The 72,089-nt window shown below is 42.8% G+C and overlaps 2 protein-coding genes and 1 long non-coding RNA gene across 3 annotated transcripts; all 3 read left to right on the top strand.

Moving 5' to 3' along the window:
- The first annotated feature begins 56,600 nt into the window (after positions 1 to 56,600).
- Positions 56,601 to 58,700, top strand: LOC143745568 (uncharacterized). Its single transcript, XR_013206022.1, has 3 exons — positions 56,601 to 56,742; positions 57,588 to 57,647; positions 58,627 to 58,700. It is a non-coding gene; the product is annotated as an uncharacterized LOC143745568 (long non-coding RNA).
- A 1,298-nt stretch (positions 58,701 to 59,998) lies between these two features.
- Positions 59,999 to 61,265, top strand: LOC143745587 (uncharacterized). The gene is made up of 4 exons (XM_077237706.1): positions 59,999 to 60,140; positions 60,259 to 60,702; positions 61,016 to 61,150; positions 61,234 to 61,265. Exons 1-4 carry the CDS (start codon positions 59,999 to 60,001, stop codon positions 61,263 to 61,265), a joined length of 753 nt encoding a protein of 250 aa, XP_077093821.1.
- A 114-nt stretch (positions 61,266 to 61,379) lies between these two features.
- On the top strand, positions 61,380 to 64,221 carry LOC143745567 (uncharacterized). The gene is made up of 4 exons (XM_077237694.1): positions 61,380 to 61,470; positions 61,546 to 61,612; positions 62,709 to 62,877; positions 63,830 to 64,221. The coding sequence occupies exons 1-4, from the start codon at positions 61,423 to 61,425 to the stop codon at positions 63,930 to 63,932; spliced, it is 387 nt and encodes a 128-aa protein (XP_077093809.1). The 5' UTR covers positions 61,380 to 61,422; the 3' UTR covers positions 63,933 to 64,221.
- The last annotated feature ends 7,868 nt before the right edge of the window (positions 64,222 to 72,089 follow it).

Raw genomic sequence — 72,089 nt, 5'->3', positions numbered from 1 at the left:
TATTTTTGTCATACAGGCAAGTGTTATACATCATTCAAAACTGTTAAATGTCTACTTTTATTTGGGTACACTCAAAAACAAAATGTTCTGCTTTTCTTAAATTAAAGAAAATTAACATGATGCGCGTTCTGCCGTCTCTCTCAGTGTGAAAAGCGACAGAAAATAAACTGTAACTCAGCGAACACTTGCCACCCATACGTGAGAGATATGTTTTTAGAAGGCTTGAAGTGTTTTTTCTTTATTATGTAAATCCTATCAAAAACAAATATTCTCTGTTTAAGTGTATTGAGAGTGTGTAATCCAGTCAAACGAAGGTGCTTATAGTTTCAATGCTATTAATTTCTGGGAATGTATCGCCAAACCCAAGACCTCACGCTGCTTCAAATTTTACTACTCCAACTGAATTAAAATCAAGGTGAGAACTGGGTTTTATTCATCTAAATATTCGTAGTCTGTTGCCAAAATTGGATATGGTAGATATTTGGGATAAAAATGCAAACAAGGTTATAGTTATAGTTATAGTTATAGTTATATCCGAATCTTGTGTTGCGTTCTATTACTGTCAACGAACCGACTCGACCCTCGGATATTACGTCACTTCCACACTTCAAGCGTTCTGGTATGTTTTCAGGTCCGAGTCGGAGAAAAAACATGGACGCCACCCGCAAAGCTGTTGCTATGGTAGCACTGGCCGAGTACCAGGCGCTCCAAAATAAGTATATATTTCACCTACACAAAACCAAGGAAGAATTCCAAGTCAAGTCAAGTCATCCTCATTTATATAGCGCTTTTAACAATGTAGATTGTTTCAAAGCAGCTTTACAGAGATAAACATATAATTTAAGGTAACAGAGATTGGTTTGGTTTTATAGTGGCTCTTGAAAAATGTTTTTTCCAGCTAAAGTTAGTTTTGATTGATTCACTTCCGTCTAAATGATCATTTGTTATTAAATTAGGGGCCGCTAAGACGACACCGTTCTCTCTAAACAGACTTTAAACGTGAACCTGTGATAGACGCTGATGGCGTTCACATGCGCATTAAGAATTGATTCTATAGTCATGTGCGTTTGAATATATGTGCGCAGGTTTGTAATTCCTTACAAACCATGCCTAAACAAACTACTTGTCTATAAATTTTGATGCAGAATTTTTATTTTATCTTATCACTTTGGGTAGGTACGCGAACCGAAAAATTACACAACGCTTTATCTGTAGAGTGGTATAGGGATCCTCCATAGGGAGAGGCTAGTTGGCACTTCAGCACTGCATTGTCATCAGGTCCAGGCGAAAGTCCTTCGTCAGATCTGGAAACGGCCTGGATCCGGCAGGCTGCGGGAAAACCTCGGGATAAACAAAGACACTAAAATTAGCGTAGATGCCATTCTTCTTATGATGTAACGAGTACATCAGGATTTGAGGGAAGTGTTCCCAGTTCCGGCTGACCTAATCTAAGCAGCCTAATATTGAATTATAGAAGTCTATAGAGTGTCATGTGAATGCTAGGTCAAAGAGATGTGTTTTTAGTCTAGATATGAACCTGAGAGACTGTGTCTGCTTCCCGGACAATGTTAGGAAGATTGTTCCAAAGTTTTGGTTCTAAATAGGAAAAGGATCTACCGCCAGCAGTCGATTTATATATTCTAGGTATTATCAACTGGCCGGAGTTTTGAGATCGCAATAGACGTGAAGGACTATAATGCGTTAAGAGCTCGCTCAAGTACTGGGGAGCTAAACCATTTAGTGCTTTGTAAGTAATCAGCAATATTTTAAAATTTATACGATGTTTAATAGGGAGCCAATGCAGTGTTGACAGAACCGGGCTAATATGGTCGTACTTCCTGGTTCTGGTAAGAACTCTAGCGGCTGCGTTTTGAACTAGCTGTAGTTTGTTTATTAAGCATGCAGGGCAACCACCCAGTAGAGCATTACAATAATCTAGCCTTGATGTCATGAACGCATGAACTAGTTGTTCCGCATTTGTCAATGAGAGCATATGACGTAATTTAGATATATTTTTAAGATGGAAAAATGCAGTTTTACAGACACTAGAGACGTGGCTTTCAAATGAAAGATTGGTATCAAAGAGCACACCCAGGTTCCTAACTGACGACGAAGACTTAGAGCAGCCATCAAGTGTTAGACGGTATTCTAGGTTATTACGTGTGGAAGTTTTTTGTCCAATAATTAGAATCTCTGTTTTTTCAGAATTTAGTAGTAGGAAATTACTAGTCATCCAATTTTTGATATCAACTATGCATTCCGATAATTTTGTGAATTGGTGAGTTCCCTTTCGTTGTCACTCAGAGTTCCGTCGGATGACGACGAATGGGGTTTCGCTTAGAACACCTATCGACTTTGAGTATTACAAAACGAGCCAATGGCAAAGAAATGCCATGGGTCTGCGGAATTTGCATAGCGTATCTCCGCCTTACCTCGTGGGTATAAAAGGAGGACGCCGGCAACAGGCAGATATGTTTTCGCTTCGGAGCCAAGAGTATTTCTTCACTCCACAGTCATCTCTGACTTTGCTCTACGAGACGAGCTTCTCTCTCCGGTGTTGGCGTGACGGCGATCTGCAGCGAGCTCACAGTGCTTGCTGATCTGTGCAGTGATCTGCCAGTGTGTGTGTGTGTCTCCCTGTGTGCTTCAACATCGCAGAGTTTTTTTCTCCTCTCATAAAAGAGCTCGCACGCGGCACGTCTTTTTAAAGACGGCTCGCCCGTGCATTTCTGGTTGCAGCGGACTGGTATCGGATTCTGATGGGCACGAGCGCTGTCTAGTGTGTTTGGGCTTTGATCATGCTTGAACAGCGCTCGTGGGTGACTCATGTTCTCGCTGGGAACGTGATCATCGCGTCATATATAGGTCGAGACTCGGTGAACTCGCAAGAATGAGAGTCCCCTCATCCACTCCCCGATCTTCGGCTGGTGGCCAGGGTGACCTGAGGGTTACGGTCTGGATCAAGGCGCCGACTATGTGTCCGCGACCCCAGCCCCCCTCTTCAATGACGGTGCCCGCTAGTGAACTGCTGATTCCCGCGAGCCTACCCTCTGGTGGCCCGCGTGTTTCAGTTGAAGCTACAGAGGAAGATGCCATGTCTGTTGCAGCATCACTAGGTGGGTTTGAGTCTTTTGGAAGTGAGGGCTCGTCACAGCTGCCACCTTCCGGTGTGCATACGGCTGTGCCTGAGTCTGATCCGGAGATGACGACCATGCTTTCCTGGGACGATGGGTTTTGGGTAAGGCCGCCGACCCTCGTCCACGGCAAACCCCAATACCTCTCTTCCCGGACGTGCATGATGAGATCTCGAAGTCCAAGAAGACCCCCTTGTCTTCTCGGGACCAATCGCTGATCTCATCCGCCTTTCCTCCCCTCGATGGGGCCGCTGCTCATGGGTACACTGGGGTCCCCCCGGCTGAACGCTCTGTTGCGATGCTATGTGTCCTCAGAGTGCTTCTTCTCGGCGCAATCCTAAGCACCCGCCCGTGGCCTGTAGTTTTTCGTCTACGCTTGTGGCGAGATCCTATTGCGCCACGGGACTGGCAGCCGCCTCACTGCATGCCATGGTCATTCTGCTGGTCCACCTGACCCAGATGCTCATGGACCTGCACAAGGGCGGGACTGACCCAGGGCTCTTCACTGAGCTGCGCGCCGCCACTGACCTTGCTCTCTGAGCGACGAAAGTGGCCGTACGCTCCCTGGGTCAGGTGATGCTCACCATTCTGTGGCTGAACCTGTCTGATGTGCTGGATGTCGCGCGGACCCGTCTGTCCGACATTCCCATATCCCAGGTCGGCCTCTTCGGCGGTGCGGTTGAGGGCTTGCCCAACAGCTCTCAGCCACCCATGAGCAGACTGACGTTGATTCTGTCCCGACGGCCCCGCCGTCCGCTCAGATCCCTCGGTCTGCCCACCGCTGAAGGCGCCCTCCCGCGGCTCCCACCCCGCCCGTTCACGGGCCGGCTCTGTGGGCCGCGGGCGGACGCCACAGCGCCCTCCAGCCCGCCCCCCGCTACACGCCGGGTTAAGCGGCGCTCTTGAGACGGGCTCCTCGGCGATGGAGCAGACTGAGGTTGATTCTGTCCCCACGGCCCCGCCGTCCGCTCAGATCCCTCGGTCTGCCCACCGCCGAGGGCGCCCCCCCGCGGCTCCCAACCCCGCCCGTTCACCCGGGTCGGCTCTGGAGGCCGCAGTCGGACGCCACAGTCCTCTCCAGCCCCGCACCCCGCTACACGCCGGGTTAAGCGGCGCTCTTGAGATGGGCTCCTCAGAGATGGGACTCAGTTCTTTCCAGGAGTTGGTAGCTGGACCACTCCTTTCCCCGGGGGAGGGCCGGAGAAGAATCCTTATTCTCCAAAGAGCTGACTCTCCCGTCTCTGAGCACAGAGAGTTCTCGGACGTCACAGAGCGCCGCCCACAAGCCGTGCTCTCCTCGTCCCCCTCTGTCCCAGAGGTGATTGACACGGCGTGCCGTCCACGGACTGCTTCGCCCCTGTCCCCCTCCGTCGCCAGACCCCTGGCAGAGCAGGCCCCCGCGGGACGACCAGCCTGGTCCTCCCCTGGCCCCCTCTGCCAGGGCGCGGTTGCTAACTGTGCCCCCACATCGGGCCGCTATGCCGTCCACGTCTGGGCCAGTTACTCCGCTTCGCTGCCCCTCCGGGGGGACGCCTGTGGTTCGCATGATCCCGCTGGTTCAGTTCCTGGGAGCCTGGTTAGAGCTTCCCCGTCGGTCGCGCGGACCATCAGGCTCGGCTATGCGATTAAGTTCGCACGGTCTCCTCCCCGCTTGGGGAGTCTGCTCCACTTTTGTCGGTGGCTATGCCCCCATCATGAGAGCAAAGATTGCCACCCTGCTGGCGAAGTGTGCAATCGAGACTGTCCCTCCAGCCGAGATGAGGTCTGGCTTCTACAGCCCCTACTTCATTGTCCCCAAGAAAACCGGTGGGTTACGGCCAATCCTGGACTTGCGCGTGCTGAACCGCTCCCTTCACAGGATGTCGTTCAAGATGTTCAAACGCATTTTCGAATGCATACGGCCCAAGGATTGGTTTGCAGTGATTGACCTGAAGGACGCCTACTTTCATGTCTCCATTCTCCTTGACACAGACCGTTCCTTCGGTTTTCTTTCGAGGGGCAGGCATCCAGTACGCGGTTTTCCCTTTCGGGCTAGCCCTGTCTCCTCGCATCTTCACGAAGGTTGTCGAGGCTGCCCTTGTTCCCCTTCGGGAACACGGGGTTCGCATCCTGAGTTATATCGACGACTGGCTGATCATAGCTCACTCTCGAGTTCAGGTTTGCGAACACAGGGACCTAGTGCTTCGGCACCTAGATCGTCTGGGCCTTCGGGTCAACTGGGAGAAGAGCAAACTTTGCCCCGTGCAGAGGATCTCTTTTCTCGTTACGGATATCGACTCGGTCGCCATGTCCGCGCAGCTTACAAGCGAGCGCGCAGTCACTGCTGACTTGCCTGAGACAGTTCGAGGGCAAGAGTGCGGTTCCACTGAAACTTTTTCAGAGGCTCCTGGGGCATATGGCTTCTGCAGCCACGGCAACGGCGCTCGGATTGCTTCATATGAGACCGCTTCAGCTTTGGCTTCGCGACCGTGTCCCGAGGTGGGCATGGCAACACGGCACCCTCCGAGTAACAGTTACTCCGACCTGCCGTCAGACCTTCACCCTGTGGTCGAACCTCAGTTTTCTACGGGCCGGAGTGCCCCTGGAACGAGCTTCGCAGCATGTTGTTGTAACGACAGATGCCTCCTCCACGGGCTGGGGTGTTATGTGCAATGGACGTGCCGCGGCGGGCTCCTGGACAGGACCCCGTCGCCTCTGGCATGTCAATTGGCTCGAGTTGCTGGCCGTACGTCTTGCTTTGCGCCGCTTCCGGGCCGTGCTCAAGAACCAACACGTACTAGTCCGCTCAGACAATACCGCCACTGTAGCGTACATCAACCATCAAGGTGGTCTACGCTCCCGCTGTATGTCGCAACTCGCTCGCCACCTCCCCATATGGAGTCAGAAGCATCTGAGGTCGCTTCATGCCATTTATATCCCCGGAGCCCTGAACTGTGCAGCCTACGAGCTCTCACGGCTTCAGCCACTCCCTGGAGAATGAAGACTCCATCCCCAGTCGGTCCAGCTGATTTGGGACCAGTTCGGGGACGCACAGATAGATCTGTTTGCCTCCCACGACTCGACCCATTGCGCCCAGTTTTATTCCCTGACTTTTATTCCCTGACCGAGGGCACGCTCGGCACGGATGCTCTGGCGCACAGCTGGCCGCAGGGCCGCAAGTATGCATTTCCCCCAGTGAGCCTTCTTGCGCAAGGTCAGGGAGGACGAGGAGCAGGTCATTCTGGTCGCGCCGTACTGGCCCGCCCGGACCTGGTTCTCGGAACTAGTACTCCTCGCGACAGCACCTCCCTGGACGATCCCTCTGAGGAAGAACCTTCTTCCTCAGGGACGGGGCCACCTATGGCACCCTCGTCCCGATCTCTGGAACCTCCACGTGTGGCTCCTCGATGGGACGAGGCAGGTTTGAGTACCCTACCACCAGCGGTGGTGGCTACCATCACTTCCGCTAGGGCGTCGTCCACGTGACACGTCTATGCGTTGAAGTGGAACCTCTTCGTCAGCTGGTGCTCTTCTCACCGAGAAGACCCCCGGAGATGCTCGATCAGCGTTGTGCTTTCCTTCCTTCAACAGGGGCTGGAGCGAAGGCTGTCTCCCTCCATCCTGAAGGTCTACGTTGCCGCTATTGCCGCACACCATGACCTCATCGAAGGTAAGTCGGTGGGAAGCACGACCTGGTTATCAGGTTCCTGAGAGGAGCGAGGAGACTAAATCCGCCTCGCCTCCTCTCGTTCCCTCTTCGGACCTCTCAGTGGTTCTAACTGCCCTGAAGAGTGCTCCATTTGATCCCCTGCAATCAGTCGAGCTTAAATTCCTGTCTATGAAGACAGCGCTCCTGGTTGCACTGGCCTCCATCAAGAGGGTAGGGGACCTGCACGCATTCTCCGTTGACGAAGCGTGCCTGGAGTTCGGGCCGGCTTACTCTCACGTGATCCTGAGACCCCGGCCTGATACGTGCCCATGGTTCTTACCACTCCCTTCCGGGACCAGATGGTGAACCTGCAAGCGCTGCCCCTGGAGGAGGCAGACCCAGCCTTGCACTAGTCTGTCCAGTACGCGCTCTCCGCGCCTAGGTAGACAGGACGCAGTGTTTCAGGACCTCAGACCAGCTCTTGTCTGTTATGGTGGGAAGCTGAAGGGAAAGGCTCCTTCCAAGCAAAGGTTGTCTCACTGGATAGTGGACGCCATTGCCTTGGCATACCAGCAGCAAGGTCGACCGTGCCCCCTTGGTGTGACTGCCCACTCCACCCGGAGTGTAGCGTCCTCTTGGGCTCTAGCGCATGGCGCCTCGCTAACAGACATCTGAAGAGCTGCAGGCTGGGCGACACCTAACACATTCGCCAGATTCTACAATATCCGAGTGGAGCCAGTGTCCTCTCATGTACTCGCTTCAACCAGCTAGTACTGGATCCGCTCAGGTGTCTTCGCTTGCTCGCCATTCCACTCCACGGACTGGATACGTGCAATATTTCCTCAGGTGAGCTTCTCCGAAAGCCCTGAGTTCCTCCAGCACCCCTGATGTCGGCGCCAGTGACTATTGCCTGCGCGTCGGCTAGGTGCCTCCCGTGTGCATGGTCCCTCCTCTGAGCGACCCCCACATGTGTATTTCCAGTGTAAGCCTCTCTGAGCATGTGTCTTTCCCTTGGCAAGCCACCTTGCCACCCCTGGGGTTGAAATATTCCACCTGCGGCTGGACACCCCAGTGTTCTCCATATGCATCCCTTTGGGCCATATGTGTATTTTCTAAGTCCCCCCCTCTGGGTTGGCAATAATTGCATATTTCCTCTAAACTATGGGATATGCTCCCCAGTGTACCTTGGTATTCCTGTGCTAGATAGGAGTCCTTCGTCCGTGCCAATCTCACGACAAGGATCTCAGATTTACGCAGGGCACTGGAAGACAGCCGAGAAGGTGGCGTGATTAGACTGGTAACCCCATTCGTCGTCATCCGACGTAACTCGGAGTGACAACGAAAGGGAACGTCTCGGTTACGTGTGTTACATCTTCCTGCCACTTTCCGCTGTACCGCGGGGATCGCCTGAGCTCAGCGTTGGCTCCTCAGTGAAGAAACATATCTGCCTGTTGCCGGTGTCCTCCTATTATACCCACGAGGTAAGGCGGAGATACGCTATGCAAATTCCGCAGACCCATGGCATTTCTTTGCCATTGGCTCGTTTTGTAATACTCGAAGTCGATAGGTGTTCTAAGCGAAACCCCATTCGTCGTCATCCGACGTAACGTCTCCGTTCCCTACTCAGGGAACGAGGGTTACATACGTAACCGAGACGTTTCGTTAGGTTTGGAAGAAATATAGAGCTGAGTATCATCAGCATAACAGTGAAAGCTAATTCCATGTTTCCTAATGATATCTCCTAAAGGTAGCATGTACAGAGTGAACAGCAGCGGTCCCAGTACTGAGCCTTGTGGTACGCCATACTGAACTTGTGATCGATAAGACATCTCTTCATTTACTGCTACAAACTGATAGCGGTCATATAAATATGATTTAAACCATGCTAATGCAATTCCACTAATGCCAACATAGTTTTCTAGTCTATTTAAGAGAATGTTGTGGTCAATGGTGTCAAATGCAGCACTAAGATCAAATAACACTAATAGAGAGATACAACCACGATCGGATGTTAAGAGCAAATCATTTGTGACTCTAATGAGAGCAGTCTCAGTACTATGGTGCGGTCTAAATCCTGACTGGAAATCCTCGCAGATACCATTTCTTTTAAGAAAGGAACACAGTTGTGAGGATACTGCCTTTTCTAGTATCTTTGACAGAAAAGGTAGATTTGAAATCGGCCTGTAATTGACTAATTCTGTAGGATCAAGTTGCGTTTTTTAACAAGCGGTTTAATCATAGCCAGCTTAAAAGGAAATTCCAGGAAGAGGACACAAGAGGACACAAGACGCAGAAGGTATGTTTGCTATATTTATTTTAATTAAACTCAAAGTCAGAATATTACATTTTACCAAATAAAATGGAGGTTGTTCATTTTTTTAACAGATGTTACTGTTTTTGTTAATGAACATAAATTTAACATAGTAAATCTGGATCCTAACTCAAGCTAATACTAATGTCAACTTTGCGTTTCGAGGCGAGACAAAACATGTAATATTAATATTAATATTGCCCATACAGAAATGTAATGTATGTCAATATATGTAAATTACATATATAATGTCAGTGCCCATGTATGTCTGCTGCCTATATGAGAATATATACAAAATTCATATATATAAAACACATATATGAAACATATATTTCAAAATATAGCAAAAATGTCCGTTTTCATATAAGTGCCATACATTTTCCCTTATATGCACATACATGTTAAATATATGTAAGATGCATATATGTATATATGCATATATGTACTTATTTCAATGCATCAGTATCACATGCATGTATGTTTACATACATTTATTAAATATGTGGGAAACACATATGTCACATATGTATACTTAATGTTGTCCATATATGCAAGAAACCAATACTATACTGTAATATATGCAGATACCTGTATATGGTATCATATATGGATGAACTCAAATATTTTCTTCACATGTTTGGACACATAAATGTTCATATATGTTGTAGGCATATATTGTGTTCTCAGGTAAGTCAAATATATGTCCTGCTATTTAAAATATAAGTACATATATGGCCATATATTACATTTTTGTATGGGCATGCAGCCTGCACTGCAAACTGTGCTGAAGATACGTGCCATCAAAGTCAGGCAACACAAACCTGTTTCAAGACTTGAAACAATATCCCCCATTAGCACATGCAGAAACTAAGAAATTATTTTTTTCTATTAAGATATTTATTTTGTTATTGAAAAATGACCAAAGTTTGAATATTTTACGTGAGATTTGTGAAATGTTCTGACAATAAAGAGTAGTTTAAAACCACAATCAACACTCTGGTTTCTACAACTTCCACTTAGGAGCAAAAATCTGCCTTTAAACTTGAAAGAAATACAAATTTGACATTTATCGTGATAATTATCGATATCGATTGATATAAAACAATTATTGTCATAATTTGTTTTGTCCATATCGCCTAGCTCTATATGAAGGTTTGCTCTAGGTATGAAGGTAGGCTCATATTTCAGTATGTTTGGTCAAGTTTGAGCCACGTTATAGTAGATAATTTAAGCTACTTTAAGCTAAAAACAAAGTGGTGACGTCGCTAAAGGTGATATTGAACTCCTTGCAGTGTTGCTCTTCTACAGAGCGCTTTTTGTCGTTCTAAATAGATGCCCTTAAAAGTTAAAGGTAATGTTTCATGCATGTTTTTGTGCAAGATGCAAACTTTTCTTGCGAACGCAGCGAAAAGTAGTAGACGCACTGTTACATGAGTTAAAAGACATGTATTAATAGCAGTTTTTCTAATCTCTATTTCTTTTTCTCATTCACGTAGGGCTGTGGTATCAGCTGTGCTATTGCCCAGACAGAAAATCATCCTCAAGTCTGGAACGGAGTGGGAGATCATGCTGGATATAGATGACAATACATTTGCCCGTCATTTCCGGATCAGAAGAGCCAGGTTTGAGCAGCTCCTTCTACTGCTTCAGGAAGGGGGCATGCACAGCGAACACAGCCATGGACTTCCCCTGTTCCCAAAAAAGATCCGGGTCATCATGTTTCTCTGGTATATGGCCAACCAGAACAGCTTCAGAGAGATATCTAATAAATGTAATGCTTCGCAGTCAGTGACGCACAGAACCATCCTTCAAGTGCTGACCATCTTGTCAGGGATCGGCAATAACTTTGTGTCTTGGCCAAGGGGCTGTGAGAAGAGGATGTCTTCTGCTGTCTTCCAGCGCATCTCTGGCCTCGATGGAATCATTGGGGCAATAGATGGTTGCCACATCAGGGTCCAGAGGCCACCCATCAGAGGAGGGGATTACATCAACAGGAAGTCCTACTACTCTGTCCTCCTCCACGGAATTGTCAATGATGAAGGCCGCTTCATTGACATCTTTGCTGGACCAGCAGGCAGGGTGCACGATGCCAGGATGCTGCGGGGCTCCACTTTTTACACTGAATGGCAGGAGAAGTTGGGGGACTATCTTCTGCTCGGGGACAGTGCCTATATTGGTCAGGCCTTCCCCTTCATTGTAACACCTAAGCGTGACAACAGGGCCCTCACCGATGCTGACCACCAGCAAAATTACAACATCAGTCGGGGGAGGGTCATCGTTGAGCAGGCATTTGGCAGGATGAAGTGGAAGTGGCGACACTTAAGAGACCTGCAGAACACCAGGATGGACATTGTGGTAATGATTATCATGGCTGCATGCTTCTTGCACAACTTTGCTCTTGGAGCTGAGAATGGCTGTGATGAACACCCAGAGGGTTGTCCAAGAGAGGAGGATGGCAACGAGTAGTTGTGACCATTGTCATCTAATAAATGTCTATTGTCTTTTTACACCTTTTAAACAGTTTCAGTATCAGTTTTCTCCCCCTTTAAGTCATACCTAGAACTGTCCTAAACATAAAACCCACAGAGTTAGGCTAAATAGATAGATAGACACTCTCCTAACATAACTTTATATTTGTTCTTAGTAGAGTAGAGTGGTGCTACATCATGTGATGTAATGTTAATGTATTTCTAGGTGTTGTAATACAAAGTGTTAAACCTTAACCTAATGCTTCATTGTGCTTCACAGGCCAGTGAGGTGTTTTTTGTAGCTGAAAAGACATTCAAAAAACATTCAACCATGACAAGGCTTGGTTAATATTTAAAAAATATATTTTATTGAAAGGACTGGAAATAATTTATATTGCACAGAACTGTGCTTTGTTTCCTTTGTTTGTGGTCATTCACAAACACCATCCTGGCAGTCTGGGCCACTGACAAAAACGACAACAACACAGGATAACACTGAAAATATCATTACTATAATAAACTGTATAACGGCATTTAAACAATTCAACCAATACCAAAATACATTACCATTAAAATGAGAATAAAATTAATAATTTTACATCTTCTCCACCATCTGGGCAAGCAACCTCTGGAATCCCTCCTGGGATTCCTTAATTTGTGCCAGGGTCTCAACGTGGCGTTTTTGGGAGGCCGCTTGGGAGGCTGCGTGGGACTCCCTTAGATATGCCAACAGCTCATCCTCCCTCTGGCGCTTGCTTGGCCTACTTGGGGTGTCAGGGGGCATGGTGGTAACAGTGGGATGAGGAACACAGGAGAACGGAGGAAGTGATGGAGGGCTGGATGGAGTTGGAGAGGGGGAATTGGTCAGACGCAGAGGTGAGGGAGCGCTAGTGGACTGTGCAGGTGAGATGTCTGGTGCAGACACATTGACCTTTTGTGCATCTGGCCTGTGCACATCCAGGCCCATGGTTATTCCCACAACAGGGAAGACGATATCATGGTGACCTCCCAAGAGGTCATCCATCTCAGCAAAAAAATGAAATTTACTCGGGCCCCTACCTGTGGACGAATGTTGTCCTTTACTTTTTTGTAGGCCTCCACCAACGTGATCCATTTGCAAGCCACCTTGTCTTGCACAAAGGTCTGCTTGAAATGGTGGGTCAGCTTGCCAGCAATATACTCTCACAACAGCTTCTAAGACTTCCTGGCCAGCTTCAGGCACTGGTTCAGGTCATGGAGGGACCTGAGAGGGCCCTTACCCTCTGCCTCTATTTGCAGCCGCATGTGGTCAATTAGGTAGAATGTTTGGTCTGTCAAGAAAGTCTTGTTGCCGACAAGTGAGGCAGTGGTAGGCAGTGGGGTGTTTGAAGGCAGTGGGATGGTGGCTCCCACCTGGCTAATATCTGAATCAGAAAAGAAAAAGAAAGAAGGATGTTAGCACAGCCCTTAGGGTTTAATAACAGTACATGTGCATTAGTATCTCACCTGTGCATTCAATGCACACCAAGTTAACCGAGGTCATGAGCCCCTAGTCCAAGTAATAACCAGCCGCTGAGTTGGCTTGTTGTTGAAACAAGGGCCCATGAAAGGGGCGGGTCTTCTCCTGGTCCCAGTACAGATCCATCTTCCCATCAATAAACACTAAAAATGAAACACTGTATATTACAATCTGTATCTTTTTTCCTATGCTATAATGTACAGTTATCATTCTATCACACTGCAAATTGAAATACCAGTTTTATACGCAACATTGAGATTTAACCCACTAGGGATGAGTCACGACTTTCGAATATTCAATTAGTTGATTTTATTATAGAATACCGAATAGGTTGTGTAATTATTGCCTTTAAAAAAATCCCCATGTTTTCGGTTCTGATGCGGTGACACGTTCATGTAAGCAGAGGGTGGCGATGCCAATAATGCATCTAAAAGCTGTCAATCAACTCTCAGACAACAGAAGAAGACACACATTGTCTCACACCAGAGCATGAGCAGAGTGGTAATATTTCCTCCAGAGTGAGAGCGCATTTCTGAAGATTACGCGCCTCTCGCTCAGAACGCTCGCAGTGACGCACGCGCTGGCTAGAAAATATGTGAAATAAGTAGAGCTGCCCATGCACGACTAAAGTTTTTTTTCTAGTCGACTAGTAGTAGTTCATTTAAGCCATTAGTCTAATCACATTTTTATATTGATTTAATTACTTAAATATATATGGGAGAGAATGCTAAACCATAATGTGCATTTTGTAATATATTGCATATTCCGCATCTCAACGCACGCATAAAGCTTGCCACAAAGAACCTGCAAAAGTAATGATTATGCATGAAACATTTGAATCGTTTATTAATAAACTAGTGTTTTGTGTGTCAGTTTAGGCTGCAGAGATAAAGTAGACAATGCTGACTCGCCATCTTCGCAGTAGTGAACGCGCCTATAGAGAGAAATGCACACTTCATACAAATTAGCCTACATAAGCACAGAGTAGCACATTTCTATTCGTTTTTAATTGTTTTGTTTAAAAGTAGACATTTCAAGCTTTCTATAGATATACTTCTCAGGTCTATGAGGCAAGAGTCTATATGCTGAGTTTCGGTTCATTTATGAAACGCGCTCCAGTTCACACGCCGACGCCTCCGTGTCCTGATTATATTGTCTACTATATTTGCTTCTTATTTATTAATTCAGGCAATTTGTTGAAGGAACATTGAGTAAAATGAAAATACAATTTATACAGAACGAAATTCACGTTAAAGAAAGGCTTTCTACAAAACAAAACTTTAGTGGTCAAAATCATGTCTGACCCACTCCAAATTCTCCTGATATATTGGGCATCTTATGAACCTATCTTACTCATCTCATGCAGTTCCCTTTTCATATAATCAACATAGATTAAATAAAAAATATAGCATTATATTATTTAAACATAAATATGAAACGTATGTTTAAGTTTTTAACTTATATTTTAGCGTCACACACCGCTCCGCTTTGCTCACACGATCTGGTGTGTAGCCTATACATGCATGTGTGCGTGCATGTGGTGAAGGGGTGCGATTTCGAATAATAATCGAATAATACCCAGTGATCTTCGAATATTATTTTTTCTTGAAATGCCCATCCCGATAACCCACATAAAGCACTTTTCTAGTAAAACCATAGTTTGTTTATGTAGGCTACATATAACTATACACGTTAGTAACACCCATTTGAAACAAGGCTTCATTCAATATTGCACTCACAACAAGACCGATTCCCATACCCAAAGGACGCAGTAAGGTATTGCAGTAATACGAGTGATTAAAATCGTCATTTAATCAACCAAAGCGGTCCAAAAACCATTAAAACAATTCATACTTACAAGTCATACAGGGCGCAGCCATATTGGTATCGGAATTCTTGCTCGGTGTCCTTGCACAGTTGTCCGACTTCCGAGCTGGGAAATCCGAGGAAAGGGGGCGTGTTGGTGTGTGTTGCTAGGCAACGTCTGTCTTCCTAGTCGGAACTCCGACACGGATAAATAATAGAACGCACCATTGGCTCAAATAAATCTATCTCAGGCAAAGAAATTAGTATTTCTGGTTATAGGGTTTTTAGAACGTTAATCCTTCTAGGGGGCTTCGGAGGCCCCGTAAGAAAATGTTGTGCTTTTTAATGTTAAATTCATCAATCTGGTGCAGTTTGAGAATTCAAAATTAAGAGCTCCAACTCATAATCAGTGTGCAAATTGAACAAAGAAAAACTCAAAACTCTTTTAGCTGTGATATAGTGTCTGTCCACATTACACTACATAATAATAGTTATAATATTAATCCCATGACAGTAATAGCCATATATTGGAAAACAAATGCACTGAAAAATAAAATATATTTTCATAATTAGTTTTGTACTAATTTCTATGCTTGAAAGAGATAAACACATGATCTTTTATTTTGACGGAAACTGCATCAAGCTTTTATTTTGGCAGAAAACATGGTTTACAAACGCGTCTCATTACAATTCTAGTAAACTATGCCGATGTGTAAATAATGCGTAACTGGGTAATGGGTTCCTACACTCATCGCCTCAGTGTTCTGAAAGTAGCCTAGTTCTGCTTACCACAGTTCTTTACACTCACTCATTCTCTCCTGATCCTAGCCAGTTGTGCCATGTGAATTTGTTAAAACCCTTTTATTTGCCGTTCTGCCGCGGTGGTAAAATTTGGGGTGTATTTGCTGCCTTTTACCGCTAAGAGGCGCTACAATCACCTCAAGTCTTCAATCACAGACTTTGAATAGTGTCCGTTTATTCTCTCTATTGCGTAATCTGCCGCCGCGCCGCGGCTCATTCAGAGCGATTGAAAGCTGGTAGTAGATGAATTCAAGTTAAACGTAGTTAAAATAATTCATATTCACAATACTGAAATTACTGAAATTAAATTGAATAAATAATGAAAACTTAAAAACATTGCAATATAAACATATTAAGCTACATCAATGAGGCTTTGCAAGAGCATAAGACGATGCCTGAACAGTGTTCAGACGGTAGCTCTGTGGTCAACGCAACGACATGAACCTCGCGGAGCTTCCAGCGACACGAGATCGAATCTCATTGTAGCGTATGCTGTTAATCGATGTTGGCAGACAGCGTTAATGTTTTACCGTTCTTGATGCTTAACTGTTTATTAGCGAGTTTATTGACTGTTTATTTAAAGTCAAGCGTTTTGTTTAATTAGCAATGGCAAATTACAACATAAATTTGCTACATTTCTGTAGAGCCGCTGCACAGACAACAAAACTGATAAAGGAAGACTGTCAGCCGATCGCGTCAGAAAATGAAAATGAAGCTTGTCTTTAGTCTGAAAATTATTGTGTAAAAAAACACTAAAATTACTAAGTTTGAAACCCCATCGAACATTTCAAGGTTTAAATAAAGTGTCGGGACAGTTTTTTATTTATTTAAAACAGCTATATCGAGTTTTTTCCTTTGCGATGCAAAATAAGAAACACAGAATCTTATTCTTGCGACATTTTAAATTTTTATTGCCAAAGAAATTTTAAAAGAAAATTGCCAAAGGACAATTAAAACAGTACAAAAAGAAAATAGTCCAAAGCAACAAATTGAAAACATGAGTTTTTCTTTGTCTCTCTCTCGCGCTGGATCTCTTTTTAGCAAGTTTTTTAGTCTCTCTTGCTGCGCGCGCCGGGTCTCTCTCGAAATTAAACATTTCAGGGTAAAAACATCATACAGCTGATAATACTGTATATGGCGCTGCGTGTCAATTTGTGAATTAAGTTTTATTATTATTCAAATAAATCTCGAACCGCGGTGCTTTGTGGTGCTGCTGCTAAACTAAATAACATTTATAGAATAATTATGAACTTAAATGAAACAATATCGCACATTTTGACAAATAAATTATTTGATCTGAGAATTAGATTAGAGCAAGATTTTCACCCTTGTCATTTTCTCATTGGGAAGCGCTTACATGATGGGTAAACCGGTACCTCTCGTTTTCATATGGATTACATAATCAGATAACTTTATTAGCCTAAATATTTAGACATTTAAAGGCTTTAGACATAGCCAATTTCTTATCGTGACTGAGCTGATCAAGTTGCTTTCGGTTCATATTTGTGACGTGCATTTCCCGGAGACAGAGACGACAGATAAACTTTTGTCGTTAGCCTAATATGAATAAAAGTTTACAGTTTTGAGCGATGTAGGCTACTCTACTCTTATCTGTATGACTAAAAAATCACGGAGTAGCCTATTAAGTTATTTTAGCTGTTATGAGAAATATAAATCCAAATGAACGTGCCGCCGTGTTTGTCGAACACTAATTCGTCATGCCAGAATAAAACCTGATTTTAGAAAAATGCATATGGCCACTCGGCGTGGTGTGCCAAAGCACTTAATTATAAACTTCAATATTTCATTCAAAATAATCTCAAAACGCTTTGTGACATTTTGTAAAGCCGTGCATGCATTAAGGCCACTGGAACTAATGAACAAGTGAAACGCTGGTTTTGGTTGTATTGTTTGTCGTTTAAATGTGCCTGTTGCATAGGCTGTTTATGGTCTATTGGTGAAGTAGCCTATAGCATTGATTACTGTGAAGGGAGGGGTGTGGGGATTAAAATAATTCAGCAGAAGCATATATATATATATATTATTTTATTTTTTTACAGAACTGCTTTTGAAATTACGATTGGTATTATTATACAGATGTAAAGTCATTCTGTTGGATACTATTTGTTCCTTAGTGTAAAATGGAAATGCATAGTCATTTTATTTTATAAATATAAGCAAAAAACTAAATGGTGTAACAGAGTTTTAGAACTAGACAAAATTCTCTGCATTAATAGCCTAAATATAAAAATTGACTACAGTAATCCATGTTTGATCAGGCTTTTGAACCCGTGCCATCTTACTGTTCGAACCGTAAGTTCTACCACTCGGCCATGTCTTAACTCACTGAGAAACGCCCAAACGTTTGTTACTCCAGTTTGTGTTCGCTCACATTAGTGAGAAAACGTTTTGTCGTTAGCTTGTGTGTAAGCCTACTTTACATGAAATAAAAGTAGACATTTTACAGTTTTAAAAGATGATTTTATTTTAGCTGTTATGAGAAAAATAAATTCAAGTGAACGCGCCGCCGCGTTTGTCGAACTCTAATTCAATGCCAGAATAAAACCCGATTTTAGAATACGCACTCGGCGTGGTGTGTCAAAATACTTAATTATAAACTTCAATATTTGTTCAAAACCACCTCAAAACACTTTGTGACATTTTAAAAAGCCGTGAATCAATGTATTAAAGCCACTGGAACCAGGATCGTAACTGAAACGCGCTGCATGTTATCTCTCAATACAGGAGCAGAAGCACTGGTTCAGATTTTATTGTTTGTTGTTTAAACGTGCGTGTTGTATATTAAAAAAAAAAAATATATATATATATATATATATATATATATATATATATATATATATATATATTTGATATGGTCTATTTAGGCTAATTATAGCATTGATTACTGTGTGGAGGGGGGAAATCCGCCACCGGGAAATCGCACCTTGCTTAGCTTAGGTTATGTTTTTAAAAATTCTTTCTGCTTCGAAACCCATGGAGTTTTATTTTCTATTTTTTAACAGAACTGCTTTTGAAGACGTAAATTCAGTCAATCTGTTGGATGAGATTTGTTCCTTAGTGTAAAATGGAAATGCATGGTAATTTTATAAATACCATGTTTATTCGGGATTTGAAACAGTTTCATCAAAATGAGCGAAACCTTAGTTCTACCACTCGACCACAACTTTTCTCACTGAGAAATGCCCAGAAGTAGGTTTGTTCAGCAGTCAGTGCGCGAGAGAAGCGCTCTTCATTCTTCTCATTCCTCAATAGTTTAGCGTCATTGATCGCACCCAATCTATTTTCACTGACTGCCAGATAGGCCTATTTTAACTTTTGATTCATAAAATGTTCTGCTCTAAAAGTTTGCTATATTATATTTAAAATGTAGGCTACTTTTACATAATTACGTTTTGCTTTCACTAAATGTCCCTTAGCGCCACCTGGTGGTCATTTCGCGAACGACTTTGAAATGCGACTGGTTTACTTTTGCCGCGGTAATTGGCATTCTGGTTGTCCACCTACTGTAGATGTAGGCGATGTTAAACCTGTCCGACAACAATTTTATTGTTGAAGTTCTCCAAACAGAAATTGGAGGCTGAAGTCAATTACACGCTTGAAAATAGCGTAGCAAAACCTTCCATTTCAGACTGGGCTTCGCCTTGTTTGTTAGTCTGTTAGGCACATAACCCCCTTACATTTCTTCACTCTGCAGAATCTGAATCAGCGTCCTATTAGGTGGTCTCTTTTCCTACAGCATTATGCTTTGGAGATTCATCATGTGAAAGGCGTAGATACTGTCTTAGCTGACGCCTTGTCCCGTGCCCCATGTGGTGGAGAATAAGTCTCTTGACCTTTTTCTCTTTCCTGTTATTGGTTTTCAATTCCTTAATTTTGCTTTTTCCAGGCGACGGGAGATTGCTAGTTTTTGAAACCAAGAGATGCGTATGAGTATGGGGAAGTTGTAATGGCTTAATGAATTGGTGTTAACTCCAGTAAGATTGTTGTTTCCTTGTACCTTATGTATGTTTGGGGTTGGAAATTGTATAAGGTAGAGTTTCTCGTGAGAATCTCTCCCTTTTTAAGGGGGAAGGTGTTACGGCTCAGTTTTGTTTTGGGTTTTTTCTGTTGTCTTCTCTTTCTTTTTATAGGTTGCCAGATAAGGATTCACACCTGTCTTCAATTTCTGAATGTATTTAAGATGCTTGGCCTTTGTGGGAGGAGTGTTCTGATCCCTACCCTGCAGTTGTGCTCAGGAGCTGGACCTTCATTGTGACAATAACGAGGGCTGGATGCAAATGCAAGTTTAACGCTTTATTAAAGCAGTTGAAGACAGCAGCAGGTCAGACGAACAGAAACTTAGATGGTAAGAGGCGCATGGACTTTGGTAGACAACCCGGTGATGGTGCTCGGTGATCCATTGAAGTACTCCTCAGAGACGTGCACGGTGATCCAGTGCGGAAGTGCGGGAATCCAGACAGAGGTCAAACGACGAAGAACACGAAGCAAATCCAACGAACAGGAACACACACCGGGGGAACCACAAAGATCTGACAACATGAGACACCAGCTACTGCACATATAAAGGGACAAACAAGTGGTGACAGCTGGTGCTGTAATCAGCGGTGATCAGAGACCATGCCCACAGACACACACACACAGCAGCACGAGACAGTGGATTCATGAACCGTCACATTCATATTATTTTCTTTTAATTGTTTACTGATTTACTGTTGTACATCTATTTTCTTTATTACTTAACCCCTAGACTTATATTGTTAATATACAGTATTATTGGACTCCGAACCCTTTCTGTTTTGTTACTTCATTGAGCCGGAACGTAACAATATCCAATCATTTTAAAGTGCTTTTTGATCATTTAAAACTCTTTCAATTGCAAACAATTTGTAATGATTCTTATCATTACAAATGTCCCACATAAATACCCTTCAGTTTCTGTGTTCCCAAATGATATCAGGGGCCACTGTGTTGTGGCAGTAGTTAGAAATATGATTAAAAAATGATTACTAGGCGTTTCTTGAAATATTCTAATGAACAAGCATACTTATACGATCTTGCTCAAATTGATTGGGATACAATGATTCTAATACCGGATGTTGATTGCACATGGGAATATTTTTATGATAGTTTTATGTTAATTATTAATAAGCACACACCCATGAAAAAATATAGAGTTAAATGTCTTGATAATCCTTGGTTTTCGACCGCCTTATGTGATCTCACTGAAGAGCGAGATGCCGCATGGGCTAAGGCTAGACAAACACATCTGAGCTCTGACAGGCTGCACTTTAGAAAGCTTCGAAATAAATGCACTGTGTCAGCCAGAAAGGCTAAATCAGATTATTTTCTTGATAAAACTACAAAAAATTCAACAAACTCTGGAAAGTTTTGGAGGAATATCAAGTTGTTAACTGGTAATAAAACTACTACAGGCCTTCCTTCCAGTATCATGAACGATTCTATCAAAATCATAGATAAAACTTTAATAGTAATAATATTGCAAAAGGTAAATCTGTTATTTTGACTGTAATTTAACAGGTGTCATGTGTGAAGTGGCTTTTACTGTAAATCAACGTAAGCGTTGGCATGACACTGACATATCAACCTGGGTGGTGTGAATTGTCACAGGTCTGGAGGCATTTCATTCCCGTCTAAAACATGTTGTCTGTGTCAACTCTCTATGAAAGAAAGCAAGCAAAACCTGTTAAAACACAAATAGAACTGCAATATTTGCTACAGAACATATACCGTTTACAGGATGTTGTTGACATCTAGAGGGCTGCTATGGCTCATATGATAAAAGGATACATAAACATGCCTGTGGCCACAATTGTGACTAGACAACACAGACGTGTGTATCTTCAATATATCGTTTTCAGAAATCTCCACTTTGGCCGGAGTTTTTAGAAATAATCGTTTTCTGTGATAAAAACGGGGTTTTCGTGTAAATGACAGGCCAAACCACAGGGAAATATCTGCGTCTTCCCTTCGTGTAAACTGGGCATCAATATTCAACGCTATTATTGATCTGACTGTACTGACGCTGTGAGCTTCTTCTTTTTTTGCAAAACTGATTTAAAGATGAAATTAACTAATTTAATCATTGATGAATGGATCTGAATCAACACTGAACTGACTTTAGCTGAACAATAGTCCAAACCCATCATTTTCCTGTTTATGTAAAGCTGCGTTGAAACAATCTGTATTGTATAAAGCATAAAACAAACAAAGGTGGCATATACTGTACATATTATTAGTAGTATTAGTTAGTACATGATATTAGTTAATTTATTGTTTCCTACATTCTGTTTGGTTTTATTCCCACTGGTCAAAGCACACACTTTACGACTCCAGAACTGTAGCATTATCGAACACTATGTTTCACTAAGTATGTTTCTAAGTGGACTGAGAGCTTCAGACCGAGTTAATTCATATTAATGATTTAGGGCAAAAAGAGAGATGTCAGAAGAAAATTCTGTTGTGAAGAGATAAACAAGTATAAATGTAGCAATGTCAAGATGAACATTAAATATAGTTTATGAATTTATGGAAATTCCCTAAATGAATGATAGTGACTGAATTCATATTTTGTGTGTGTGTAGCTTGTGGGCTTTCTCAGAAAGTCTCAACCTAAAAAAACGTGAGTGGGTTCTTGCCCTTGAAAAACTGTCTAATTTTAGAGCAGTGTATTTACTGCACTGCTATGTGCTTCGGTGTTATTTATCACACCGATATACAGGTCCTATCCACACACATCTAGAATCTTTAATTCTAAGAATGAGCAATGGTAATTGTGATGCTTGCCCTCATGCCATCTCCATTTCAGAATCATGCTCTGCACAATGTCTGCCAGAGGAGAAGGTGCCAACAGAACAACAGCCTAGCCAGAAAACAAAAAGTGAGATCACTTGATTCTGAGGGACCTTAGAAAGTGCTCTGTGTTTGGCAAGAACTGAGATCATGAGAGCCATATTTTTTGCTTGAATGGTAAACTCCTGTTTCTGGCTGACTTTCAGCCAATCTTCATTTCTGCATCACAGGAGAGCTGTGCACATTTCTACTTCATGCATGTGCTGCTTACCCTAATTTATTTATTTATAACTTGCAATGATCAAGCAAACGTTTACTTTTTAGTGGATATTTGATGTCAAATTCATACTTATATGGACATGTAACTTTTGACAAACACATCACAAATACTCGTTGTCTTCATTTGTCTATATCCACAGTTTTGTTTATTCATTTCAAACTTAACAAGCTTATTTATTGTGAAATGTTTTGACTTAGAAGTTCAAAAGTTTCTTTGTGCTCTATCTCAAATCAATGACACTTGTTTTGTTTTTTGTTTTTTGCTCGGATGACAGTCAGTCATGCACACGTGAAGTGGGCCTTAAGTGTACTTCTAGTGAAAAACAAATCAATACAGCGAGATATAGGCCGAGATATCTACTGTGTTATCTCATTATCTTTCGAAGAAGGAAGTGGTTCTAATGAACAGCAATGCTCTGACATTTCATCTGAATACAACTACTTTGTGGCCATGATTTACATGAGTTGCTTGTGCGAACCACACTTTCAGTTCAGGAAACAAGGTTTTTGTAAACACTGCTGATGAGTTAGATTGATAACTTTTAAATTTAGTCAGCAGCTCAGCACCTTCAGAGTATTTCTCCCAAAAAATGATTTTTCTAAATGTTGAGTCTTAACAGCAAGTCACCTTCAACTTGGTGTAAAAATTAAAAAAAATGTAGTGCTCACAAATACAATACACAGCATAGACGATTACACACCTCCGAAACATGACAACTTCCTCCTTGACATAGATATATTTGAGGTCCTAGAAGATATAATGTCCCAGCAAGTCTGGTTTATCAATTACCAAAGAAGCATGTACATATTAATCAGGGAAATAAGATTTTGTTGTCAAATTGGTAAAATATTGTGCTGCACAAATGAGTACATTCATCAGAAAGTTAGAAAATAAAACTAAACAAAACTTTTCTGGAGCAAGTTAAAGGCGGATTTTGACTAACCGGTAAGTATGTTTAACAAAAACAATTAATTAGAAGTAATTTTTTAACATTAAAAGTGGTGAATAGCCCACTGAATGATTCATAGATGTGATGCTGACAACAATGGAACCACTTGGGAGAGAAACGTCAGGAGACAGTATAATTCTGTCCAACTTATAATTCGCTTCACTGAAATGATCAGGCCTTCACTTTAAGCTTTCATTTCGTGATGAGACTTTTTTTGCTAATAAAATGGCAGGAAGTAAGTGTCTCAGAGCTGAAAAAGCTTTGACAAGAGGAACTGTTTCATCTCACACAGTAAGCAAACAAATACATGGTTGGTGTCTTCACAGAAAGTGTCTACTGTAGCCAAAGCAAGACATACATATATCCTTTTCCTAGGCCCATATTAACTAAACTAACCCTTCTGGGAAAAATCACTAATTTTGCATTCAGCATCCAAAGTGTATGGTGTTACAAGGAGAAGCAATGGTGCAAACATGATTTAGTTTCCCTGACATATATTTATTGATATTAGGACAAACTTACTGTACTTGGTTACCAAGTAAATCATATGGAGACAGCTGGACTTTATAAATTCACACTGCCCACTGGCACAAAAAAAACAACAAAAAAAAAAACAACAACATTAGAAAAGCTTTTGAATAATTTATTTGTCCAGGGGGAAAACAACATTAACCACAACAGTCATGATGTTGCTAATAGCATATGCTTTCGGGATAAACAATGAGGAAATCTCTTTTGTCCAGGAATAATAGATGAAGAAAAAGTTATTTCAGGGGAAAACAATACTTTGTAACAGCTACGTAACATCATAATATCTTGAAATGTATTACATTTTGAAAAAGGTATTACATTGTGAAACTTGTTTAAGTTGGCACATTCTTGTTCAAGTAATGTTAGGGGGCACTAAGTGCAAATCATTAGAGTGGGGAACTTTAGATCACAAATGCTGGGTTCATATTAATGAAATGAATGGTCAAGTTCCTCTTTGCATAAAAATGTTTGTCCAGACTACGAATATAACTGTCACATGTACTGTGTTTTCATAGATTCTCATTTTGAACGATTGATATTATGGATCTATTAGCAGTTTGACCTCACCTAGCACTAACACTAACCCTAACCCTAAGCCGGAGGGCAGTCTGCTGAGACTCCTGGAGCTAAGCCTGACTCAGAACGATTTTGAGTTTAATGGTCGGTATTTCCTTCAAGTCAAGGGGACGGCAATGGGTAAGAGATTTCCACCAGCCTATGCAAACCTTTATATGGCCGAATGGGAGGAGTCGGTTTCCCGAAGTGCAAATCTCTACCCAACCAGTACTGCCGATTTCTGGACGATGTGTGGGGAGTTCGAGAAGGCACAGAAGGGGACTGGCTGGAGTTTGTGCACACCTTAAATTTGCATCACCCATTTATTTTCATTTATTCATTTAGCTGATGCTTTTATCCAAAGCGACTTACAATTGCTATGTATGTCAGAGGTTGCAGCCGGATTCGAACCCGGGTCTCTCACACCAAAGGCATTTGTCTTATCCACTGAGCCATCACCACCATCACCCATCCATTTAAATAAAATGGGAACTAAAGTCAGATGGGAATGATATTTTAGACACAACTGTCTATAAGGGACCAGGGTAGATAAATAAAACAATAAAAACAAAACAATTAGATGCCAAGGTATTCTTTAAGCCCAAGGACACCCACGCCTTACTCCATGGTGGCAGCCATCATGATCTTCATTTATTTAAGGGGATAGTTAAGGCCCAGCTTTTAAGGTTCTGAAGGATCTGTACCAGGGAAACTGATAGGGTAGAAGCAACCAAAACCTGATGGAGGCCCTCAGGGGGAGAGGATACTCTTTGTACTTCATGAGGATGGCGGCGAAGGAGGAGAAAGGTATGGGTGGGTGGAGAACCCAGGCACTACATAAAAGAGTGCTCCCTTTTGTCGTAAGATATTCGGGCACAGCCAAAAGCTTAGGCAGGTTTAAGGAGAAATTTTGACAAGTTATCGCAGTAGAAGGCACTGGGCAGGCAATACAGGATGGTGGCGGCCTACAAGAGGGGAAGAACATGCGGGATATCCTGGTCCACAGAAAATTGGGTCCTGCCAATAAAAGAACCCCAGAAAAAATCCAAGACACCTTGGTGATAGGGGGAACAGAGGACAGTGCATAGGGTCACTCAGGCCATCCCCCTTAACCGCAAGAACTGCGTTTATTTGATCCTGGTGTGGGAAAATACATATATACATCTGGAAAACTGGGAATTCCATACTCACAAGGATCTGGGGGTACCGATGCACTGTAAAGAAAGGGACACAGCGGGAGGGACATGTGGTACCTCACTTCCGAAGAGATGGTATCCAGAACCTAAAAATCTGTGGAATGGAGAAAGAGGGACAGGCTGAGGAGGGAGAGATACTGGTTCAGGAGGCTGGATACATGGTTCCCCAAATGTCTCAATCTAAGATAAAAAGATAAAAATAAAATGTTGATTGGAAATAAAATGTATTATCGTTTGTTGGATCCTAAGGGTAATCATTTTTTCTAATAAATGAGAGAGATGGAGAATTAATTAGAAGGTAACTGGGCTATCCCTGCTTTGGTAATACTAACATAACCCTTGTAAGGGATCTGGATCTAATTCTCTAAGCCAAATTCCTTAAACGTACCTTAACTTAGCCCTCACAGGAGGTAGACGTAATTAGGATGTAAATTGGGCTATCTCTGTACCTGCACAAGCACTAACACATGGTAGAGTGGTTAGTACCGTTAGGTTGGAGACAGAGGGATCTGAGTTTGGGACCAACATTTTAATAAAATTATTTGAAAGTTATTTAAGGATGTGATGGTTGGTTGAATATAATCTAGGGTGCTCAGGTGAAATAGGGAGTCATATGGTGGAATGGTTAGTGTCGGTGAATTGGAAGCGGGGAGATCTGGGTTCGAAACCGGTGTCTGGGAGAACGATGTGGATGAAGTTGAGACCAGTTCTGGCTTAAGTAAATATTGGTTCAATCTAATGGTTGGTTAAGTTGTTGGATTGATGGAACGAGTTACACATAGGTGGAAGTAAGAAAAATTGGAAATGGGAGTTACGTGAAGTGTGAAATACGAATGCTGAAATCCACAATTGAAAGATCTAGTAATGATGGATGGAGAAGAGGCAGAGTTCACGATGGAAACAACGGTGGATTGATAAAAGACGGTGGAGTCACAAAATATTGTGATGGAAGGACGATGAATATAGATGGTTAGGAAAATATAGGATCGTTAAGGTTTATGCCTCCGTGAGAGATATGAGACTGGCAATCACAACATCAGCAATCACGCCGTTCTCTCACGGCCCTCGGCCTCGTCATGCTTGCCACAGAAAACAAAAATAGCATTACATGTAATTTTCACAAAGCTTTATCCTTTATTGTGTACATATATTGCACATACTTGTTCCCATATAAATGAGAATGTTCACACATATATATATACACGCACATATTCACTGAATGAGTTACATCAGATTTCTAGTTCCCAGCATGCTTTGCTTCTGACTTTTAAAGGAGAACAAATTTTAAAATGAAGTGTTATTTGATGTGTTTTGCTCAATATTAATATTGGGGGGAGATCTGTTATTGTTTAATGTTCTATTATTTTGGAATTTAAAAGGTTTTCTGGTATGTCTGAGTTTTTGGGGTGATTGTGCTGAAGAGTAGAGACTGTGGTTCGATTGACGATTGGCCGAACATAAGACTATAATTATTGTATGATTAAAAGTAATAGTGTACTCCTGAAAACAGTTATAGTCCCTTTCAGGTTATTAACATTAAAGAAATAGTTTTTTAGTCTGTAACAGAAAAAACTTAAAGTGCATCAATTTGCCTGAAATTAAAACAAAATAAAATCCTTATTTAAACAGTAAACATTTTTTGACCATTTGATACTGAAAAATAACATTATATATAATCAATAAATAATAATAAATTCAAATTGGCCTATCAGCTTGATTGGGGTGTAATGTCTTTAAGTGACGCCTTAATTTATTTGGCTTCATGCTGTCCGCTGCCAACATTTTTAGACACAGTCAACATACCGGTCTTTCCTCGTCTCCCACCGTAGTCACAGTGAAGCCAAGCGCTTCATACGCTTCGTCATATATCCTTGTCTTCGCTTTCGGGAGACTTACATTTGTCTCATTAGCGCGGTCTCTCTCCACCTTTCTTTTCATCACTGTTAAATATTTTTTCATGGTGTCTCTTAAGGGTTTGTTATTTGCACTTCATATCTCCTGCTCTGTGCTCTTGTTCGGTGCAAAATAAACCCCCTACTCCCTGCGGCAAAAAAAGCATGTTCCCGGGGTCACCCGGCATCGCTCCGAGCCCCCAGGGGGCGCTTCCCACTATTTGAGAAGCACTGACTTATTGTGAGCAGCAGTAACGCGCAAATCTTTATTTAATTATTTCTTACGTGGACCTTGAACACGCAGCTTCGGATGGTCAAGAATTTACAAGTATATAGCGATTAATGTTGTCTGCAAGGTAAAAGTCAGCGGAGATACAAAATCAGATAATCTAGCAGTTGCTGAACTTTCTGCCAGCGTATGACTATAGTGGCCTATGAACTAAAGTTTGTTCATCATACGAGACATATCATATGCACTGTATACAATTAATAGATACGAATTCATTTGCAGCAATTTCACTTTAATGTAACATTTGTGGGGTGACAAATGGAGCTTCTTACCACAGCGGCTTGCTGGAACTTCTTTAATATTAACAGCGTCATAATCTGCACTTTTCTTGACCAACAGCTTTCATCGTGCAGTATCAAGGTGTAAAGATTTGTGAAATTGCTCAGCGATTGTACGTTCCAAGATTTTCTCAATGAAGGTAAGTTAAGAAGCTTATGCTGCTACTTAGAAATGTACTTAGTCATAGAGCAATATGCTTGAGGTATAAGCCCACTCAAGTCCACAGGGCTTGTGTATGTTAACACTTATGGTCATACCACAATATGGTCTCATCTGTTAATATTAATGTGTTAAAATTAACTAACATTAAATAACTTTAGTATTACAGTTTTTTTCAGTCGCTAACAAGCGTTTGTCTAACCAGTAGTCACATTTTCAAAACTCTAAACACAATTAGCACAGCATCGGTCTATTGTGGCCATACCATTCACACATTTCATGTCGTTTTCACACAATATGCAGTCAGTGAACACATTTCCACAATGCTTACATTTTCTTAACAAACAAGTTATACCTCCCAACAAAATTATGGATTGTTTTTGTAGTATTTGCGAATGTTAACACACACCATCCCACAATAGCAAAAACAATATTCCAAACCTTAGATACAGTATAAAAACCTCTGCTTTTGCAATGATATCAGTTCCAAAAACAATATATCTCAGCAAAATAATAAACAAACAATTGAATAATTGACACACAGCTGATTTATGTTGGGTAAATTGGGCCAACCCAAAATTACCCAATTTTTTTCTATTACATTGACACTTATACAGTAAAATTAGGACTTTGAGGAGTGATGTTTTTGGAAACAGAAACAGAAAAAGACAAACACTGTAATGTCTGGACGAGGAAGAGTAAGAGCAAGGGGCCCAGGGAGAATAGCAGGAGCAGTGAGAGATGCAGTGAGATATGCAGTGAGAGGTGCAGTGAGATATGCAGTGAGAGGTGCAGTGAGAGATGCAGTGAGAGGTGCAGTGAGATGTGCAGTGAGAGGTGCAGTGAGATGTGCAGTGAGATGTGCAGTGAGAGGTGCAGTGAGAGGTGCAGTGAGATGTGCAGTGAGATGTGCAGTGAGATATGCAGTGAGAGGCGCAGTGAGAGGTGCAGGGAGAGGTGCAGTGAGAGGTGCAGTGAGAGGTGCAGTGAGAGGTGCAGTGAGAGGTGCAGTGAGAGATGCAGTGAGAGATGCAGTGAGATGTGCAGTGAGAGGTGCAGTGAGAGGTGCAGTGAGATGTGCAGTGAGAGGTGCAGTGGGATGTGCAGTGAGAGGTGCAGTGAGAGGTGCAGTGAGAGATGCAGTGAGAGGTGCAGTGAGAGGTGCAGTGATATGTGCAGTGAGAGGTGCAGTGAGATGTGCAGTGAGATGTGCAGTGAGATATGCAGTGAGATGTGCAGTGAGATGTGCAGTGAGATGTGCAGTGAGATGTGCAGTGAGAGGTGCAGTGAGATGTGCAGTGAGAGGTGCAGTGAGATGTGCAGTGAGAGGTGCAGTGAGATATGCAGTGATAGGTGCAGTGAGAGGTGCAGTGAGAGGTGCAGAAGTGCAATATTTGATGAAAACATGTGGCCTAACCCTGAAGATCGCAGAGTTTAGATACAGTAATGTTGTGCTTTTTTTGTAAGCAATACTGTAAAACTTTTTCTGTTCTTTCATACCGTGTTTCTACTGTACCTCCTGTTGTAAACAGTAAAGGGAAAAAACTGATTTGCTTTTTACTAGAATGCTTTTGAATGTGAACATTACTGTACATGTGGACATACAGTTCCCAACCAAGAAATTTAGTGTAAAAAGGTTGGATTGCATGTTTTGCATGCAAATAAATACCTGTAAAACTGAAACATCAAAGTCTATGTAGTTTTTGTAATGTCAACAATAGCCAGTATTTTGAAACCTGGTGTACTTTGATTGACTGCATGTACCATGTGAAGTGAAAACAAGTGTTATTCTTTGACAGAATAATTTCATTTTGAGACAGATTTTCAGTGTTTTGGTAAAGTTAGTGTGTGCAGAGAAAGATGTGTTCTATTTTGAAATGAAGAGTTAGTATATATTTAACAAAATGTGTTTTTGAGAAGAAAATTAACCATTTGGCCAATTGTGTTTTGTAGGTGTGAGTCTGTGTTAAGAGTTTAGAAAAAGTATCTGAAGTATGGGTAAGCGCTTGTTAGCGATTGAAAAAAACTGTAGTTAAAAGTAGAACTGTTTGTTCATTTTAGTTCATAGTGCATTCATGTTAACAGACACAACTTGATTTTTATTATGTATTATATGTTGAGATTAACATTAACAAATGCTGTAGAAGTATTGTTCATTCTTCGCCCATGTTACAAATTAAACTATTTATATTTTTTTCATGCTATCGTTAAAATTACTTTTCAGTTGGGAGCAAATTTGGGTTAACAAGAACTGCAGCTCTTCAAGTCTTTGACACCGACACCAATGTGGAAGAGGACATCTTCCATGAATTGATCGAAGGCTGTCCACACTTACGCCTAACTGTAAGATGTCCGGAAGAAAATATTTCTGCTGGGTTGTCTGAGAGTAAGTCTATGATAACACTTGAGATATACTTTAGCAGACAGTAATACAACAAGGGATTCATCATGAGGCGGCAATAACATGAGAAGTGCTAATAATGCAAACATTGTCTAAAATAGTCCAGGCTACAACATTTAGCAGGATACAATGAATTGCTCACTTATGAGTTTTTAGCAGTTTATTGAATATTGTCACAGATTTGTTTGGGTTAATATCTAAAAATGGGAACTGGAGTTTTCGAGATCCAGTGATGAAAAGGTGAACAAAAGGATCTGGTGGTTAAGTGTCAACTCCAGCTAGATATAGCAGAATGAGATCTTACAAGGGTGTATCCTTATTTTTACTATTTTTGTTATTTTAAAGGGATAGTTCACCCAAAAATTAATGTCATTTTTTCACCCTCATGTCGTTCCAAACCCGTAAGACCTTCGTTCATCTCCAGAACACAAATGAAGACATTTTTGATGAATTTCGAGAGCTTTCTGAACCACCCATAGGCAGCAACGTAATTACCACTTTCAAGGCCCAGAAAGGTAGTAAATACATCGTTAAAATAGTCCATGTGACTCCAGTGGTTCAATTTTAATGTTATGAAGCGACGAGAATACTTTCAGTTGGCAAAAATAACGGCTTTATTCAACAATCTCTTCTCTTCCATGTCATTTACTATGCTATCCACGTAGCACTAGGAATTGAAAGTTGCAATGATGTTGCTGCCAATGGATGGTTCAGAAAGCTCTGATTTCATCAAATATCTTAATCCGTCTTTTCAAAGATGAACGGAGGAAGTAATGAGGGTGAGTAATTAATGACATAATTTTAATTTTTGTTAAACTAACCCTTGAATTTGATTTGTGATGGACAATTCTTGCTTCAGAAGTAAAGAACATTTAGACAAAGCCCTGTTTGATTTGATGCCTTTAGAGAAAACATTAAAATGATGTTTTGCTTTTCTCTGTCAAGAGTTTTCACCCACAAGATGCTCGACCCCCAGCACATGCACTGATACTCTTTCACTCTCTTCAACTGACCGAGAGAGCAGTGCAAAATCAAACGGCAATGGTCAGCGACAGTTTTAACTTGGATGCTGAAAAAGCAAAACGGGTATGCATGTTTTTCCTTATGGTTTCACCATTTTAGTAGACTTCATGTGTTCACCTGTATTGTGGTCATGTTTAATCAGATTGTCCAAGATGCACTGGAAAAAAATCTGGTGGTGAGGAAGTGCTTGACGAATACCAGACAACTACAACTTTGAAGCACAGCACCAGACGTCAGATTGTTAATATTGTCAGTCACATGACCGATATTCATTGTTAAGACTTCAATGCACAGATGCAAGAAATACACACAGCTGTGTCAATTGATCTAGAAAACAAGGTTAAGTGTACCATTAACCTTTTATTTTTTATTTATTTATTTTTTACTTCACAGGAGGATCCCCACCCACAAACAGCGGGAAACTTTTGCCTTGGGCATTATTTCTCTTTTCTAGCCTGACAGACCCGCTTTCAACAAAGAGCCATGTATGAATCTTTTGTATTGATATACTTGAAATACAATCTAGTTTGACATGAAGTTATATACTCCTTTTTTGTGGCATGTAATAGCAGTTTATATTATCTATCTATCCATGTAACGTAATGACTGTTCAGATTTTACAGAAAGCGTTCTCGTCTTTTTGACGGGAGCATTTCTACGATCCGGAAAAGGGAACAGGGTTCATCTCCTGGCACCTTAAAACTTTGTCGAGGAAGAACCCAAAACGTGTTCGCTTGGAGATGACTGAAAGTGGAGGACCAAGTCGACGAAGGAGGATAGATGATTTGCAACAACTTGAAGGAGATGCATGCAGAGAGGCAATTTCTTTCCTTGTCCACACAAACTTTTCACAGAACATTTTTCAGAACATCATGCATGTAAAGTACAGAGATACTGTGAGTTGGGTGAACTTGTAAAAGCTAACAGCTTGAAGTTTTACAGGCCTTTTGATCTGCGGTGTTTATATGGGTCAGATGATGGGGAATTGTACCTTTTGTGTTGGTGTAATTTTTACATCTGTGTTAAATAAAATTTCAAACTGATACAGTGTGTTGACTTATTTAACTGAATGCACACATGTATTTTTAGTAAAATACTGATTACACTTAATAACCTTAATCAGGGTTTGTATGAACACTATATTAGTGCGGAAATAAATCTCTTGGTGTTAAGATATTGACACAACTAGTGTAGATTCAACACTAACTTGGTGTAGCGAACGGGACCTACGTCCGCTTAGTAGGGGTAAATCACTCTTCCCTGAATGGCTGGAAATCAGAGGATCTAAGTCCCTAACCCCCAGGCCTATTAATCTCGTGGCTACTCTGCCTGCTCAGTAAAGCACAATAGCTTAGGCTTTAGGATTTGGACATGTCACGGTGGAGACCTAAAGTGCAGAATATCAGTAGCCTAACTGTCAGTGTGTGACGTAACTGGTATTCCCCCTACCTACTATACTTTACAGACAGAGGATGAGACGCCCCTACTTCAGGGAATATGGAAAAACTTCACAGTAAAAGCAATAGTATAAAAGTTGAGAAATTAGTGATTATTTATTATACTAAGTAACAGTATTCTAATACTGAGTAAAATAGTTACAAAGAGGAAAAAATAAAAATAAAAATAAATATTTTTATAAATCAAATGTAAACCGTATAGTAATGGTTTCACTATCAACCTGTAACCATCATAAAATGTTAAACCCCTCTATTAACAACCACTTTACCAGAGTGGCTCAACAACACTTTGAAAGTTTTACTTAACAAACATCAGCATGTAGGCAATCTAAATACACTGCAGATAAACCTCATATGCACATAACAGCAGTATTGTGAATGTAATTCACACAACAGTAATTTTCAGGACAATGGTAAACTCAGAAACAGTTTCGTACCATTCACTTAATAACACTCCATGACCAACCTCAGTTCAATGTTCCTTTTGGTTCGGATTGTCCACGTTACGTATGTGCTGACCGTACACCAATTAATAGAACACGTCCATCACGAGAGCGGTGCTATCGCGTGAGAATGGTGGAGTCATGTGTGGCAGGGTAGCCAATACTCATCAACCTCACCGTGTAACAATGGCGTGAGCGATGGAGGGAGAGGGAGAGAGCAGGAGAGACAAGTCACATACACGTCCCGGGCTGTAGCAGTGAACTGGCTGGTTGTCTTCCTTCCCTTGCGAGACCAGCTTCCAACGTTGGCGACGAGCTAGAATATCTAAATAATCAACACTTTGCACTACCTAGCGAGAACGTTTGCCTCGCACTATACGAACTATACTTGTTGATGATGTGACGACGGATGAATCTTCAGTACAGATGGCGTGGAGTCTTCCTCTCTTACACACGCCACTCAAACCGTAACTGTTCCGTAGCTCAGATCAAAACATGTAGCACACGCAATAACTAAGAGTTAAACTGTTATTTACTGAATTATCATACCGAAATCTCCGTCAGCATGGGACCTCTTCGGACGCCGCCATCCTCTCTCTTGTTTCACTTTCTTTTTGTCCCGCCCTCTCCTCTCATTGACCCGTGCACCCGCCTGCAAGTCATTGATTGGCCAAGTCTATATCCAAGTTCCTGTGTGCGATTGGTTGAGAATATTCTGGGGAATTTCTTCATGTTATCGTAGGGGCTACATGTCAAAAAATATGTGCACATTCTGTGTGTACACCTACATTCCCCCCTTCCAAACCCTGCCACATCATAGACTTCACTGTTTGAGTCCCTTGCTAAACCACAGTGCATGTTTTTTTATACAATGTAACAATACATCCAGAACAGAAGTACACATGCTTTCATCTCTTTTAGACTTTTGTTAGTGTAAAACAAAATCACAAAACAAAACATAACAAAAGAAAAGAAGCTCACTTCAGAACATACCCCTCCCGATATCTAACAGGTAACTGCCCCCTAGTGTTCCTTTGTGGACGTCTCACTATTACAGACTCATTATCTGACTCTGAGTTATCTGCATCCTCAACTAAACTCCCCCTAACAGACCCCTCCCCAGAGCTAGCATCAGAGGCTCCCCCACTTTCATGACCGGATACCTCCCCCCGGCTACCACCCAAGACTGCCTCTGGCTCAACATCCCGCAGCTCCCCTTGACTAGCCCCCATACTCTCGCCAGGTGTTGGTGCATTGTGAAGGGTACGAGGAATGCAAACTAACCCTACAGAGTCAGTGTCTGAACCAGATGCAGCTCTCTTGTGCCTGGGAGCAACTGCTTCCTTACTAGGTGTCTGAAAGGTGCAATGCTTCATCTGGTTTCGGTGCACTACTTTTGACGGCCCCCCAGTTTCAGGCCTGACTGTGAAGACAGGTAAGTCGGGGTGATTCTGCTTGACAACTAAATATGGCTCTGGCTCCCACTTGTCTTGGATCTTGTTCCTTCCCCTTGGTCGATGATTCCTTAGCAGTACTCGATCCCCCGATCTGACAAGTGCAGCACGTGACCTTCGATCGTAGAGCCGTTTGCGTCGCCGGGACGCATCCTGAGCGGCGTCCCCAGCCGCCTCTGCTGCCACTTTCAGCCTCTCGTGGTGGTCGAGGACCCAATCATCGAGGTTGTCAATGTCACTGGGCTCCAAGTCTCTTCCCCCCAGAATGTCCTGAGGCAGTCGTGCATCTCGCCCGAAGAGGAGATAAAACGGGGAGTATCCCGTTGAGGAGTGAACATGACTGTTATAAGCCATTACAAGCTCAGGAAGATACTCCTTCCAATTTCGTTTCCTCTCTGGCGTCAAAGTTCGGAGCATATCATGCATCGTTCTATTAAATCGCTCGCATTGAGCGTTGCCCTGGGGGTGATATGGGCTTGTACGACTCTTGGAGATGCCATAGATACGACAGAGTTCTTTGATGACACTGGCTTCAAAGCTGCGGCCCTGGTCTGAGTGAAGCCTAGAGGGGCAGCCATAATACACAAACCAGTGTTTGACGATGGCCCTGGCTGTGGTTTTAGCAGACTGGTCTTTCGTGGGTACAGCCATTGTAAACCGTGTGAACATGTCAGTCATAACTAACACATTCTCATAGCCACCCACAGACTCCTCTAATCGGGTGTAATCCATGGCCAGTACCTCCAGAGGTGTGGTCACATTAGTGCATGTCAATGGGGCTCGGATAGCTGGAAATACGTCTTTGGCAAGTGCACAGCGCTTACACTGCTTCACCCACTCATGTACGTCTCTGCTCATTGAGGGCCAGTAAAAACTGCGTGTCATACGTGCAAGTGTACCCTTCTGACTAAAATGACCCCCATGCTCATGTTCCATACTGAACACATGTTTCCGCAGAGCCTCTGGTAATACCAACTGGTGTACTTCCTCACCATCTCTGGGATCACAAATGCTACGAAATAGGACACCATGACGGATGCTTAGTCGATCCCGTTGTGATGCCAGTTTTTTTTTCTCTGGAGCCATTTCCCGTAACTGGTTCTTATTGGGCCATGCATTACATTTCGTTGCCCTTGCTATAGGGCCCACGACAGGATCCTCTGCCTGAAGTTGCTGAAGATCCTCCCAGCTATATCCAGTAACCTTCGCCGTAACAGCGGCTTGTGAAGCCACCTGCACACTAGGCTTTCTTGCAGTCTTCTGTCCAGGCCATAGAGAGGCACGCACTTCCTCAGCCTGAATTACCAGAAAGTCTTTATCAGTGTCGCTGACCTCAGGATCCTGTGCTCGAGGGAGCCGAGACAGCACGTCCGCATTTGTGTTCTCCCTCCCCGGCTTATAATGCACTTCAAAATCATATTCCGCTAACTGGGCGACCCACCTCTGCTCCACCGCCCCGAGGTTAGCTGTTTCGAGATAGCGCAGAGGATTATGATCGGTCACCACCACAAATCTAGAGTACATTAAGAAATCCCGGAATTTTTCTGTTATTCCCCATTTAAGGGCTAGTAACTCGAGCTTAAATGCACTATAGTTTTTGTCATTCCGCTCAGAACCCCGGAGGCCTCGACTAGCAAAGGCTACCACGCGCTCCACCCCCTCTTGCCGCTGGCTGAGCACTGCCCCCAACCCAAGAAGGCTCCCATCGGTGGTAAGGGTGAAAGGAAGTGAAAAGTCAGGGTACGCAAGTACCGGAGATGACATAAGGTGCTCCCTTAGCTTATCAAAGGCCTCTTGACATTCTCTACCCCACACAAAGGGAACAGACTGGGCTCCACTCTCTTTCTTGCCCTTTCCCATTAGAGAATGTAACGGCTTTGCTAACTGGGCGAAGTTCGGGACGAAACGCCTGTAATATGACATAAACCCCACCACTTGCCACACATCTTTTGTACTCCTGGGCACCGGCCAGTCACGGAGTGCTTTGACCTTTTCCATGTCCACGTGGACACCCTCCGCAGAAACAATATGGCCCAAGAATTTGACTTCTGACTTTAGCAGGAAACACTTGCTCGGTTTAAGCTTAAGTCCATGTTCCTTCAGACGAGTGAATACTACGTCCAGTTTCTCACAGTGGCTATCAAAATCGCTGGAAAAGACCAGTACATCGTCCAGGTATATCAGTAACACGTCAAAAGCCAGATCGCCTAGGACTACCTCCATTAGCCTCTGAAATGAGGCAGGGGCATTGCAAAGACCAAACGGCATTCTCGTCCACTGGTATAGGCCAAACGGGGTGGTAACAGCCGTTTTCTCCTGATCGTCTTCATGGACAGCCACCTGAAAATAGCCTGCTGTCAAATCTAGCGATGAGAAGAGCTTAGCCTTTCCAAGGGCATCCAAGGACTCCTCAACCCTCGGGAGCGGGTAGGCGTCCTTCAACGTGACACTGTTCAGCTTACGGTAATCGCAACAGAACCGTACAGATTGGTCTGGCTTAATGACAATTACTGCAGGGGAGGCCCACGGGCTGGAGCTTTCTTTGAGTACCCCCTGTGCGACCAAGTCCTGCACGTGTTTCTTAAACTCTTGAAATATGTGTGGAGGTATACGGCGGTGCCTTTGCTTAATCGGCCTTGCATCTCCAGTCTGAATACGGTGAGTCACCGTGGTGGTGTACCCAAAATCGCTTTTATGCTCTGAGAACACATCCCGGTGTTTCTTGAGAAGATTGTCCAGCTTTTGCACCTGAGGTGGCGTCAGACCCTCGAGATTTGCGTGTACCGGAACAGACAGTGGTCCATCTGCCTCTACTGACTCGACCTCTCCACGGCTGACCTTCCTCACGTACACTTCTCCATTCACCTCCTCCACGGACACTACTTCCCTTGGTACGATCACATCGGGTTTACTCAACTCTGCCACTCTGCATCTTGGGAACAATGTGATGGTCTTCTCACTTGAGTTGAGTATGCGCACTGGGACCTTCCCCTCAGTAGTCTGGGCCAGAACATTTGCCACCAGTAGACCACGAGGGAGACTGGCACTGGCAGACGCCTCCACCAGCACTTTGCATGTTGCTCTGGGTGGTATCCTACAGCGACCTACGATCACCTTTTCACTGAACGGGGGAATGGTGACAGCCTGCTTTCCTGCGACTTTTACGAACCCTATCCGTCCATTTGGGCCCACACACCGTTCCTCCTCTTCCATGGTGGCCAGTATACGGCGTAGGCTGGCATGGCCTGGCTGTGGAGTACCTCGGTCCAGCTTCTTAACACCCTTGAAATCCGTCAGGAAGCCCTTGAGCTCTCCGATTACGTTCATTCCCAGAATGCCGGGGGGTTTTTCCCTTTCCTTCTTGCCGCTGCAACTGTCCTTCAGCACAAAAACACACCGACCCTTCAACAGCCTGCCCATACACTCAATATCCGCCTCCAGACACCCGACCACTGGAATTTCAAGGCCATTAGCTGCTGTTAGACGAACCCATTTAGCTGGTGACAGACAGCACTCGGTCCCCTGGAAATGTTCCCTGAAATAACTCTCTGGAATGGTAGTGACCTCGGAACCAGTGTCTAAAAGGCAGCTGGTCTTTACACCATCTATCCAAACATCAATTGTGAAGCACTCCCCAAATGCACCACTAGAAGTTGCTGAGTCCCTCTCGCTGGTCTGGGTAACAGCTTTAATGCCAGCTGAAACCAAACCACTAGGGCTTTGTGTGTCATTTTCGGCTTGACTCTCTGTTGTAGCAACGGCTGCCATCCTTGCTCTATGCTCGGCCGGTTTACTCTGCCGACACGTGCGGCTCGTATGACCAGGTTTATTGCAGGAATAGCAAATGAGTCGCCCTTCGTCATCTCTTAGAGGTGGTCTAGCAGGTCTAGTGGCCATTGCAGCCTGCTCCCTTCCATGAACTGCTTTGTAGAGTTCCTCCTGGCGGGCAGCAAGGTTTTGGATAGCTTCGTATAGTGATGTTAGGGTCAGTGGAGAAGAGGCTTCTTCAGCAGCTGCTGCATTAACTGCTCCTCGCACTGGGCCTCTGGCTGCTGTAGGGGCCTCTTCTTCTTCTTCCGACCACGTGATGGCAGCTTGCATCAGGTCAAAGAAGGACAGCGTTGGTTGCGCTTTCTCCTGTCTCTTCGTTTCACGCCGTAAGAAGTCATCTCTTAACCCAAGTACAAATTGTTCTTTCAGCATTTTGTCTGGATCTTGAACTCGCTCTGGGTCTCGCCGTTTCAGCTTACGCAGTTTCTCCTGAAGATCATAAGCGTAGGCACGTATCTTTTCCCCTGGGCCTTGCTTCCTGTCATAAAACTCTCTAAGGCGAGCACCAACAGGGACCTTGTCGCCATATGTTTTCTCCAGAACTTCAAAGACCTTTGTGATATCAGTATTTTCTTCACTTAACAGAAACTTAACTGTCAGTTTTGCCTCACCTTTGAGGTGCTGCCTGAGCAACTCGATTTTATCTTCTTCTGGAACCCTGGCTATCTTGAAACTAGACTTCATGGATGCTATCCACTCCTCAACGCATGGTTCACCTTGGGCTGGGCTACCGGTGAAATCGGAACATTTTCTCTCCCTTGGAATATACAAAGACGCGGAGGTCTTGGCCTGCTGTTCGATTACAGTCTTAGCCATCAACAGAGCCTCCCTCTGATCTTGTCTGGCCTGATCAAGAAGTGCCGCTTGTTCCCCCAGCCTAGCTGTCTGAGCTGTAACTGTTTCCTGGAGATCCTTAAATTGCTTCCTTAACTCTTCCATCTCAGCCATGGAGCATAAACTATAAAGCTACAAAAAGTCGATCCTGTTCGTATGACGCCAATATGTAGCGAACGGGACCTACGTCCGCTTAGTAGGGGTAAATCACTCTTCCCTGAATGGCTGGAAATCAGAGGATCTAAGTCCCTAACCCCCAGGCCTATTAATCTCGTGGCTACTCTGCCTGCTCAGTAAAGCACAATAGCTTAGGCTTTAGGATTTGGACATGTCACGGTGGAGACCTAAAGTGCAGAATATCAGTAGCCTAACTGTCAGTGTGTGACGTAACTGGTATTCCCCCTACCTACTATACTTTACAGACAGAGGATGAGACGCCCCTACTTCAGGGAATATGGAAAAACTTCACAGTAAAAGCAATAGTATAAAAGTTGAGAAATTAGTGATTATTTATTATACTAAGTAACAGTATTCTAATACTGAGTAAAATAGTTACAAAGAGGAAAAAATAAAAATAAAAATAAATATTTTTATAAATCAAATGTAAACCGTATAGTAATGGTTTCACTATCAACCTGTAACCATCATAAAATGTTAAACCCCTCTATTAACAACCACTTCACCAGAGTGGCTCAACAACACTTTGAAAGTTTTACTTAACAAACATCAGCATGTAGGCAATCTAAATACACTGCAGATAAACCTCATATGCACATAACAGCAGTATTGTGAATGTAATTCACACAACAGTAATTTTCAGGACAATGGTAAACTCAGAAACAGTTTCGTACCATTCACTTAATAACACTCCATGACCAACCTCAGTTCAATGTTCCTTTTGGTTCGGATTGTCCACGTTACGTATGTGCTGACCGTACACCAATTAATAGAACACGTCCATCACGAGAGCGGTGCTATCGCGTGAGAATGGTGGAGTCATGTGTGGCAGGGTAGCCAATACTCATCAACCTCACCGTGTAACAATGGCGTGAGCGATGGAGGGAGAGGGAGAGAGCAGGAGAGACAAGTCACATACACGTCCCGGGCTGTAGCAGTGAACTGGCTGGTTGTCTTCCTTCCCTTGCGAGACCAGCTTCCAACGTTGGCGACGAGCTAGAATATCTAAATAATCAACACTTTGCACTACCTAGCGAGAACGTTTGCCTCGCACTATACGAACTATACTTGTTGATGATGTGACGACGGATGAATCTTCAGTACAGATGGCGTGGAGTCTTCCTCTCTTACACACGCCACTCAAACCGTAACTGTTCCGTAGCTCAGATCAAAACATGTAGCACACGCAATAACTAAGAGTTAAACTGTTATTTACTGAATTATCATACCGAAATCTCCGTCAGCATGGGACTTCTTCGGACGCCGCCATCCTCTCTCTTGTTTCACTTTCTTTTTGTCCCGCCCTCTCCTCTCATTGACCCGTGCACCCGCCTGCAAGTCATTGATTGGCCAAGTCTATATCCAAGTTCCTGTGTGCGATTGGTTGAGAATATTCTGGGGAATTTCTTCATGTTATCGTAGGGGCTACATGTCAAAAAATATGTGCACATTCTGTGTGTACACCTACATTCCCCCCTTCCAAACCCTGCCACATCATAGACTTCACTGTTTGAGTCCCTTGCTAAACCACAGTGCATGTTTTTTTATACAATGTAACAATACATCCAGAACAGAAGTACACATGCTTTCATCTCTTTTAGACTTTTGTTAGTGTAAAACAAAATCACAAAACAAAACATAACAAAAGAAAAGAAGCTCACTTCAGAACATACCCCTCCCGATATCTAACAGGTAACTGCCCCCTAGTGTTCCTTTGTGGGCGTCTCAGTATTACAGACTCATTATCTGACTCTGAGTTATCTGCATCCTCAACTAAACTCCCCCTAACAGACCCCTCCCCAGAGCTAGCATCAGAGGCTCCCCCACTTTCATGACCGGATACCTCCCCCCGGCTACCACCCAAGACTGCCTCTGGCTCAACATCCCGCAGCTCCCCTTGACTAGCCCCCATACTCTCGCCAGGTGTTGGTGCATTGTGAAGGGTACGAGGAATGCAAACTAACCCTACAGAGTCAGTGTCTGAACCAGATGCAGCTCTCTTGTGCCTGGGAGCAACTGCTTCCTTACTAGGTGTCTGAAAGGTGCAATGCTTCATCTGGTTTCGGTGCACTACTTTTGACGGCCCCCCAGTTTCAGGCCTGACTGTGAAGACAGGTAAGTCGGGGTGATTCTGCTTGACAACTAAATATGGCTCTGGCTCCCACTTGTCTTGGATCTTGTTCCTTCCCCTTGGTCGATGATTCCTTAGCAGTACTCGATCCCCCGATCTGACAAGTGCAGCACGTGACCTTCGATCGTAGAGCCGTTTGCGTCGCCGGGACGCATCCTGAGCGGCGTCCCCAGCCGCCTCTGCTGCCACTTTCAGCCTCTCGTGGTGGTCGAGGACCCAATCATCGAGGTTGTCAATGTCACTGGGCTCCAAGTCTCTTCCCCCCAGAATGTCCTGAGGCAGTCGTGCATCTCGCCCGAAGAGGAGATAAAACGGGGAGTATCCCGTTGAGGAGTGAACATGACTGTTATAAGCCATTACAAGCTCAGGAAGATACTCCTTCCAATTTCGTTTCCTCTCTGGCGTCAAAGTTCGGAGCATATCATGCATCGTTCTATTAAATCGCTCGCATTGAGCGTTGCCCTGGGGGTGATATGGGCTTGTACGACTCTTGGAGATGCCATAGATACGACAGAGTTCTTTGATGACACTGGCTTCAAAGCTGCGGCCCTGGTCTGAGTGAAGCCTAGAGGGGCAGCCATAATACACAAACCAGTGTTTGACGATGGCCCTGGCTGTGGTTTTAGCAGACTGGTCTTTCGTGGGTACAGCCATTGTAAACCGTGTGAACATGTCAGTCATAACTAACACATTCTCATAGCCACCCACAGACTCCTCTAATCGGGTGTAATCCATGGCCAGTACCTCCAGAGGTGTGGTCACATTAGTGCATGTCAATGGGGCTCGGATAGCTGGAAATACGTCTTTGGCAAGTGCACAGCGCTTACACTGCTTCACCCACTCATGTACGTCTCTGCTCATTGAGGGCCAGTAAAAACTGCGTGTCATACGTGCAAGTGTACCCTTCTGACTAAAATGACCCCCATGCTCATGTTCCATACTGAACACATGTTTCCGCAGAGCCTCTGGTAATACCAACTGGTGTACTTCCTCACCATCTCTGGGATCACAAATGCTACGAAATAGGACACCATGACGGATGCTTAGTCGATCCCGTTGTGATGCCAGTTTTTTTTTCTCTGGAGCCATTTCCCGTAACTGGTTCTTATTGGGCCATGCATTACATTTCGTTGCCCTTGCTATAGGGCCCACGACAGGATCCTCTGCCTGAAGTTGCTGAAGATCCTCCCAGCTATATCCAGTAACCTTCGCCGTAACAGCGGCTTGTGAAGCCACCTGCACACTAGGCTTTCTTGCAGTCTTCTGTCCAGGCCATAGAGAGGCACGCACTTCCTCAGCCTGAATTACCAGAAAGTCTTTATCAGTGTCGCTGACCTCAGGATCCTGTGCTCGAGGGAGCCGAGACAGCACGTCCGCATTTGTGTTCTCCCTCCCCGGCTTATAATGCACTTCAAAATCATATTCCGCTAACTGGGCGACCCACCTCTGCTCCACCGCCCCGAGGTTAGCTGTTTCGAGATAGCGCAGAGGATTATGATCGGTCACCACCACAAATCTAGAGTACATTAAGAAATCCCGGAATTTTTCTGTTATTCCCCATTTAAGGGCTAGTAACTCGAGCTTAAATGCACTATAGTTTTTGTCATTCCGCTCAGAACCCCGGAGGCCTCGACTAGCAAAGGCTACCACGCGCTCCACCCCCTCTTGCCGCTGGCTGAGCACTGCCCCCAACCCAAGAAGGCTCCCATCGGTGGTAAGGGTGAAAGGAAGTGAAAAGTCAGGGTACGCAAGTACCGGAGATGACATAAGGTGCTCCCTTAGCTTATCAAAGGCCTCTTGACATTCTCTACCCCACACAAAGGGAACAGACTGGGCTCCACTCTCTTTCTTGCCCTTTCCCATTAGAGAATGTAACGGCTTTGCTAACTGGGCGAAGTTCGGGATGAAACGCCTGTAATATGACATAAACCCCACCACTTGCCGCACATCTTTTGTACTCCTGGGCACCGGCCAGTCACGGAGTGCTTTGACCTTTTCCATGTCCACGTGGACACCCTCCGCAGAAACAATATGGCCCAAGAATTTGACTTCTGACTTTAGCAGGAAACACTTGCTCGGTTTAAGCTTAAGTCCATGTTCCTTCAGACGAGTGAATACTACGTCCAGTTTCTCACAGTGGCTATCAAAATCGCTGGAAAAGACCAGTACATCGTCCAGGTATATCAGTAACACGTCAAAAGCCAGATCGCCTAGGACTACCTCCATTAGCCTCTGAAATGAGGCAGGGGCATTGCAAAGACCAAACGGCATTCTCGTCCACTGGTATAGGCCAAACGGGGTGGTAACAGCCGTTTTCTCCTGATCGTCTTCATGGACAGCCACCTGAAAATAGCCTGCTGTCAAATCTAGCGATGAGAAGAGCTTAGCCTTTCCAAGGGCATCCAAGGACTCCTCAACCCTCGGGAGCGGGTAGGCGTCCTTCAACGTGACACTGTTCAGCTTACGGTAATCGCAACAGAACCGTACAGATTGGTCTGGCTTAATGACAATTACTGCAGGGGAGGCCCACGGGCTGGAGCTTTCTTTGAGTACCCCCTGTGCGACCAAGTCCTGCACGTGTTTCTTAAACTCTTGAAATATGTGTGGAGGTATACGGCGGTGCCTTTGCTTAATCGGCCTTGCATCTCCAGTCTGAATACGGTGAGTCACCGTGGTGGTGTACCCAAAATCGCTTTTATGCTCTGAGAACACATCCCGGTGTTTCTTGAGAAGATTGTCCAGCTTTTGCACCTGAGGTGGCGTCAGACCCTCGAGATTTGCGTGTACCGGAACAGACAGTGGTCCATCTGCCTCTACTGACTCGACCTCTCCACGGCTGACCTTCCTCACGTACACTTCTCCATTCACCTCCTCCACGGACACTACTTCCCTTGGTACGATCACATCGGGTTTACTCAACTCTGCCACTCTGCATCTTGGGAACAATGTGATGGTCTTCTCACTTGAGTTGAGTATGCGCACTGGGACCTTCCCCTCAGTAGTCTGGGCCAGAACATTTGCCACCAGTAGACCACGAGGGAGACTGGCACTGGCAGACGCCTCCACCAGCACTTTGCATGTTGCTCTGGGTGGTATCCTACAGCGACCTACGATCACCTTTTCACTGAACGGGGGAATGGTGACAGCCTGCTTTCCTGCGACTTTTACGAACCCTATCCGTCCATTTGGGCCCACACACCGTTCCTCCTCTTCCATGGTGGCCAGTATACGGCGTAGGCTGGCATGGCCTGGCTGTGGAGTACCTCGGTCCAGCTTCTTAACACCCTTGAAATCCGTCAGGAAGCCCTTGAGCTCTCCGATTACGTTCATTCCCAGAATGCCGGGGGGTTTTTCCCTTTCCTTCTTGCCGCTGCAACTGTCCTTCAGCACAAAAACACACCGACCCTTCAACAGCCTGCCCATACACTCAATATCCGCCTCCAGACACCCGACCACTGGAATTTCAAGGCCATTAGCTGCTGTTAGACGAACCCATTTAGCTGGTGACAGACAGCACTCGGTCCCCTGGAAATGTTCCCTGAAATAACTCTCTGGAATGGTAGTGACCTCGGAACCAGTGTCTAAAAGGCAGCTGGTCTTTACACCATCTATCCAAACATCAATTGTGAAGCACTCCCCAAATGCACCACTAGAAGTTGCTGAGTCCCTCTCGCTGGTCTGGGTAACAGCTTTAATGCCAGCTGAAACCAAACCACTAGGGCTTTGTGTGTCATTTTCGGCTTGACTCTCTGTTGTAGCAACGGCTGCCATCCTTGCTCTATGCTCGGCCGGTTTACTCTGCCGACACGTGCGGCTCGTATGACCAGGTTTATTGCAGGAATAGCAAATGAGTCGCCCTTCGTCATCTCTTAGAGGTGGTCTAGCAGGTCTAGTGGCCATTGCAGCCTGCTCCCTTCCATGAACTGCTTTGTAGAGTTCCTCCTGGCGGGCAGCAAGGTTTTGGATAGCTTCGTATAGTGATGTTAGGGTCAGTGGAGAAGAGGCTTCTTCAGCAGCTGCTGCATTAACTGCTCCTCGCACTGGGCCTCTGGCTGCTGTAGGGGCCTCTTCTTCTTCTTCCGACCACGTGATGGCAGCTTGCATCAGGTCAAAGAAGGACAGCGTTGGTTGCGCTTTCTCCTGTCTCTTCGTTTCACGCCGTAAGAAGTCATCTCTTAACCCAAGTACAAATTGTTCTTTCAGCATTTTGTCTGGATCTTGAACTCGCTCCGGGTCTCGCCGTTTCAGCTTACGCAGTTTCTCCTGAAGATCATAAGCGTAGGCACGTATCTTTTCCCCTGGGCCTTGCTTCCTGTCATAAAACTCTCTAAGGCGAGCACCAACAGGGACCTTGTCGCCATATGTTTTCTCCAGAACTTCAAAGACCTTTGTGATATCAGTATTTTCTTCACTTAACAGAAACTTAACTGTCAGTTTTGCCTCACCTTTGAGGTGCTGCCTGAGCAACTCGATTTTATCTTCTTCTGGAACCCTGGCTATCTTGAAACTAGACTTCATGGATGCTATCCACTCCTCAACGCATGGTTCACCTTGGGCTGGGCTACCGGTGAAATCGAAACATTTTCTCTCCCTTGGAATATACAAAGACGCGGAGGTCTTGGCCTGCTGTTCGATTACAGTCTTAGCCATCAACAGAGCCTCCCTCTGATCTTGTCTGGCCTGATCAAGAAGTGCCGCTTGTTCCCCCAGCCTAGCTGTCTGAGCTGTAACTGTTTCCTGGAGATCCTTAAATTGCTTCCTTAACTCTTCCATCTCAGCCATGGAGCATAAACTATAAAGCTACAAAAAGTCGATCCTGTTCGTATGACGCCAATATGTAGCGAACGGGACCTACGTCCGCTTAGTAGGCGTAAATCACTCTTCCCTGAATGGCTGGAAATCAGAGGATCTAAGTCCCTAACCCCCAGGCCTATTAATCTCGTGGCTACTCTGCCTGCTCAGTAAAGCACAATAGCTTAGGCTTTAGGATTTGGACATGTCACGGTGGAGACCTAAAGTGCAGAATATCAGTAGCCTAACTGTCAGTGTGTGACGTAACTGGTATTCCCCCTACCTACTATACTTTACAGACAGAGGATGAGACGCCCCTACTTCAGGGAATATGGAAAAACTTCACAGTAAAAGCAATAGTATAAAAGTTGAGAAATTAGTGATTATTTATTATACTAAGTAACAGTATTCTAATACTGAGTAAAATAGTTACAAAGAGGAAAAAATAAAAATAAAAATAAATATTTTTATAAATCAAATGTAAACCGTATAGTAATGGTTTCACTATCAACCTGTAACCATCATAAAATGTTAAACCCCTCTATTAACAACCACTTCACCAGAGTGGCTCAACAACACTTTGAAAGTTTTACTTAACAAACATCAGCATGTAGGCAATCTAAATACACTGCAGATAAACCTCATATGCACATAACAGCAGTATTGTGAATGTAATTCACACAACAGTAATTTTCAGGACAATGGTAAACTCAGAAACAGTTTCGTACCATTCACTTAATAACACTCCATGACCAACCTCAGTTCAATGTTCCTTTTGGTTCGGATTGTCCACGTTACGTATGTGCTGACCGTACACCAATTAATAGAACACGTCCATCACGAGAGCGGTGCTATCGCGTGAGAATGGTGGAGTCATGTGTGGCAGGGTAGCCAATACTCATCAACCTCACCGTGTAACAATGGCGTGAGCGATGGAGGGAGAGGGAGAGAGCAGGAGAGACAAGTCACATACACGTCCCGGGCTGTAGCAGTGAACTGGCTGGTTGTCTTCCTTCCCTTGCGAGACCAGCTTCCAACGTTGGCGACGAGCTAGAATATCTAAATAATCAACACTTTGCACTACCTAGCGAGAACGTTTGCCTCGCACTATACGAACTATACTTGTTGATGATGTGACGACGGATGAATCTTCAGTACAGATGGCGTGGAGTCTTCCTCTCTTACACACGCCACTCAAACCGTAACTGTTCCGTAGCTCAGATCAAAACATGTAGCACACGCAATAACTAAGAGTTAAACTGTTATTTACTGAATTATCATACCGAAATCTCCGTCAGCATGGGACCTCTTCGGACGCCGCCATCCTCTCTCTTGTTTCACTTTCTTTTTGTCCCGCCCTCTCCTCTAATTGACCCGTGCACCCGCCTGCAAGTCATTGATTGGCCAAGTCTATATCCAAGTTCCTGTGTGCGATTGGTTGAGAATATTCTGGGGAATTTCTTCATGTTATCGTAGGGGCTACATGTCAAAAAATATGTGCACATTCTGTGTGTACACCTACATTCCCCCCTTCCAAACCCTGCCACATCATAGACTTCACTGTTTGAGTCCCTTGCTAAACCACAGTGCATGTTTTTTTATACAATGTAACAATACATCCAGAACAGAAGTACACATGCTTTCATCTCTTTTAGACTTTTGTTAGTGTAAAACAAAATCACAAAACAAAACATAACAAAAGAAAAGAAGCTCACTTCAGAACATACCCCTCCCGATATCTAACAGGTAACTGCCCCCTAGTGTTCCTTTGTGGGCGTCTCACTATTACAGACTCATTATCTGACTCTGAGTTATCTGCATCCTCAACTAAACTCCCCCTAACAGACCCCTCCCCAGAGCTAGCATCAGAGGCTCCCCCACTTTCATGACCGGATACCTCCCCCCGGCTACCACCCAAGACTGCCTCTGGCTCAACATCCCGCAGCTCCCCTTGACTAGCCCCCATACTCTCGCCAGGTGTTGGTGCATTGTGAAGGGTACGAGGAATGCAAACTAACCCTACAGAGTCAGTGTCTGAACCAGATGCAGCTCTCTTGTGCCTGGGAGCAACTGCTTCCTTACTAGGTGTCTGAAAGGTGCAATGCTTCATCTGATTTCGGTGCACTACTTTTGACGGCCCCCCAGTTTCAGGCCTGACTGTGAAGACAGGTAAGTCGGGGTGATTCTGCTTGACAACTAAATATGGCTCTGGCTCCCACTTGTCTTGGATCTTGTTCCTTCCCCTTGGTCGATGATTCCTTAGCAGTACTCGATCCCCCGATCTGACAAGTGCAGCACGTGACCTTCGATCGTAGAGCCGTTTGCGTCGCCGGGACGCATCCTGAGCGGCGTCCCCAGCCGCCTCTGCTGCCACTTTCAGCCTCTCGTGGTGGTCGAGGACCCAATCATCGAGGTTGTCAATGTCACTGGGCTCCAAGTCTCTTCCCCCCAGAATGTCCTGAGGCAGTCGTGCATCTCGCCCGAAGAGGAGATAAAACGGGGAGTATCCCGTTGAGGAGTGAACATGACTGTTATAAGCCATTACAAGCTCAGGAAGATACTCCTTCCAATTTCGTTTCCTCTCTGGCGTCAAAGTTCGGAGCATATCATGCATCGTTCTATTAAATCGCTCGCATTGAGCGTTGCCCTGGGGGTGATATGGGCTTGTACGACTCTTGGAGATGCCATAGATACGACAGAGTTCTTTGATGACACTGGCTTCAAAGCTGCGGCCCTGGTCTGAGTGAAGCCTAGAGGGGCAGCCATAATACACAAACCAGTGTTTGACGATGGCCCTGGCTGTGGTTTTAGCAGACTGGTCTTTCGTGGGTACAGCCATTGTAAACCGTGTGAACATGTCAGTCATAACTAACACATTCTCATAGCCACCCACAGACTCCTCTAATCGGGTGTAATCCATGGCCAGTACCTCCAGAGGTGTGGTCACATTAGTGCATGTCAATGGGGCTCGGATAGCTGGAAATACGTCTTTGGCAAGTGCACAGCGCTTACACTGCTTCACCCACTCATGTACGTCTCTGCTCATTGAGGGCCAGTAAAAACTGCGTGTCATACGTGCAAGTGTACCCTTCTGACTAAAATGACCCCCATGCTCATGTTCCATACTGAACACATGTTTCCGCAGAGCCTCTGGTAATACCAACTGGTGTACTTCCTCACCATCTCTGGGATCACAAATGCTACGAAATAGGACACCATGACGGATGCTTAGTCGATCCCGTTGTGATGCCAGTTTTTTTTTCTCTGGAGCCATTTCCCGTAACTGGTTCTTATTGGGCCATGCATTACATTTCGTTGCCCTTGCTATAGGGCCCACGACAGGATCCTCTGCCTGAAGTTGCTGAAGATCCTCCCAGCTATATCCAGTAACCTTCGCCGTAACAGCGGCTTGTGAAGCCACCTGCACACTAGGCTTTCTTGCAGTCTTCTGTCCAGGCCATAGAGAGGCACGCACTTCCTCAGCCTGAATTACCAGAAAGTCTTTATCAGTGTCGCTGACCTCAGGATCCTGTGCTCGAGGGAGCCGAGACAGCACGTCCGCATTTGTGTTCTCCCTCCCCGGCTTATAATGCACTTCAAAATCATATTCCGCTAACTGGGCGACCCACCTCTGCTCCACCGCCCCGAGGTTAGCTGTTTCGAGATAGCGCAGAGGATTATGATCGGTCACCACCACAAATCTAGAGTACATTAAGAAATCCCGGAATTTTTCTGTTATTCCCCATTTAAGGGCTAGTAACTCGAGCTTAAATGCACTATAGTTTTTGTCATTCCGCTCAGAACCCCGGAGGCCTCGACTAGCAAAGGCTACCACGCGCTCCACCCCCTCTTGCCGCTGGCTGAGCACTGCCCCCAACCCAAGAAGGCTCCCATCGGTGGTAAGGGTGAAAGGAAGTGAAAAGTCAGGGTACGCAAGTACCGGAGATGACATAAGGTGCTCCCTTAGCTTATCAAAGGCCTCTTGACATTCTCTACCCCACACAAAGGGAACAGACTGGGCTCCACTCTCTTTCTTGCCCTTTCCCATTAGAGAATGTAACGGCTTTGCTAACTGGGCGAAGTTCGGGACGAAACGCCTGTAATATGACATAAACCCCACCACTTGCCGCACATCTTTTGTACTCCTGGGCACCGGCCAGTCACGGAGTGCTTTGACCTTTTCCATGTCCACGTGGACACCCTCCGCAGAAACAATATGGCCCAAGAATTTGACTTCTGACTTTAGCAGGAAACACTTGCTCGGTTTAAGCTTAAGTCCATGTTCCTTCAGACGAGTGAATACTACGTCCAGTTTCTCACAGTGGCTATCAAAATCGCTGGAAAAGACCAGTACATCGTCCAGGTATATCAGTAACACGTCAAAAGCCAGATCGCCTAGGACTACCTCCATTAGCCTCTGAAATGAGGCAGGGGCATTGCAAAGACCAAACGGCATTCTCGTCCACTGGTATAGGCCAAACGGGGTGGTAACAGCCGTTTTCTCCTGATCGTCTTCATGGACAGCCACCTGAAAATAGCCTGCTGTCAAATCTAGCGATGAGAAGAGCTTAGCCTTTCCAAGGGCATCCAAGGACTCCTCAACCCTCGGGAGCGGGTAGGCGTCCTTCAACGTGACACTGTTCAGCTTACGGTAATCGCAACAGAACCGTACAGATTGGTCTGGCTTAATGACAATTACTGCAGGGGAGGCCCACGGGCTGGAGCTTTCTTTGAGTACCCCCTGTGCGACCAAGTCCTGCACGTGTTTCTTAAACTCTTGAAATATGTGTGGAGGTATACGGCGGTGCCTTTGCTTAATCGGCCTTGCATCTCCAGTCTGAATACGGTGAGTCACCGTGGTGGTGTACCCAAAATCGCTTTTATGCTCTGAGAACACATCCCGGTGTTTCTTGAGAAGATTGTCCAGCTTTTGCACCTGAGGTGGCGTCAGACCCTCGAGATTTGCGTGTACCGGAACAGACAGTGGTCCATCTGCCTCTACTGACTCGACCTCTCCACGGCTGACCTTCCTCACGTACACTTCTCCATTCACCTCCTCCACGGACACTACTTCCCTTGGTACGATCACATCGGGTTTACTCAACTCTGCCACTCTGCATCTTGGGAACAATGTGATGGTCTTCTCACTTGAGTTGAGTATGCGCACTGGGACCTTCCCCTCAGTAGTCTGGGCCAGAACATTTGCCACCAGTAGACCACGAGGGAGACTGGCACTGGCAGACACCTCCACCAGCACTTTGCATGTTGCTCTGGGTGGTATCCTACAGCGACCTACGATCACCTTTTCACTGAACGGGGGAATGGTGACAGCCTGCTTTCCTGCGACTTTTACGAACCCTATCCGTCCATTTGGGCCCACACACCGTTCCTCCTCTTCCATGGTGGCCAGTATACGGCGTAGGCTGGCATGGCCTGGCTGTGGAGTACCTCGGTCCAGCTTCTTAACACCCTTGAAATCCGTCAGGAAGCCCTTGAGCTCTCCGATTACGTTCATTCCCAGAATGCCGGGGGGTTTTTCCCTTTCCTTCTTGCCGCTGCAACTGTCCTTCAGCACAAAAACACACCGACCCTTCAACAGCCTGCCCATACACTCAATATCCGCCTCCAGACACCCGACCACTGGAATTTCAAGGCCATTAGCTGCTGTTAGACGAACCCATTTAGCTGGTGACAGACAGCACTCGGTCCCCTGGAAATGTTCCCTGAAATAACTCTCTGGAATGGTAGTGACCTCGGAACCAGTGTCTAAAAGGCAGCTGGTCTTTACACCATCTATCCAAACATCAATTGTGAAGCACTCCCCAAATGCACCACTAGAAGTTGCTGAGTCCCTCTCGCTGGTCTGGGTAACAGCTTTAATGCCAGCTGAAACCAAACCACTAGGGCTTTGTGTGTCATTTTCGGCTTGACTCTCTGTTGTAGCAACGGCTGCCATCCTTGCTCTATGCTCGGCCGGTTTACTCTGCCGACACGTGCGGCTCGTATGACCAGGTTTATTGCAGGAATAGCAAATGAGTCGCCCTTCGTCATCTCTTAGAGGTGGTCTGCTGCATTAACTGCTCCTCGCACTGGGCCTCTGGCTGCTGTAGGGGCCTCTTCTTCTTCTTCCGACCACGTGATGGCAGCTTGCATCAGGTCAAAGAAGGACAGCGTTGGTTGCGCTTTCTCCTGTCTCTTCGTTTCACGCCGTAAGAAGTCATCTCTTAACCCAAGTACAAATTGTTCTTTCAGCATTTTGTCTGGATCTTGAACTCGCTCCGGGTCTCGCCGTTTCAGCTTACGCAGTTTCTCCTGAAGATCATAAGCGTAGGCACGTATCTTTTCCCCTGGGCCTTGCTTCCTGTCATAAAACTCTCTAAGGCGAGCACCAACAGGGACCTTGTCGCCATATGTTTTCTCCAGAACTTCAAAGACCTTTGTGATATCAGTATTTTCTTCACTTAACAGAAACTTAACTGTCAGTTTTGCCTCACCTTTGAGGTGCTGCCTGAGCAACTCGATTTTATCTTCTTCTGGAACCCTGGCTATCTTGAAACTAGACTTCATGGATGCTATCCACTCCTCAACGCATGGTTCACCTTGGGCTGGGCTACCGGTGAAATCGGAACATTTTCTCTCCCTTGGAATATACAAAGACGCGGAGGTCTTGGCCTGCTGTTCGATTACAGTCTTAGCCATCAACAGAGCCTCCCTCTGATCTTGTCTGGCCTGATCAAGAAGTGCCGCTTGTTCCCCCAGCCTAGCTGTCTGAGCTGTAACTGTTTCCTGGAGATCCTTAAATTGCTTCCTTAACTCTTCCATCTCAGCCATGGAGCATAAACTATAAAGCTACAAAAAGTCGATCCTGTTCGTATGACGCCAATATGTAGCGAACGGGACCTACGTCCGCTTAGTAGGGGTAAATCACTCTTCCCTGAATGGCTGGAAATCAGAGGATCTAAGTCCCTAACCCCCAGGCCTATTAATCTCGTGGCTACTCTGCCTGCTCAGTAAAGCACAATAGCTTAGGCTTTAGGATTTGGACATGTCACGGTGGAGACCTAAAGTGCAGAATATCAGTAGCCTAACTGTCAGTGTGTGACGTAACTGGTATTCCCCCTACCTACTATACTTTACAGACAGAGGATGAGACGCCCCTACTTCAGGGAATATGGAAAAACTTCACAGTAAAAGCAATAGTATAAAAGTTGAGAAATTAGTGATTATTTATTATACTAAGTAACAGTATTCTAATACTGAGTAAAATAGTTACAAAGAGGAAAAAATAAAAATAAAAATAAATATTTTTATAAATCAAATGTAAACCGTATAGTAATGGTTTCACTATCAACCTGTAACCATCATAAAATGTTAAACCCCTCTATTAACAACCACTTCACCAGAGTGGCTCAACAACACTTTGAAAGTTTTACTTAACAAACATCAGCATGTAGGCAATCTAAATACACTGCAGATAAACCTCATATGCACATAACAGCAGTATTGTGAATGTAATTCACACAACAGTAATTTTCAGGACAATGGTAAACTCAGAAACAGTTTCGTACCATTCACTTAATAACACTCCATGACCAACCTCAGTTCAATGTTCCTTTTGGTTCGGATTGTCCACGTTACGTATGTGCTGACCGTACACCAATTAATAGATCACGTCCATCACGAGAGCGGTGCTATCGCGTGAGAATGGTGGAGTCATGTGTGGCAGGGTAGCCAATACTCATCAACCTCACCGTGTAACAATGGCGTGAGCGATGGAGGGAGAGGGAGAGAGCAGGAGAGACAAGTCACATACACGTCCCGGGCTGTAGCAGTGAACTGGCTGGTTGTCTTCCTTCCCTTGCGAGACCAGCTTCCAACGTTGGCGACGAGCTAGAATATCTAAATAATCAACACTTTGCACTACCTAGCGAGAACGTTTGCCTCGCACTATACGAACTATACTTGTTGATGATGTGACGACGGATGAATCTTCAGTACAGATGGCGTGGAGTCTTCCTCTCTTACACACGCCACTCAAACCGTAACTGTTCCGTAGCTCAGATCAAAACATGTAGCACACGCAATAACTAAGAGTTAAACTGTTATTTACTGAATTATCATACCGAAATCTCCGTCAGCATGGGACTTCTTCGGACGCCGCCATCCTCTCTCTTGTTTCACTTTCTTTTTGTCCCGCCCTCTCCTCTCATTGACCCGTGCACCCGCCTGCAAGTCATTGATTGGCCAAGTCTATATCCAAGTTCCTGTGTGCGATTGGTTGAGAATATTCTGGGGAATTTCTTCATGTTATCGTAGGGGCTACATGTCAAAAAATATGTGCACATTCTGTGTGTACACCTACATTGGTCTAAACGAGGGGGGGGGGGGGGCACTAATGGTGTTAACAGTGAACACATAAAGTGTTGTTTTTACACTAAACAAGTGTGAAAAAAGTAAAACTATTTAAAGTGTTAGTTTAACTCTATTTAGTGTGGACCTATAGAAATGTGTTAATTTTCTCACTGTGAGTGTTAATTTAACACTTTCAAATTTGCTGTGTAGTTAACTACATTAGTTAACTATAATAGTTTATATGCAGATTTACTCCATTACAAAATCACCCCGGTCATTCAGATGATTCATTCTTTCCAAAGAGAGCTATTCAAGTCATCTGGTGAAATTGTTTTCATATCGCGATATATATCGCAGAAAAATAAAATATCGCAATGTAATTTTTTCCCAATATTGTGCAGCCCTATTCAGAACTCTGCCGCCGGATCCTGACGTGAAACAGGAAATCTGACCATATTACTCCGGTTTTGAAGTCCTTTACACTGGCTCCCACTCCCAGTCAGGTTCCGTGTTGATTTCAAGATCATCATGTTGACATACAAGGTTATTGCACGGCTTAGCTCCGCAAAACGTATCTGGTTTATTAATCCCTTATACCCCAAATCCCAGACTGCGCTCCTCAGTGTAATCTGTTAACTGTTCCACACTGTAAAAAATTGCTGTAGTTTTTACAGTAAATATTTACAATAGACTACTGTATTTTAAAATGTACAGTATTTTTTCCATTTTGCTGTATTTTGCCATGTGGGCGCATGCGTATTGGTGTGAATTTTAGAGGTCCAATAAGATACTGTGATAGACCACTGTTATTGCATGTTCCTATGACTTCTGGAAACATGATTATGCAGTAAATGCTACTAGATATCATGCATACCATTGTAATTTTTAAAAATATTTTTTTTAAAGAAGAAAAAAAAAGGTTGCAAAATTGTATGCGCTTCACAAATCAATAACACTAAAGTAATAGTCAACTGTAATAAATACAGCGTTTTTAGCGAATTATTTACACCTTTTAGACTCTGACATATGATTATATAACGTACATCAAGTAGTTTAAAACTGTTGGCTTTTAAAATCGGCGTAGCGCAGTGCGTGTGATGCCATTTCGTCAATCGTCATCTTCGGTGGACATCTTGGCAGTTGGGACTTTCCACGCGCTGCATCATCGACACTCAATTTTCGCGCTCATCTCTTGCGCGCAACGATTACCAGAGGAGGACCTCGAATGAGAGTGAGACAAGGTGCGTAGCCAGTAATTCATGCTTTAGTGTAAACGTGAAATCCTGTTACATCCACAATATTTTAACTATTATTTTTATTTTGTGATGCTGCAAAATGGATAATCTAGATTATTTGTCCAATTTCATGATTTTGCTTGGTGAGTCCAGTAACGATTAGCTGGCTATATTTTCTTCACCATGAAAGTGTGGACGGGCTGTCATTTTACTTTTAAATTTTTGATAACTGTTCGGTATAAAGTTATTTTACGTTGTTGTTGGTAGTAGACATGTAACCTTAAGCTTGTAAACATTGCAGTTTAATTGTGTAGGTTTTATGCAACTACTGTTTAACTTGACTGCCAAGCCTTTAGCTAATAGCACGTGTTTGTTCGATTTAAGATGCTGTAATGAAGTGGGTTTTTATTTATTTATTTAATTTGGTTAATATTACTTGTAAGGGTGCTTGGTATTCATATTTGTAATTTAGTTGCTAAATAGAAAGTACATTGAAATTTGCTGTGCACATGCTTTATTGCTGTGCATTTATTAGCTTGTGAAGTTTAGATTTTTGCAGTTGAACATGTTTATCTGTCACACATGTAATAATGAGAGCAGTACAATTCTGAGTTTTGTGCAGCATGTGAAATTGCATAGAAATGTGCTTTAATCAGGATTTAGATGTGGTGTACCTGATTGCCCACATATTTTCTTCATTGAAGTCGCACATATACAGAAATCACAGTGAACATCACCAGTCTGCTAAAGAGCATCAGGCACAGATGTGTGATGATAAAACATTTAAATGCCATGTAGACTTTTGTGATATTCAATGTGGGACACTAACACAGCTTTTGTCTCATTTAAAGAGCCATATTCAGTCAGGTCTGGAGATCCAGTGCCCATTTGGTTGCAGCAGGACATTTAAGGTGAGATCTACATTTGCATCAAATGTATCACGGACACATCAAATGTGCTCTATAAACCATCTGATAGAGCCGTCTATGACCATGGAAACTCCAGTTTCAGATGTCGTGTCTGAGAGCGAGAGATCAGAGGTTGTAGAGCAAAATTTTCCTGAAGTTGTGGATGAATCTCTTTTTCTAAGAAATTTAACCCTCTTTTATCTAAAACTGCAAGCTAAATTGCTATTACCTGAGTCTACCATTCAAGGCATTGTTGAAGAATTTCAAAACATCCATGACATTGGGCAGTCATCTTTTCTTAGCAAATTGAGAGAAAAGCTTGCTTTGCTTGAATTACCAGAGGAAAGGATTGATGATGTGATTGATCAGTTGTCAAGGGAGGATTTGCTGACAGCTTGTAATAGTGGAGTTCTAAGTACAGCACAGAGGAGAAAGACTACTTTCAAGCAAGATTTCCACTATGTTGAGCCAGTCCCTGTTTTGTTAGGAGTCATTGAAAGAAATGGGAAACAGTGCTTTGCTCAATATGTCCCAGTTAAGCAGACCATCAGTGCTCTGTTTCAGTGCCAGTCTGTCAGGGATCAATATGAACAGATGCACTCACAAACAGCTGAAACTGATCTGTTTCGGGATGTAAAGGATGGTAAGAATTTTTCAGAAAATTCTCTCTTTCAAACTGATCCATCATCTCTGGGTTTGATCATTTACCAGGATTCATTTGAGGTGGTAAATCCTTTAGGCTCAGCTAAAAAGAAACACAAATTAATGGCAGTTTATCTCACCTTGTCTGATATTTTACCTCACAACAGGTCAAACATAGACCACATGCAACTTGTTCTTTTGTGTAATGAGCAAGATTTTAAACTCTTTGGACCAGCTCATGTTTTTAGATCACTAATTGAAGATCTCAAAGATCTTGAGGAGAATGGTGTTGTTGTGAATGATGGCAAAACTTTGAAAGCTTCTTTGTGTTCTATCGTAGGTGACAACCTGGGATCCCACATGATTGGTGGTTTTGTCGAGAACTTCAGCCGAAGCATACATTTCTGCAGGTATTGCACCATTGAGAGAGACTCATTCCATGCCAGACCTTTAGAACCTGCTATGAAGCGAACTGTTGAGTCTTATGGGAGAAACATTCAGGAACTTGCTACCATTGGCGATAATGTAGTTGATGGAGTCAAATTTAACTCTCCTTTTAATCAGCTGAATTATTTTCATGTTTGTCAGCCTGGCTTGCCCCCCTGCCTTGGACATGACATCTTTGAGGGTGTTGTGGCATCTGATCGTAAGTTGTACATTGATTACTTGGTAAATCAAGAGAAATGCTTTACTTTCACAGAGCTTAATCGCTATATTAAACAGTTTAAGTACACAGGAAATGAAGCTGCCAATAAACCAGCTGAGGTTAACTCAGGGAGTGAGAAGCTTTGTGGTCACGCTGTTCAGAACTGGTGTCTTCTTAGACTTTTACCAGTTATTGTTGGACACCGAATTAAGGATCCAGAATCAGAAGTGTGGCAGCTCATTCTACTCCTGAGACAAGTTGTAGACCTAATTTGTGCACCAGCAATACTGGCAGATCAGGTTGCTTATCTGAAAGTGCTCATTGATGAGTACATTAATTTTAGGTGTGTTACTTTCCCTTCTAAGCCTCTTAAGCCTAAACATCACTACTTGTGCCATTACCCAGAGCTTATAAAACAATTTGGACCACTCATTCGCTTATGGACTATGCGGTTTGAGAGCAAACATACCTATTTCAAACAATGTGCTAGAAAATTGCACAACTTCAAAAATGTATGCGTAACACTTGCAGAAAGGCACCAGCTTCTCCAAGCCTATTTAAGTGCTGGAAACCTCTTTCAGCTTTCTGTGCAAGTTGAAAAAGGCTCTGAATTTTATTCTTGTGATTTTAACGAAGCAATCAGGGAATCAGTTGATCATTTTGATTTTCAGCCAGGCAATACATTAGTAGCTACTGAAATCACTTTGAAAGGAACAAAGTACAGGAAAGGCATGGTTGTTCTTTTGGCCAGTAATGATGATGGTTTGGAGGTTGGCAGAATTAAACTAATTCTTGTTCACCAGAGTTCAGTGGTTTACTTTGTGTCTGAGAAACGACGTGCTGTGCAGTTCGTGGATTTGGGTGTATACTGCATAACAGATGAGGACCCAAGAAATGTCTGTGTACTTCAAGAGGAGCTATTAGATTATTACCCTCTCCAGGAGTATAACACATGTGGCTTGTCTGTGATAGTGTTACACCACTCTTTTCCATCTTTTTAAGGTATGTCTAAATTAGAGGAAATAAAACATGCCATCTCATCTTCTTTCCTAGTCTGTCTGATTAAATGCTTCAAAAGTTTATCCATGGGCTTTCTGCTATTGGTCTTGAGACAAAAGATGACCTCCAGTATGTCAAAGAAGAAGACCTCATGGAATTCCTCAGGCCTATACAATGCCGCAAACTACTGAATGCATGGAAAAACGAAGGTATTTTTTATTTAATTTTATTTAAAATTACTACTACTTGTATCTAATGTCCATTTGACAAATATTGTAAAATGTTTCATGTTCAAATTTCATTTTTTTAATTGGTTATTTGTGTTAGAACAATCCAGCTGCTCGACTCCCCAACGCTCATCGAGTCAAGTTCTTTCTGATATATCAAGCCCAGGATCAGAGAGTTCAAGTTCTACACCATCTTGTTCTACTGCTTGCTTTTCAGCATCTTGCGCCTGGGCTGAAACATTTAAGGTGCCTTGGGAAGTCATGCCTTCTGGAATTAAACTTGCCATTGCAAATAAAAAAAGACCATCACCAGCTGATCGAAGGAAGCTAGTAAGAATGTTAGTGGATAACATGCAAAAACATGAAGTAAACGCAACAAAGGCACAGTGTCAGATTGTAGTGCAGAATATTGTTAAGCAGTACCCGGACAGCTTTGCTGATGTTCTGTCTGGTGGATCAAAAATAGGTAGTGGGTATGCCTCTTTGCTCTTGCAAGTCAAAACTTGGGGTGGTGATGGCGCAATGGATAAGACACATGCCTTTGGTGTGAAAGATCCGGGTTCGAATCCACTATGAGACACCAATGTGTCCCTGAGCAAGACACCTAACCCCTAGTTGCTCCAGAGGCGTGCGACCTCTGACATATATAGCAATTGTATGTCGCTTTGGATAAAAGCGTCAGCTAAATGAATAAATGTAAAACCCGTGTTGAACATGTAAACAGAAACAACACATTAGCTCGTCGGAGAAAAGAACAACTACGATCATCGTGTAGAACCATAAGCCAGAGCTCAAGAAGGCTGGCTGATCAAGAAGTCTATCTTTATCATTTTTAGTCTATCTTTTACCTTTATCAGAGGAGTTTCCTGCAGGAGAAAATGATGACACTCTAGAAGAGAAGCGCAAGCAAATGGTACTGCTTCATTCTACTCAAGGAATGTCTGGAGGCGATAGAGAAGAACTTTACAAGTTGATGGAGGTCACATATTACCGTCAGCGCCGTGATATAAACGCCACTCCACCTCCGCCACTGTCTGAACTAAAGTACTCATGGCCTTACCTGTTTTGTCTGAAGGGGATCTTTTTACATTTCCAATTGCTTACTGACATCTCACTTCTACAAAAAATCATGGAGTGCATTGAAGGGAAAAGAAAGAGGATTCTAAGATTTTTTCCAGAAAAGCCAACAAACAATGAGGTCTCTGCTGTTCTGTCAAAGTATCAAGAGGGAAATTCTTTGGTCCTGTGCATATTGCGACTCTTAATGGCCCATTTTAAAGAGAGAACAGAATCCCTTCTAATTGAAGCTGATGTAAGTATAACATTTAGATTTTTAATGTCTTAAAGGTTTAATTGTAATGTAAAATCAATTTTTGTTTTTTCTTAGGCAGCAGCAACTGCAGCCGACATGGAAAGAGAGGGTTTGCCGGATTCACCCGCACTGATCATCCAAGGTTTTTTTGCTTTACTTTGTGTCTGTGTCTCCATCATACACACTATTCTGTGCTTTCTAGCTCTTGTACATGGATACCTCTTTGTCCTGTTCTGTTTTTTTCGTATCACTTTAATGGCCATTAAAAAAACTACAATTTTGCCACCTCTGTTCCTATATTCTATTTCACAATTCTATTCTCACTCCTATAATCCTTCAATAGTTAGCTCTCTATGTGCCCTGTTTTTGTTGTTGTTGTTGTCTCTGAACCATTCTCTCTCCTTATTAACAAAAATCTTTATTAGTAACATTAATATTCATTATTAATCCATAGTTTATAGTGTCTTTATTATCTAAAAATAAAAAAAAATAGACCATGATTTACTCACCCACAAGCTATTCTAGGTGTATATGAACTACTTCTTTCAGACAAATACAGTCAGTTATTTAAAGAATGTCCTGGCTCTTCCAAGATTTATGCCAAAAATAAGTAACTCATGACATGATGTATGACGTAGGAGTAGTGTAAGCTTTAACGCCTCTAGTGGTTCAAACAAATAGGACTGTGTAACAAACTCAAGGTCTTGTCTTCTATCGAAATCCTCAACTTTATCTTTAAAAAATTTTGTTTTAGACTTCTAATTCGTGTCTGTTTTTTTGTTTTTTTTTGCTCTTTATCCTCTGATCTGACGCAACAAAGAACACGGAAGAGCAGAGTTCACTCTTTCGCCATAAATATGTTTAAAGCTAGATATTTTAATTTATATGGTTTTAAATATGGATATTTTTCTAACACAAATGGATCGCTTCACTTCAGAAGGCCTGAGCCATGTGGAGTACTTTTATGATCGGTGGATGTACTTTTTTGGGCTTCAAAATCTTGCCCGTCATTCACTACCTTTATAAAGCTTGGAAGAGCCAGGACATATTTTAATATAACTGAATGTATTTGTCTGAAAGAATAAAGTAATTTACTCCTAGGATAGCGTGAGTAAATCATACTAATTTTCATTTAATTATTTTCAGACTATCCCTTTAATATGAGCTACCATGAACCATACTTTTACAACACTTATTAATCTATGTCCTGCCGTATTTTTTTTAATTTTTTTTTATAGGTGAATCCATGACCCCAAGCAAGTGGATGTTGTCAATCGAAAGGGAAGTTGTCCTGGGCCCATATTCAGAGGCATTTGTTGAGGGCCTGGCAGCATTGTTTGCGACCTATTACAACTTAAATCTTGCTTATCAGGATGATGCTGCATGCACGCTGGAATTTATTCAGAGGTATTTCAGAGCATAAAATCTTACTCAAATTTTCTTGACTTTTTTCAATTTAGCAAACATTCACTCTTTTTTCGTTGTAGACTAGTTAAGATTAATCAATTAGCATTCTGGATTCAGTTAGCAAGAGTAGAATGCCAAGAGAGTATAGCAGTTAAGTATAGCAAAAACATTACAAATATACAACTGCAGCAAATAATCTATTACAAATATGCAAATAATTAAAATACTACAAACAACGCAAAACCATATAAATAATAAAAAATAAAAGAGATTATAACTAAAATAACAGGAAAAATAAATCCATGAAAGATAATTAAAAAGTATTAATAATAATAATAGAATAATAATTTGACTGTCCCAACTTTTTTTGGAGCGTGTTGCAGCGATCAAAATCTAAACTTGCTTATTTATTAAATACAATTAAGTTGGTCAGTGAAAATATTGGAAATATTTTCTTTCTACTTTTTTTTCAGTTAAATAAAGTTGAAAAATAATTGAAATCACAGATTCATGATTTTATTGCATTTTACAAAATGTGGTTGCACTCCAATACAGAACAACTCTACCTTATCTTAAATATCTTAAGATCATTTAACAGCTCCATAATCATGGCAGGCTCCCTCTAGACAATGCAGTAGATTGCAGTGCACAATGATTTACATGTTCTATAGCCAAATTTTCAGAAATGCACTTTTTAAAATGCTAAACACGAGGAATCCTAGCATAGAGCTCAATCTATAAATTCTGCACATAATCCGTAAAATGATATAATCTGTACAGTTTGTTTATTGTAAACATGGAAGGCTAAATATTTTTATATTTAAATTTCTGATAAAATTAAATATGACACTTCATTAAATGTAATTTATGAGTTGTCTGACAAATTATGTATTTTGTCTAAATGTATACTGTTTTTTTTTGTGTGGATAATTGGATGTTTTTTTTTCCACAGAGGACTTGTGGGGATTAACCCGGAAACTGGATCAAAAGTTGCTGCTGGAAAGCGAGACAAGAAAATGCATGGAATGAACACTCATGTATGCACACTGTTATGAAAGCTAATGGACTTTGAATGGCTTGCCATTTAAACATAAGTATTCCAAAGGAATTGATACAAGAGACTCTGACCTGAAGTTCATGATTGAGGTTCAAGTATTCTTGCCATTTTTATGGATTTGGCAAATTAAAGGTAGGCACAATTCAGACCATTTCTTTTGTTTATGACTGAAATTCAGTCACACTTTAGGGATGTGTGCCCTTTATAATTGATATTTAAAAGATTAGTTCACCTTAAAATGAAAATTTCCTGATAATTTACTCACCCCAATGCCATCCAAGATGTTCATGTTTTTCTTTCTTCAGTGGAAAAGAAGTTACGTTTTTTTTTTTTTTCAAAAAAAAAAAAACTTTATAACCGTAATACTTTTTAACCACAATTGTTCATCTTGTGCTGGTCTGCGACACATCATCGGGTCACGTTATCAGTTTAAGTTATTTTTCTGTGTACTCCGGTTCAAAAAGGTAGGGAAGGGTGAAAAATATTAGATTATTTTGTTTTTAAATGTTCGCGACCTTTCCAACTTGATAAAGTAATACGCTGTAGCGCATCTCGGAGATGGTACAAGACAGGCATTTGTGGTTAAAAAGTGTATATATATATATATATAGAAAATGACAGATCTTTTCGCTGTATAAGACCCTATTCCTCAGCTGGGATCGTGAAGAGCCCTTTGAAGCACTTCAGAGCCCTTTGAACCTGCATTGATTTGGGCTTCAACATGTTAGGGTTAGGTTTGCGGTTGAAAATCATTGTGTGGATAAAGATCCTGAAATGTTTTCTTCAAAAAACGTAATTTCTTTTCCACTGAAGAAAGAAAAACATGAACATCTTGGATGGCATTGGGGTGATTAAATTATCAGGAAATTTTCATTTTGAGATGAACTAATCCTTTAAATGCTTCTGTTCTCAGTGGTTCTTTCCAAGGCTAAAGCCTTTCATTTAATGTGCAATCTCCATTTGTGTTTTTCCAAATATATTTTGGCATCTGGTGCTTATGTTAAACAGCCATTATTGCACAATAAATTTGTTATATTTACGAAAACCTGTTATTGTGAGTTTTATTTGACAAAAAGGCTGAAACTTAAAGCAAACGTATGTTTACACTAACTACAGTTGAGATTTTTCACTGCTGTGATAGTGAATTGAATTCCACAGTAAATGCTCTACTGTAAAATGTATAGCAGTACATGTAAGTTCATAGTTGCTCCTGTAATTTCTCTTGCATTCATATACATTATGTCGACTAATTTTAGAGTTACAGCTGTAAAGACAATTTTACAGGAAATACATATATATAGAGCAGTGTGCTGTGTTTTTATGGTACGATTGTAGTTAATGATGTACAGTAATCGTGTATATTTTTACAGTCTTACTGGCAATTTTGGTTGCCAGTAAGACTGTAAATTTTACAGTACAGTTGTAGTTAATGATTTACAGGACTCTTGTAAATTTTTACAGTCTTACTGGCAACCGAAGTTGCCAGTAAGTTATTGTAAATTTTACAGTAAATTTCTTACAGTGCACAAACACACCTGAAATCTTTTATGCTCCTTCACTTGGGAACTCTCTTCCTCCTGAACTCAGAGAAGCACAGACTCTTGGCATTTTTAAAGCTCTTCTCAAGACACACTTTTTTTAAACTTGCATTCGGCTGCTGATGTTTTTTTGTGAATGTTTTACAGTTATTGTAATGTTGTTGTTCTTGTTTTATTAACTTTTATCTGTTGTATTTTCCTGTGGATTGTGATTTTTATGGACAGGGCTTTGAAAAGCTGCGTTTAAAGGCGCTCTATAAAATAAAGTATATTATTATTATAATAATCTTTAATTTGAAAGCCACGTTTCTAGTATCTGTAAAACCGCATTCTTCCATCTTAAAAATATATCTAAATTACGAAATATGCTTTCAATAAAAAATGTGGAACAGTTAGTTCATGCGTTCATGACCTCTACAAGTGGTTGCCCTGCACGCTTAATAAACAAACTACAGCTAGTTCAAAACGCAGCCGCTAGAGTTCTTGCCAGAATTCAATTCAATTCAATTCAAATTTATTTGTATAGCGCTTTTCACAATACACATTGTCTCAAAGCAGCTTTACAGAAAGTGCATTTCGGAAATGTACATAGAAAAATACAGTTAGTTAATCATGTATTAATTTATGGCATAACATATCGCCGGCTTTGAGTCGTCTCTTCACAGGCGTCGAGTCGTCTCTTCACAGGCGTTGGGGCATCTGAAGTCTCCGTGAGAGGCTGGATACAAACTGGAGCTGACGAACGCTATTTACCTCGGGACTAGCGTACTAGCGTCCCGAGATAACAGCAGAAAGGCAGATGGGAAATAATTAGCATAGCTGATGTTCATAATGTTAATGCATTCGAACTGATTCAGCAGTAGTATTAAAGGTTAAGCATTAAGTGAATGCTTGGTTAAAGAGATGCGTCTTTAATCTAGTTTTAAACTGGGACAGCGAGTCTGAGTCTCGGACAATATCAGGAAGGCTATTCCAGAGTTTAGGAGCTAAATGCGAGAACGCCCTCCCTCCTTTAGTGGACTTAGATATCCTAGGAATGACCAGAAGCCTCGAATTTAGTGATCTTAAAGAGCGCGATGGATTGTATGGCGATAGAAGGTCTGTTAAATACACAGGAGCTAAACCATTTAGGGCTTTATAGGTCAGTAGGAATACTTTGTAATTGATACGTAACTTAATAGGTAACCAGTGTAGAGATGATAAAATAGGTGTTATATGATCATATTTTCTTGATCTAGTAAGAACTCTAGCAGCTGCATTTTGCACTAACTGTAGCTTGTTTATTGAGGATGCAGGACAACCAGCTAATAAAGCATTACAGTAATCTATTCTCGATGTCATGAATGCATGAACTAGCTTTTCTGCATCAGAAACAGATAGCATGTTACGTAGCTTAGCAATGTTTCTAAGGTGGAAAAAGGCTGTTCTTGTAATATATGAAATATGATTTTCGAAAGTCAAGTTGCGGTCTAGTATAACACCCAGGTCTTTTACTGTAGTGGATAAAGTAACAGGACATCCTTCTAAATTAAAGTTGTATTGTAAGGGATTTTGTGGGTAGTTTTTTGGACCAATAAGTAGTACCTTCGTTTTATCTGAATTTAATAGCAGGAAATTACACGTCATCCAGCATTTTATATCATTTAGACACTCTGTCAATTTAGATAAGTTAGTGTTTTCATCTGGTCGTGATGAGATATATAATTGAGTGTCATCAGCATAACAGTGGAAATTAATTCCATGTTTTCTTATAATATTACCAAGTGGCAGCATGTATATTGAGAATAGCAGAGGGCCTAACACCGATCCTTGCGGCACTCCATAGTCTACTGGCGTTATCTTTGATTTTTCCCCATTTAAACAGACAAAATGGTAACGGTCTGATAAGTACGATCTAAACCAGCTTTATGCCTGTCCCTGAACACCAGTGAAGTTTTGTAGTCGATCCAAGAGTATTTTATGATCGATAGTGTCGAACGCAGCGCTAAGATCGAGTAGAACTAGTATTGAGATACAGCCTTGGTCAGAAGCTAAAAGTAAATCATTTGTTATTTTAACTAGCCAGAACCAGGAAGTACGACCATATTAGCCCGGTTCTGTCAAGACTGCATTGGCTCCCTATTAAACATCGTATAAATTTTAAAATATTGCTGATTACTTACAAAGCACTAAATGGTTTAGCTCCCCAATACTTGAGCGAGCTCTTAACGCATTATAGTCCTTCACGTCTATTGCGATCTCAAAACTCCGGCCAGTTGATATTACCTAGAATATATAAATCGACTGCTGGCGGTAGATCCTTTTCCTATTTAGCACCAAAACTTTGGAACAATCTTCCTAACATTGTCCGGGAAGCAGACACAGTTTGTCTGTTCAACGCTAGACTAAAAACACATCTCTTTTTCCTAGCATACACATAACACATTATCAATTTCTATAAGTCAAATTTGAATTTGTATTTATCAAGCACAGATAAACACAACAGCAGTTGAACCATAGTGCTGTACAAATAAGATAAAACAAGGAAACAAACACAAAATAAAAAGAAACAATGCAAAGTAGAATCAGCTAATTTAACATACAAAGTTTAAAAAGCCAAAGCAAAAAAATATGAGTTCAATTTAGATTTAAACTCATAAACAGAATTTGATGTTTTCACAGATAAGGGGTGACTATTCCATAGCCTAGGCCCCACTATTGCAAATGCACAATCACCTCTTGCCTTTAGCCGTGATCTAGGCTGAGACAGAGAGCAGTTTTTTGTGGACCTGAGACATCTTGTTGGCTTATTTTAAGTCAGACAAATAAGACAGATCCTATATGGATTTAAAAACAAAGACCAATATCTTTAAAACAATTGTATAAGAAACTGGCAGCCAGTTTAAATAATTATTATTTATTATTATTATTATAAAGATTTTAAGATCGGAGTAATATGCTCTCGCTTACAAGTCCCAGTCAAAAACCTGGCTGCAGCATTTTGGAAATCTGGAGTCGTGATATTGAGCACTGAGGTAGAACAACATATAAAGAGTAACAGTAATCCAGGAGCGATAAAACAGAGTCAAAAATCTTTAAAAGATAACCAAGACTTGACTCTAGAGAGAAGTTTTAATTGGAAAAACACATGACCTCACTACTGTATTAATATGTTGATCAAATTTTAGGGAGGAACCTAAAAGGAATTTCTTACTGTTGGTTCGATGGTGTTCAGATAGCCAAGATTAAGGTTTACATTAGCCTTTTTCACTTGAGGCCCAAACATAATAACTTCTGTTTTGCCAGAATTTAAGCATAAACAATTTGAAGTTAGCCAAGATCTAATGTCCTCTAGACATGCAAACAATTTTCCTAGACCATTCATAAATATTTGTGTATCATCTGCATAAAATTGAAATGACACTCCATGCTTCCTAAGTATATTTCCTAATGGGAGCATATACAAAGAATAGACCCTTGGGGAACACCACAAGTCAAGGTGGCAACTGATGAAACAGAGTTTCCTATGCCCACTGAAAAAGTTGTGTCACACAAAAAAGATTTAAACCAGCTTCGGAAAAGTCCTTGGATGCCCACACACTGTTCAAGACGTGAAATAAGAATAGTGTGATTAACTGTATCAAAACTGAAAACTGAAAACTGAATCCCCATAATCAACTGAAATTAGGATATCATTTAATACTCTTAGTAGGGCAGACTCAGTACTAACATTTCACCTAAAACCAGACTGAAATGTCTCAAAGATACTATTTGTGTCGAGAAATTTTTGCAATTGCACTAATACTGATTTCTCTAAGATGTTGGTTATAAAAGGTAAGTTAGAAATATATCTAAAATTAGATATAACAGTTGTGTCCAAATTGGGCTTTTTACTTGTCTCCCCAAGGCATGTTTGCAAAAAGATGGGACAAACCCAGTAAGAAAACTCTTATTAACAATTTCTAAGATCCATGTCCCAAAGCAGTCCAAAATATATTTGAAAAAATGTGTGGGGACAATATCCAAAGAGGAAGTTGTAGTCTTCAATTTAGAAACTATATCCAGTAAACCGGGCATAGTAATTGGCTCAAAAAATCGAGTAGTAGTCGAAGAGATGGGTAATGATTCCAAAGGAGATACAATGGACTGCCGATAACTGTTATTTTATTAACAAAAAAGTTTTCACGCCAAATAACTGATTCAGAAAGATAGATGTTATTTGTAGGATTTGTTACAGAGTTCAATATATTAAACAACGCCCTTGAACAACCTGAGTTTTTAGTAATTTCCTCAGAGAAATACTTAGATCTGGCCGTTTTTACAGCTTTTACAGCAGTTTGATATACAGTTAAGGACTCACGCATAATTTCATAAGACACCTGTAGCTTGTCCTTTTTCCAACACCGCTCTGCTCTTCTGCAGATTTCTCTAAGATATCGAGTGTTATTATTCAACCAAGGTTCATATTTATCTTTGTATTGTTTAGGTCTCAAGGGAGCAATGGTATCTAAGACACTGGTAAATAACACTGGTAAGCAAACAATACAATACAGATAAATACATAAAGAAAGCAACAGCAGAAAACAAATATAGACAAATATAGATGTGGAAAAAACAAGTATCAGACCAATAAACTTGTTGATGACAAACAAGAAAAAAGTGGATAATACAAAAGAAAACAAATGAGGAAACAAATAAACAAATATACAAACAACATCAGACAGAAGGCAATATGGATGAACCTATCATTACTACATGCACACGCACACACACACACACACACACACACACACACACACACACACACACACACACACACACACACACACATATATATATATATATATATATATATATATATATATATATATATATATATATATATATATATATATGTATATTAGGGTGCATCAAATTTGAATGGGAAATTTTAATTTCAAAATATCAATTTGCCTGGCATTGCATTTTGTTCCAATTAACATAACATGACTTTTGCAAAGTTTTGAGGAATTCCATTGAGATTTAGGGGTGCCACCTAACACATTTTGGTATCACCTAACTTTGGCGAAATTTCGAAAAATGTGCAATTTTTAGTCTAATTGCCAAAAGGTTGACCTGGAAATGTTGAGTACAGTGAACTTTTATACAGTAACATATTCTATAGGGTTATCAAAGTAAAAGTTGTTTGTTTGCCCTTTGGGCAACTTAAGCATTTCTCAGAATTCAACTTTCAAGATTCTCTATTCATTTGTCTGATAGACAAAATGAATGGAGGTCAATGGGACATGTTCATGTGGCCTTACCCTGAATTTTGTGTAGCAGTGATGGAAGTCGGACACACATATAATTAATAATTCATTACATTTATATATCGCTTTTCTCGACACTCAAAGCGCTTTACATGGAAAGGAAATACTCCTCAACCACCACCAATGTGCAGCATCCACCTGGATGATGTGACGGCAGCCATATTGCACCAGAACGCCCACCACACACCAGCTTACTGGTGGAGAGGAGACAGAGTGATGAAGCCAATCAGTATATATGGGAATGATTAGGAGGCCATGATGGACAGAGGCCACTGGGCAAATTTGGCCAGTGACCACAGAGAATCAGGACCTCGGTTTAACGTCTCATCCGAAGGACGGTGCTCTTTGACAGTATAGTATCCCAGTCACTTTACTGAGGCGTTGGGACCAACACAGACCACAGGGTGAGCGCCCCCTGCTGGCTTCACTAACACCTCTTCCAGCAGCAACCTGGTTTTCTCAGGAGGTCTCCCATCCAGGTACTGACCAGCCTCAGCCCTGCTTAGCTTCAGTGGGCAACCAGTCTTGGTCTACAGGGTGATATGGCTGCTGGGTTTTTTCAGTGACAAAGCGCTGCTCAGGGATGTGCAACGGGAGATCAGCGGCCTTGTGCTCCAAGATCGCTCTGGCAAGTGCACGCTTGTCATTATTGGGCACCTTGCTGCTGAAGAGAGCTAGGGTTAGCATCTCACCTGTCAGGTACCAGCGATGTCTCTCCAGCGCCTTGATCGCTGATGCTGCAATGCCCTCATCTACAGCCTTGTATGCCTGCAGGTGGTGGTACAGTGTCAGGTCATTCCAGGCAGCATCTACAGCTTTCTCTCAGGTCAACCACCACTTTGCATAGATGTGTGTAATGAAAATGATAAATACCACAATCTTCGGCACCTGCTGCCGCGTGGTGATTGTGCCCTGGGGAAGCAACGCGATGTGCGGCTCCATCAAAGCCAGCTTGAGAGTATAGAGCAGCTTGGCCATCCATCGTGTCTTGTGGAGTGCTCCCGGTTGTTGGAAGGTCACTTCAGTCTGCTCTTCGCCATCTGCATCCAGAAACATAAGACACAGCTGCACAAACTCATGGTAGTCACCTCGCTTGTGGTCAGTGACTTCTTTTGCGCACCTGACGCTTTCAGCACGTAAATTGCCCAGGAGTGGTTGCTCGGTGTTTCCAGGAATGTAGCGGGACTATTGGCTGCTGGATTCTGGATTCTTGTGGTAACAGGTTCCATTTCTCTCTCAGACGTGTGAACAAGGTAACCTCTGGCGAGCATGATGACTCCACCTTCAGGTCTGTGAAAACCTTGTTTAGGAGGACCTCACCAATGTGGT

The sequence above is a fragment of the Siphateles boraxobius genome, unplaced genomic scaffold, assembly GCF_051911475.1.
Source record: "Siphateles boraxobius isolate OS27281-9 unplaced genomic scaffold, OSU_SipBor_1 207, whole genome shotgun sequence".
Taxonomy (NCBI): domain Eukaryota; kingdom Metazoa; phylum Chordata; class Actinopteri; order Cypriniformes; family Leuciscidae; genus Siphateles; species Siphateles boraxobius.
Note: the sequence above shows the minus strand (reverse complement) of the source record. Positions and strands in the feature narration are given on the sequence as shown.

Coding starts and splice junctions, on each gene's coding strand:
- LOC143745587 (XM_077237706.1), top strand. CDS start 59,999: ATGCTTCAAAAGTTTATCCATGGGCTTTCTGCTATTGGTCTTGAGACA. Junction 60,141..60,258: donor GAATGCATGGAAAAACGAAG/GTATTTTTTATT, acceptor TATTTGTGTTAG/AACAATCCAGCTGCTCGACT. Junction 60,703..61,015: donor GGATAAGACACATGCCTTTG/GTGTGAAAGATC, acceptor TACCTTTATCAG/AGGAGTTTCCTGCAGGAGAA.
- LOC143745567 (XM_077237694.1), top strand. CDS start 61,423: ATGGCCCATTTTAAAGAGAGAACAGAATCCCTTCTAATTGAAGCTGAT. Junction 61,613..62,708: donor ACCCGCACTGATCATCCAAG/GTTTTTTTGCTT, acceptor TTTTTTTTATAG/GTGAATCCATGACCCCAAGC. Junction 62,878..63,829: donor ACGCTGGAATTTATTCAGAG/GTATTTCAGAGC, acceptor TTTTTTCCACAG/AGGACTTGTGGGGATTAACC.